This window comes from Colossoma macropomum, unplaced genomic scaffold (genome assembly GCF_904425465.1).
Source record: "Colossoma macropomum unplaced genomic scaffold, Colossoma_macropomum, whole genome shotgun sequence".
NCBI lineage: Eukaryota > Metazoa > Chordata > Actinopteri > Characiformes > Serrasalmidae > Colossoma > Colossoma macropomum.
The window spans coordinates 167,046-221,123 of NW_023495312.1; the positions used below are offsets into that span (position 1 = coordinate 167,046).

Sequence of the window (54,078 nt, forward strand, 5' to 3'; positions counted from 1 at the left end):
TCCAGAATGCCTCAAACCTGAAAAATGGTAATCAAATCTTAATGCATATAACATGTAAAGAAATGACCATAAACAGATAATTACAGTATGTTATTTACCATGTAACAACTAGCCAAAAAATCTGAAATACTGATTAAAACACCTTCTAACATTTCAATCTACTTCTATAATTTATTTTTCAATAAATTAACAATGAGCAATGTGTAAAATGATTACAAACTTTTGAATGCTAGTGCAGAATAGTTTCCCTGAGAAACTCTGTAACAACAATGTGAATCAGTATAGTGTTGCCAGCACCTGTTTCAGAAGCTGTAAGGACTTTAAGCCCATATCAGAGATTAGATATTTGCAATATGAGATACAAGCCTTTTATAAGACAAAAGTAGGTCTTTTATTATGGCGTGTTTATGTCCATAATAAAAGACCTAAGCACATCTTGTACAAGACCGTCATAAAGTAAACAGTAGTAAAAACAAGAGAAAAAAAACAGGATTGACATCCAGTTACATGTGGATAGCAGCTGTATTTGTATTCTGTTTTTATGGCTGTTATGACTGTCTCCTGCGTAACTAGACCAGATAAACAGAATGTCTGTCAACGCATCATTACTGCTTTTATTCCCAGTTCCTCATTTCAGCTACTACAAATAGCCTACAGCTTATATGTATTTGTAACATAGAGTTTAATTTTATTTTAATGAATGTTTAAACTGGTAGAGGAAATGGTGCCAGTGTTTCCCATGAAGATTTCCTCTGTAATTTTTTTAAAGTTACAGCTCCTGCAGCTCAAGGCTTATAAGTCCTTCATGAAATGAAGATGCTCAGACACTCTGAAATAACTTAAACAGCCTCCAGCTCAATTAGTGAAGGAAATACTGCTCAGAAATGCAGTTCTAATTTTAGTCTGGGCAGGAAGAACTAGAGAGAGAGAGAACATCTGAGGGTTTGGACGTGTTCTTGAGCATGTAAGAACACAGAAGAGCACACAGACACCTACAGTGCAAAAAAAGAGCTGTAAAATTACAGAGAAATTTGTCAACAGTTTCCCCAGTATAGTGCTGTTTGTTTACAGCACTGTCACTGTAATTCACAAATACATCACATATAGCTGTATTCCAAATATTGTCTCTGTTCAAAGCACAATAAGTATCTCCATGTATTTTTTCACTTTTTTTCAATTTTTCGACATATTTTGAACACAGCAGCTGTCCTTTACATTGTGTCGTTTTGTCTTGTCCTGTAAAGTTATCATTTTGGTTATCATTTTATCACTAATTTTTGTATACAAACTTCATTTCCAAAAAGGTTTGAACGGTGTGCAAAATGTAAATAAAAACAGAATGCAATAATGTGCAAATCATTTAACACCTATATTTAATTAAAATAGTCTAAAGACAAAATATCAAATGTTGAAATTGAGAATTGTTATTGTTTTTGTGAAAGATATTTGCCTATTTTGAATTTGATCCCAATAACATGTTTCAAAAAAGTTGGGATGGGGCAACAAAAGGTTGGTAAAGTTGTGTAATGCTAAAAAACCACCTGATGGTTAATTGGCAACAGGTCAATAACAGGATTAGGTATAAAAGAGCATCCCAGAGAGTCTTTCAGAAGTAAAGATGGGGATATCATGTACAGTGCATAATATCTGTATGCAAGGGACAAGACCGAAAACAAACATCTTCAGGCCTTTAGGAGGCACTGTTTCTGAAACCACTGTCTGTGAACACAGTTCATCACTGCAACCACAAATCCAAGTTAAAAGTCTACAGTGCAAAAACCAAACCACATATAAACAGGATACAGAAACACCGCCACCTTCTCTGGGCTCAAGCTCATTTAAGATGGACTAAGGCGAAGTGGGAAAATGTCCAGTGGTCCGATGGATCAAAATTTGAAATTCTTTTTTTGAAATCTTGGACTCTGCGTCTTCCAGCATAAAGAGGAGTGGGACCATCCAGCTTGTTATCAGCGCACAGTTCAAAAGTCAGCTTCTGAGATAGTATGGGGATGCATTAGTGCACATGGCATGGGTGACTTGCACATCTATGAAGGCACCATTAATGCTGATTGGCATGTACAGGTTTTGGCAGCATATGTTCTGACAGTGGCTTCTTTACTTTATGATTCACTCTTTCACAGAAGCAGATACATACAGAAAAAGAAAGTGTTGGAACTCACTCACTCCCCCCACTCATACACATCTCAGTATAAGCCCACCGGACAAAAAGTTTGTCACCTGTGATTGAAACCTACCTAATAGTGTGTAACACCTCCACGAGCACAAATAACAGCTGTGATTCCATCCGTTACTGAATGTAGGCAACATCAATGTTCAGCCACTCTTGCATCAAAGAATTGCGCAGTACGAGCAGATTTTGTGGATGCTTTCCCTGGCGTCTTATTCGTTGTTCCAGGTAGTCCCCTGAATGTTCATCATGCCAATCATTCACATTTGCAGCCCTGTGAACGCAAGAATTGTCATCTTGGAATACAGGCATATGAATGTTATGTTCCTCAGTAAGATGATGAGCAAAAGGCAAACACATACAGGCAGAAACAAGATTCATCTGACCAGATAACACATTTTCCAGTCATGAACAGTCAAATATTTGTGTCTCTTCACCCACTGTAACCGGGCAACTTTGTGAGTAGAAGTGAGCAAAGGCCTCTTGAATGCCACTCTGTTCCATATGTTCATGGTATTCAAAGTTCCCTGCGGAATGTTCTTTCAGAAATTAGTTGTGAAGGACCTGCGTTGACTTCTAGAAGCAATTCTTGCCTTTTATTCACAAGCCGTGATACACGGTGGTGGGCCCTGTCCGTCAGTTTCGTCTTTCGCCACAATTCTGATGAGAATTTCCTGTAGACTGGGATTTTTGCTGCTGCTATATATATCCTGTCCATATATAATATAGAATTACTGTATGTTACGTTATTTAAAAGGCCAGCATAGCTGCATAAATTCTGCCATTCTGTTGATGATGATAAAATGGTGATAAATCTGAAATCATATGTTTTTACCATGACCTATTGTGTTATGTTGTTCCAAAATACCTGTAATATTGAATTTCAGGTTTCGAAATACCTTTTAGTTTCTAGTTAATAACTTCATATAAATTAATTAATCTCTGTACTATATAAGTTATTATTGTATATAATATAAAATGATTATCATGATAAATGATCCAAACTCAGAATGCTGTAGTAAGGAAGTGCATTTTATTAAAAAAGACAACCATATGAATATGGCTGCTGAGTCCACATGGGATCTCTTTTACAGTTTGGATGACGAGAAGGCCACCGTGGCAACAACACAGGCCCTGTGACCCTGACTCTGACATCTGCTCTCCGGATGCAAGGCCTGAGTTTAGTGCAGTGTAAGATAAACAAGGGATCTGCTCAGGTCAGAGAACAGGGTGATTACCAACACCACTGTGGACAAAGGTTAGCCTCTTATGCACTGTTCAGATGAGATATGTTTTCTATTAGAAATTTAAATTTAGGTAAGTTACAGTGTAGAGCACACTCTTAAAAATAAACATGACATAAAGGGTTATTTGGAGTGATACCATAGAAGAACTGCTTTTGGTTCCCTGAAGAATCTTTCAAAGGGAGTTGAATGCATTGATACAAATGGATCAGACATCAGCAGTGCAGCTGAGTTTATGAACACCTCAGTGTCACTGCTGGACTGAGAATAGTCCACCAACCAAAAACATCCAGCCAACAGCGTCCTGTGGGCCTTTCAATCAATGGTTCTTCAGAGACCTTTTTTTGGTAAATGAGTTGTGTGAGTGTGAAGAAGCTTTTTTGGGTTTAGTAAACCTCCACATAATGTAAAAGTTCTAGGAAGAACCCTTAAATTGGTACAGAACCTTTACATTATGGGAAGGTTCTTTAGCCTTGCAGATCTCGTTTACAAAAAAAGGTCTCTAAAGAACCATTCATTTAAAGGTTCTTTAGGGAACCAAAAGTGGTTCTTCTATGGAATCATGCATAAAATCCCTTTTGTTTCCCTAAAGAACCTTGCAATGGATGGTTCTTCAGAGACCTTTTTTGGTAAATGAGATGTATGAGTGTGAAGAAGCTTTTTAAGGTTTAATGAACCTCTACATAATGTAAAAGTTCTAGGAATAACCCTTAAATTGGTACAGAACCTTTACATTATGGGAAAGTTCTTTAGCCTTGCAGATCTGATCTACAAAAAAAGGTCTCTAAAGAACCATTAATTTAAAGGTTCTTTAGGGAACCAAAAGTGGTTCTTCTGTAGAATCATGCCTATAACTCTTTTTGGTTCCCTAAAGACATTTTAATCAATGCTTCTTCAGAAATCTTTTTTGTAAATGAGATGTATGAGTGTGAAGAAGCTTTTTAAGGTTTAGTGAACCTCCACATGATGTAAAAGGTTCTAGGAAGAACCCTTAAATTGGTATGGAACCTTTACATTATGAGAAGGTTCTTTAGCCTTGCAGATCTGATCTACAAAAAAAAGTTTTTTTTAAGAACCATTAATTTAAAGGTTCTTTAGGGGACCAAAAGTGGTTCTTCTATAGGATTATGCAATGAATCATTTTGGTTCCCTAAAGAGACCCTTTCAATGAATGGTTCTTTAGAGACCTTTTCTTTTGTAAATGAGATGTGTGAGTGTGAAGAAGCTTTTTAAGGTTTAGTGAACCTCCACATAATAGAAAGTGCTAGGAAGAACCCTTAAATTGGCCTTTACATTATGGGAAAGTTCTTTAGTTTTGCAGATCTCATTTTCAAACATGATTCCTCATTGGACCTAAAGTGGTACCTCTATGGCCTCACCCAAAGTGTACCTGAGTAACCATGCTGAATTTGGTTACCCTTCTTATAGAGGTGACAAGTTTGCAGAGCCAGAATGTTTGAGTGGAGCTACAAACTAGCTAGTGCAGACCCTCAGTTGGTAGTACATAATCGGCACAAAAATCTCATCATCACTTCAAGTCAGATGACCGTTGTTTCTTAAGCTAACCAGAATCACTGTCTGTGAGACTTCACATTAAAACAAACAAACCAAGTTAAAGTCAGAACTTGAACATCCTCCACTGTCGTTCGTGTTTACCGTTGGCTGTTGACTGTTTTTCATGAGAAATCAGGAGACTACCAAACGACTTCCACAGAACACTGCCTACTCTCAGAATTCTGTGGTGCAGTGTAATATGAGCTCGGGTGCACAACTAGAGCACATGAAGTTCTATGCTTGGATTAGTAACTGTACCTTGCTGTACTGCACTGCCCTGTGGAAACATGCATATAATGTTTTGTGACCTACAACTATACATAAAGCCCAAAAACATTTAGGAAGCTTTATTATTGAATTGTGTACAAAACGAATCTCCAAAACCCAGCGTCTGCACACACAAGCAGTGTGCACAAATTAACGGCACACTTGTATCTCTCTAGTTTGAATATGTGAATAAGTCATGAACATTACAGACCAACAGTACATTACAATGATAAAGCATAAGTTCTCCCTACACAAATGTTATAAAACTAAAAAAAATGGTCTCAGATCAGTTTTGGTAAGTAAATTTCACCTACACTGGACGCATTATCTGCAGGGTGATGGACAGCCATCAAAAGATCATAATAGACATAACAACACAATGTGGTAGTCCATAATGAAATATGCAAATGCCAATGCAAAATGGTGAACTGCATGATACTTCTATAAGGGGGAAGTGTTAAACCAGCTCATCGGGGAATACATATTACTGTTATAACAAACCTCGTATCTCTAAAGCAAAAAAGTCCTTCACTTTAAGGTAATGAGATTTAATTCTATGTGATTTTGTCAATTTCTTTTGGTCCTTTCATCATGAAATATTTAGAAAATCTAAAGAATAGTTGCCATATTCAAATGATTAAAGAATGATGCAGCTTAAACCAATTTTAAAGTATGTATGTCATCCCATATTAATCCTCTGATACACATCTAGTATTAAACTGGACAATGGAACCTTATTGCAATGTAAACAAGAACATGTGATATGCTTTTGGGTGAACAGTCGCCTGCTTTATCAAACAAACTCTGCCTTTTAGTTTAATGATTAATATATAGTTATATCATTTGTGATTACTATATACAGTAAATATCAACATTATAAAAATTTATTAGCTCCATCATGACAGTTATTATTAAGATGTTCAGTCATGATAGTTAATAGTTAACAGTTCCATCATAACTGCTGCAATATCTCAAAAGGAGATAAAATGTAAATTGACGTCTAAAAAGACTGGTCAGTTATGTAAGGTCAACATTGACCTCATTATTGCTTCTGTCTGTACTGCTGTGATGAAGTCCATTCTCTGATCTAGGTAATCACCGGTTTGAGTTTGTGTATAATAGGACAGGCTGTATTATTAAACTTGAATGTGCTTTGTTTGTGTGTGTGGTGAAGGGGTGTTATGTGAGTGGGGATAAGAAGTTAAGCCTGAAGGGGATGTTAGTGCAGCACATGCTGGCCTTTACTCTTTGTCACAGTGACCGCTCTGTTTTCAGTGTGTTTTGATGTGTACCTAACACACACACACAGGTTTGTTTGTCATTAAGTATACCTCCTTGTATATCTGCACTCATTGTCCAACAGCTCTTCTGTTGCTGCACAATTTGTTGTTTGGTCATCATCTCGTCCTTCATGCTAACTGTTCTCAGTCCAGCAGTGACACTGAGGTATTTAAGAACTCCAGTAGCACTGCTGCGTCTGATCCACTTGTACCAGCACAACATACACTAACACACCACCACCACATCAGCGTCACTGCAATGCTGAGAATGATCCACCACCCAAATAATACCTGTTCTATGGTGGTCCTGTGGGGGCTAACAAAGTATGCAGAGAAACAGATGGACTACAGTCTATAAATGTAGAATATGTAGATATCGCTGCTGTCAGAACAAAAACTCTCCAAAATGACAACTTTACAGGAGAAGAAAAAAACATACTTTATTTTGAGTGTAAGTCAATGGAACCAGACTTTTTTCTAAGTAATCTTGGGCAGTTTCTTTTTCTCCATGCTTAATAAAATTTACACAATTATGTTTTGTTCCAACAGCAGCGATGTATATGTGTATATATATATATATATATATATATATATATATACAACCCCATTTCCAAAAAAGTTGGGAAGCTGTTATATTTCACTGAAAATGCTTCAAAGATAACATATCAAATGTTGAAAGTGAGAAATTAAATTTGTAGCTGGTAAAGTTGTGTAATGCTTAAAAAAACACCGTGATTGAGTACAAAAAAGCATCCCAGAGAGGCTGAGTCTTTCAGAAGTAATGATGAGGAGGAGTTCACCACTCGTAGTTTAACATTTCTCAGTTTAAACAATTGATTTGTTGTCTTTGTACTATTTTCAATGAAATATAGGGTTTATATATATATATATATATATATATATTATATATATATAGAGAGAGAGAGAGAGAGAGAGAGAGAGAGGTATTGTTCCATTTATCATGAAATTACAACGCAAAAATGGAGATACAAGGTTATGTTATGATAGCAACAAGTATCTAAATGTATTAAGAATTTTCTAAGCCTCACCCTAAACCCAGCCTTAACCTCAATCACCAAAAAGACATCTTTCCTCTAAGAGGCACTTTACAAGGTCAGAACCATTTTGCTGGTCCAGTTACCTTGTTTCTCTGTCACATCAAATAAGCAAGCAAACAAACAAACACACTCACATATTTGCTCCTTCACCATTCGCCCCTCTCTGTGTCCCGCTTTCAGCTCCATTTATGAGCAGCTTAGCATTACAAATTGTCTGAATGAATGAATTGTCCATGTCATTCCAAAATGAGATAAAATAGCCCTGCAAGGCAATCCACATTAACAACAATACACAATTTTCATAATGAGTCCCTGCCTAGTGGAGCATGCCTTCTGCTGCCATCCTGATCCTTCTGATCAGCTTATCTATAAAACATCACCTCACTACTCCGCACCCCCACCCCACACACTCACACATACACAGCCTGAATACCAGACTCTACATTTCAGACACAGTTTCACTGGGAACTCTGGGTTTGTATAGATTTTGTGAAATAAGCCTTATTGTTGCACTGGTTCTCACTGAGACATATGGCCCGTGGTAGTGCAAGATTAAACAACATCTCCAGGTCGTCTTGTCTACGGATGGTTTGATTATGTTTTTGGTCTCATTTTAACCATCTACAGTTTCTGCTGGGATCTGTTCCAGAAGCATCATCAGTAAAGAGCGTCTTTATCGACTGCGGTCAGCGAGCACTATAACGCTCTGTTAATAATTATCTGCAGTATTGATTCCATACATATGAATAAACAGGCAAATACACTGCACAGACACTAAATCAATACTCAGTGATGATGCTGCCATGGAACAGGTGGCTGCAGGCTGTGAGTTGGGTTTAAGTGTGACATCACCATGAACTGGCAGTTATGATGGATGGAACCTTACTGGCCATTTCTATGATGGAATTGGATTTGCACTATTTTTTACAAAAAAAAAAAACAGCACTGTTTGTCCTCAGATTACATCTGTAGTAGATTATATTAAGCTGTAGTGAGGCTCTTGTCTTTTAAATCATTTGCAGATTTTCTAGGTACTGTAAAAATTCACTGCTGTTCAAGCAAATTTGGAAATTCATTGTGTTCTTGGTCTATTGTATGAGTTTTGCTGATTCTATAACTATTTATTGCTTCTCCTACTATATAGTACTGTGTTAAATGTACTAGATAGAATGTACAAACTACTAAACAGAATGTAATACTAATATAATGTACTACTACATAGAATGTACTAAACTACTATTTAAAAGCAGTTTAATTGGGCAATAAGCACTCAGAAAAACACTAATATTAGTATATTGCTGTTGTCAGAAAAAAACCTCGTATCCCCTTTTTTGACGTTTTTTGGTTTTTGACATAATTTGAAAATACCTGTTGCCCTTCACATTGTCTGCAAATTTTATGATGAATGGGCTAAAAGAAATAACCCAAACTGACTTGGAAAAAAGTCTGGTTCCATTGATTTAGATTATTAGTTATTATTATGGGGATACAAGGCTTTCTTCCAACAACAGTGATATATACAATGATATTAATGCACTTGGTACAGATTTTATGTAGTGGCAATGTGTTTACTTAACTGTTTCAAAACTGCTCCTCAGGGTAAACTCAACATTATTTCTTGTTATCATCCAGTACCTGGTGTGGTTTGATCAATGTTTGCTTTATTAATGCTTTATTCATGTTTTTGCACATGGTCAGTCAGTCAGTCTGTTTGTGACTGTCTATTGTCTATAATGATTCCTTGTTTTACCTTGAAAATAAGTTAATCTAGCTGCCTTAATTATTAGAAGTTCAGTGAACTTAAAATTTTAAGCCAGCCAGGTTAGTTACTCTTTCAGCTTATAAACTTTTTTTTAAATGTAGTTGTACATAATAACTGCATATCTTATTCATACTTTTATATAATGCATGATCAATTAAATATAACTAAGATAAATAAATTCCTTATATATATACATATATATATACATATATACATATACATATATATATATTGTGAAGAGGAGATTCAGGATTGATCAGAAAGTTGGACTGATGACAGACAGACTGTCACTTTATAACAATTTCTTGTTTTGACTTGTTAACCTGGCTGCCTATAATACTTTGAGTTCAATGAGCTTCTAATATTAACTGAACAACACGGTTTTTGTGTGCTACATTCTGTCAACTTATAATTTGAAGTAGAAAGTATATTTTCATCCAGAGAGCCCCTTTGATACTTTTATGGTGCATGGCTTTTGAGAAACAAGGTTTTGAGTGATAGTCTTTGTGTTCCTGTAATGAGTCTGAACTATCAGAGCAGGATTTGAAAGAGCATCCAAACCTGCCCTCTACTGGACAAAAGTAGATAAGGTTTCTGTAAACAGGGCTTTCAGTCACACCGCTTGGCAAACACATACAGTACATGGGAACAGACTTCAGTCAGTCAGAATTGATAACTTTTATTTGGGGCATTTTTTGTGTTCTTTCATCAGTGGCTGCGTGGAAGCAAGCAACACTGGTGGTGGGTAAGAGGATGAGAAGGTCATAGAAGACAGAAAAAGGAAGACATTGAGAGGACAGAGGACAGTGTAAGACTGTACAGGGCTAGACTAGATCTTTTCCCATCATCTCATCAGTTCCTGAATCATTATTAGCATCTCTAGGCCTGCTACAGTTCCACTTGCATGGGGTCAGACCCCACTTTCTTTGTTTCCGGAATCCCTCCCTTGAACACTAATCGCTATCTTTCTGCATGTGGGAGAATTAAAATCTTTCCCAGAATCGTTCTTGTAATACCAGTGGACAGGAGATTCAGTAGAGTCACATGACAGGGGAGGCAGACAGAGCAGGCAGTTTGTCTTTTAAATGGTGGACATATATGGGTTTCTATTGCAACACTGGTCACCAGTTACTACCTGCTGTTCTCAGTCTGTTTGTAATCATGTTCTCTTACTCTTGTTCAGCACTCTTGCTTGGCCTAGTGTACACTTTTCCTACTAGTGGCAAAGCTCTGAAATGGACACATATCTGACCACCGTATTTCTGTCTTCAACTGACTTCCTTCTGGCACATTCACAGAAACAAACGTGACGTGATCTTCAAGCTCAAGACATACAAAAAAACAGAAATACATTAAGAGTCTAAATACAAATGTAAGCATTAATTTTCACAGACATGACTGTATTGTGTGAGAACGCCAGAGAAAAGCAGGGGAAGGTGGGCTTTGTGAAGGTGGCAGCAGTGTGGTGCCTATCCCTTTGCATACAGACTCAAACCTTTTATAATACTGATACATTTATAATACGGCTTTATTAAACCACATATGGGGACCACAGGGGGCAATCCGCTGAGCCTGAGTGAAGATTACAATATTGATTTCTCCATGTGTCCAGCAGTGTGAGGCACTAGGGCAACTGTGGGGACGTTTCTAGATACGTTTTTAGAGACAGGACCAAATTGGAAACAAGTCATATGACTTTATTGTGCCGTATGGACAGTTATTGCATTTGAGATAGTATATTCATATATATGCCTTTGAATTCAGCATGAAACTGAATCAGACATTAAGCAAAATGCCACAGAAGCAGAGTGCCCTCCCCACTTCACCCTTCAGCTCTGGGCTCTGGTTTGGAGGTTCATTGCTCACACACATTACAATTAAGAGAGAGGGAGAGGGTGAGAGAGAAGGGAAGGAAAGAAAAAAGAAGAAGTAAGACGAGAAGAACAGAAAAGAGGGCGCAGTAAGATCTCCATGCTTAAATGAACAACTGCAGTGTACAGTGGGGGCTACATTAGCACTGTGGGTGTTAAATTAGACCTGGAGATTCTGCTCTGCACTCTTTCCATAGAAGATAGAAACAGAGAGAGGAGAATGAAAGGAAGAAAAAAGGGCATACGTAAAATTATATAAGAGAAAGAATAAAATGAGGAAGGAGGGACCATTTGAAATCATTCTCTTAATGGCTTTGGGGAAGGAGAGAAGAACAGTGGCAAAGGATGGAAGAGAAAGAAGGAAAGAAAGGGGATGAGAAAGAAAGGAAAGAGAAAGAAAGATGGTGCATTTATAAGTCGCTCTCTCCGTAGAGGGCGCTGGAGAAGGAGATGTAGTCGAGAGCTCCTGGAATCGCTTCTGGCCCGATGTACTTGGTCATGCGGCTGATACAGTACTCCGCCTGCTCCAGGGGAAGCTCTCTGCGCAACTCATCCACTGTGATGTAAGCCTGAGAGAGAAAGGAGTATGAAACAAAAGAAAGGATGGAAGGAAGAGAGAGGGGAGAGAGAAAAATGGGTAAAAGGGTTTCAGAGCATGTAGTTATAGTAATTAAAATCACAATATAATTGTTATTGTCATAATGCCTTGTGAGAAAACTGTTGTTTTATTACACAGTTATTACCATACCTCAAATTCAGCTGTGATATTACTATTAATTTATTATTACAACTTTTCTGCACTCACGCTGTCACAACACACATATTACTTCTCTGGTGCTGCTGTGCTACCAATTCACTGTCATGTCAACAGAACTAGGCGATATGGCTAAAAATCTTATCTTAATTTTTAAATTTTGTTCAATATTGATCATTATGGATCATGGATAATTATTTCATGCATTTCCACTTTCACTTTTAAGTGTGAATATTGTTTTGAACCCTAAAGAACTCAAAAGGCATATTCTGATATAATGTACAAAGGTACCTATATGTGAAAATGTGAAATTTATGTATGAAAATATTTTCATATAATGAGTCTTATGCAAGCATTTGGACACCCCTGGTCAAATTTTATGTTTTGTTGATTTTCTAAGTTAATTGAAGTTAACACATTATAGGGAACAAACTCAAATATGGCATATTTCTGCAAAATATAGTGCATAATTTCTATTCATTTGCTGAGTTCAACCAAAAAGCATAAACCAAAATAAATACATATAGATGTCAAGCATCCCTCCGGCTCTGAAGCATCCATGGACTTTTAGGATAGGTTCCTTGTGAGGTATTGCTACTTCTTGTGAGAGCTACTGAGTGTTTTTTCTGATTGCCCTTTTGTATATCTGACCTGACCTTGGATTCTTTGAGTTTCACCAAAGCCCCTAACAATAAAGCCTCATTCTTTATTTTTTTATTGTAAGCGTCTAACTGGTTTGGTTTAGTAATTGAACATTAAAATGTGCAGACGTGTGTGTGGTTGCATTAATTTATTTTCACTGAAAATCAACAAAACATAATTTGACTGGGAGCACCCAAACTTTTGCACACAACTGTGTGAAAGAAATACGTATGAAAATAGCTAGCAAACTTTTCCTAACTGCCCTGTTAGTTAATGCTGTTGTGAGTGAATAGCTAGACTTCTCCCTCTCAGCCTAATCAAGTAATAGATGCACATCACCACTTAAAGTATCAAAATAGCAGTTGTTAAATTTTCAAGGCTTTGCTGATACTAGATTGAGGGATAGAATACATTATGATTTTTACTGAAAATACTTCAAACAGGCATTATCAATACTGAAAATAAGTTTGATAATTACTTTTGTAAATTCTAGACTTCTGAACTTTACTGTATAATTAGCTGGGTCAGTCGCGTCAGCGTACTTACCTTGTCTGAGGCCAGGATCTTGAAGGAGGCCATCACTTGTTCGGCTGTGTCTGTCTCGGCAGTCTCGCGGGTCATGAAGTCGATGAAGGCCTGGAAGGTCACCACTCCTGTGTTGTTGGGGTCCACCAGGGTCATGATACGGGCAAACTCCACCTCACCCTGATTCACAGCAACAGGCTCAGGTAAGAGTGATTGTGCATGTCTGCACACAGGTATGAGTGTGAGCAAGTCTGTGGGGGGTTAGCACAGCACTAATAGGGCAGAGTTAGAGCAGGGTGAGGCAGCATACTGGTCATGTGTCATTCTGAGTGTTTCTACACAGCTTTGCTGAATAAGGGTCATTTTATCTAGAGTGTGATGAATATTGGGTTTTATAGCGCTATTTGGCAGAGCAACAGTCTGTTTCTGTTTGTATGTGTGCAGATACAAGTGTGTCCACGCTCACCAGATCGTAGCCCATGGAGATAAGGCAGGCACGGAAGTCGTCAGGATCCATCATGCCGTTTCTCTTCTGCAGGAGACAAATGTAATGCATTCATACTTCAATGGCTTTAGAATATATTTACATAGTAGGCCCCAAGAAGACGATCTAGTTTGTCATGAAGACATGAGTTTGTCCAGAGGGATGTGCAGATGAAGGAGCTGAGCTAAATATGGACGTGCCAGACAACGAAACACCTTAAACGTAATTAGATGTAGAGTGTACTGAATATGTGAAGTAATGGGTAGCCATTGTAACTGGTATAAGACAGGAGTGATATGTTCTGCACCTTTGGTGTGGGTGAGAACTCTTGAAGCAGAGTTTTGAATATTTTGCAGTCTATTTAAGGTATTTGCAGGGAGACTGGTAAAAAAAGAATTATAGTAATTAAGTGGAGAAGAGACAAAAGCATGGAACAGAGATTCAGCATCTTTAAATTTGAGGAGGGAGCAAAGACATGTAATATAAATAGTGACCTAGAAATAGTGCAGAATCTTACTGCTTCTTTGTTTTACTTCTCGTAACTTTTATTTGTTTTAAAATGTTCAGATTTTCAGGGTGGTCTCAGACAACGTGGATCCCACTGTACATATTACATCTTCTAACCTGTATATTTTCCTTTCTGTTTTTAATGTTTAAAAATTCCATTTTGTAAACAACATCTCACTGGCCCTGATGAGGCAGGTCACCCCTGATTGTTCCTCAGATCCTACATAGTCAGGACATTTTTGGCCTGAAAATGTCTCTCATGCTCTCTCTGTCTCTGTCTCTGTGTGTCTCTCACTAACCCTGTCAAAGTGGTTGAAGGAGGCTCTGAACTCGTTGAGCTGCTCCTGGCTGATGCCCTTGGCGTCACGGGTCAGGATCTGGTTCTCCACCTCGTTGATGGTGCGAGCCATGGTGGTCAGCAGCTGCTCCCAACCCACACGGATATGCTGCAGACCGAAAGAGAGAGATAAAAGAAGGAAAGACAGAGAAAGCAAGCAGATGTTTAAAATGTCTTGCATAAAATAGGGATTATGTACAATACAGAAAAGAGAAGATATAATGTTTACAAGAAACCAAAGAGAATCTGATGTTAAATCCCTTAACAGTATCTTCCTACCTAAGTGTATGTGTGTATATGGTATGCTTTATGTGTGGTGAAAGGGTGCACCATGGTCTACTGGTGTGTGGGTGTGTGAGTGGGCTGGCGCCCGGTCTGTGTGTGTGTATGTGTGTGTGTGTGTGTATGTGTTTGTATACCTCCATGGTATAGTTGGTGTGTTTGTTGTCAAAGATGAGGGCCTCCTGGATCAGCTGGTGGTCTCCCTCCAGTTTGTCGATGTTAGATTTGTAGTTAATGATGTTCTGCTCATATGTTTTCAGGTTGTTCATCTGTTCCTCCAGAGAGCCGGCAATGTCCACAGACACGTGACCAATCTCCTACTCACACAGGCACAGAAAATGAAATTGCATATAGAACATACAGGCTAATATACTGGCAGATACTCATGACGTGCAGTTTTATCATTAAAGTCAAAGTCAGGTCCATAAATATTTTTGTACATTGACACATTTATTGTTATTTAAGTTCTCTGCTGCATCATATTGGAGTGGAAATTAAATAATGAATGTAAGCTGAACATGCAGATATTCAGCTTAAATTTGAGGATATTTATATCAATGTAGGAATTACTGTCATTTTCATACATAGCTCCCCCATTTCTAGGGGATCAAAAGTAAGTGAACAAACTGACATTATCCTAAATTTTTAATTATGCCTGTTTTGTGTTACAAAATAACATGTTTTAAACTGCTTAATAAACAGAACTGATGAAAAATACAAAAAAGCAATTAACAGAATTCAATTGAAAATCAGTTGACAGTCAAATCAGTCAGTAAAGCACTGCTTAACTAAAACTACTAGAGTATAAAATCTAAATATAAAAATAAAATTATATCAGCTAATATTGGTTATCGGAACTTTTAACACCTTAAAATTGGTATCGGACACAAAATTATCATATTGGTTGGAACGTAATACTAACTAATATTAATATCTCAGTACTGGAGATTTTGCTTTATGTAATTAATATGTTTTAATTCCATTAAATCCTTGTTTGCTTGCTTGTTTGTCTATTGTGTTTTAGTTGTGTCATCTTGTTCCTTTGACCAAAGAAATTTTAGAAAGAAAAAAGAAACAAGGACAGAAAGAAATAGAAAAGGAAATTCACAGAAATAAGTCCTGGGCCACCTACCTCCATCTTGGTTTGGATCCAGGGTCCGATGATGTTGGCCTGGGCAGCAAACTGCCGCCTCAGCCTCTCATTGGCCTGTTGCCTGGCAAACTCCTCCTGGAGCATCTGGTCTCTGAGGGGCACCAGCTGCTTCACCTGCAGGGGGCAACAGAGAGACAGCGGGAGCAAATATGTTACACACGATTTCTCGACAAAACAGAAGCCAGAAACAACATATTTTTCATTCAAACAGAAATGGCACCATATCACTCTTTTTTCTTTTCCCAGTACCAATACTGATATTAAACCCTTGCATATCAGTGGATGCCAATACTGATCTGATCATTTTCTTTAAAACCTATTACTCGTCAACATTCAACTCAACTACTCAACTGCTCTAACACTCTACTACCCCACTGGATGAAATACACAGCTAACATCATCACATTACACAGTGTGAATAAGTGTTATTTCAGGATAGATTTATTAGAGTATTGGACCAGATTCGTTGATCAGATTCTTTCCCTCCAATATCCAATCTAGCATTTTCTGCTGATATCTGCCCAATACAATTAGTTTTCAATAAAGATGTGCCTTCTTTACTTCCAAAAGTCTATCCTTCTGTCTTTTCCTATGTCAAAACCAACCTAAGAAAGATGTGTCAAAACAAAATGGGGAAAAGCCGCAATATGCACCATATGTTTCTGCCACATGGGCCTGTTCAATCAGATGAGAAAGGACAGAGCGGTGAGCAGTTGTCACGGCAGATGATCTGCGATGCTTTCAGAGCCCATTACACCAGCTTCACATTTACAAACAACAGCCGACCAACCCGCATCCAATATGGATCAACGTCTGCATGTCATTCTTGAGCCTTTCCAAAACTCCAGCTTTCTGTTAAGCCAATTAAAGCCAGTGGTCACAGATAATGCTTCAGAAAATGACTTTTCCTCAATGATGATTTTTCTTTAGAAGGATCATTTTGACATTTTCCACCAAGAACCACCTCACATCAAACTGTCTTCAGGTGTTCCAACCCTGAACTACAACCCTTGAATTCACCAATTGGGCTCCATTTATTGTTGAGTGAGCTCAGAAGAGAAATGTTGCAAGGAGCTGGGGTGAGTAGTAAATAGACCAGAGCTCCATAGGAAGCCACAGTGTTCTTGGTAGCTACTTTTTCTCCAAGATACTATAATCTGCAATACCAAATGACAAACGTCTGGACACACCTACTCAGAGAGGGGGTTTCCTTATTTTTACTATTGTTTTACTATATTGTTGATTAGTAGTCTTTAGTTCACAAATACATAAAACATATGGACTTTTGCAGTGTCTAAAAGCTGGCAAATTACATTTAATCTTGTATTTTAGATTTTTTTAGATTCCCCCTTTTGTCTTGACACAGCTTTGCACAGTCTTGGTATTCTCTCAAGCAGCTTCCTGGGATAATTTACCAAGAGGCTTGAAGAAGTTGAGACCTTGTTGACTGCTGAACAACATTTATTTTTGGGGGGAAGGGATTTTTTTTAAAGTGATAGTTTTCAAAATAAATTCCAAGCATGAGCCATGCATGCATTTCAATTTGAAAAATTCGAAAACAAGATAAGTAAGCCTTTAGCAGAAAACGTCTTTCAAATTATAAAAGCATGCTTTCAGGAAGTGTGTCTAAGCTTGTGACTGGTAGTTTAGTCTATGCTGCGCTTACCGTCTCCCACTTGTTGATGACGTCCTGAGAGCTGAGGTTAGTGTAGGGGTTAACTCCGGACAGTTTGATGCCATAGGTCTGAGCAATCTTCATGATCTCGTTCATTATTCCCATGATGGCCGCACGTTCCTTGTCTGCCTCTGGGAGAGTGGCTTTGAACTGATCATGAGCTGTGATCAGACTCTGATGAAGAGGAGGGTGGAGGAAGGAAACGGAAGTTTCACATGAGTTACATTGTTACATTACTACAGTACTACTACAATACCCTGCAAATATGATCAGGACACCTGAGAAAATTACATTTTCATCAAGTAAACATTAGGAGGCCCAGTAGTTACAGTTACCATCCAATACTTGCTTCAACTAATCAATACTTTACATTAAATTAAATCAAGTGTGCTGCTGATGGAAATGAACAAATCTATGTAAAGGCTGCACTGCAGAGAAGAGGGAACAAACTTGTTCTTTTAACTATCTAGTAATAATATTAGTAACTTTCTTAAGGCTCTTATTGCTTTTTATTGTATTCATATTTAGTTATATTTATTCTAATGTTAAATAGTGTTTTTACAAACAAAAAGCACTTTCTGCCCAGATAAATTTTAAACAATGTTTTTGGGTGACCTAATGCATCTGCACAGTACTGTGTGTTTTTAATGGTAATTAAACTACAAGTTACTACATGTAACCACAAGTCTTACTGTTACACAAAATGTTGAAGGTAATCCAACAGATCATACATGATATGTGCAATGCAAATAATGCAGATCCTACTTATATGCATATACACTACTCAATGCATTAATCTTCACACAAAGAGAACTCCAGCTACAGTGAATATGAAGAAGTAACAACTACCTGGATCTCCTCAATGCTGTGAACGATGAACATGTCCTGCAGGTCCTCCATGGCTCCATCCATCCAGTTGTTAAATGGTGCCGCCCTCTTGGCGAACTCCAGGTACAGCTGATCGATAGTCTCCCACAGCTTCTCCACACGCTGCAGAGGGGCGGGGCAAACAGCCATCAGTCTCATACACCTCAGTTCTTAGTCATGAATAGCATTATCATTGCTAAAGACTGAACTACAAAAGTTAGCATTAGTGATAGTGTCTAGCTTCAAAGTTCTTCTACTGTAGGGGTGTCAAAGTGGGTTCCTTGCAGGACACAGCTCTGCAGCATTCCTTATCATTAAACGCATCTGACTCAACTTATCAGCCGATTAGCAAGGCTTCATGAGCTGAACTCGCAGTGATGGAAAAGAGAAACAACACTGAGATCTACAGAGCTGTGACACCCCTATTCAAGTTTCTCGACTTCAGTCCTGGAGCCACCCTGCACTGCAGATTTGTGTTTTCTAACATGTCTAATTCAGCTGAGTAAGTGTTGTAGGTCTCGCACAGAGAATACGTCTCCATGAACTAAATAATCGGCTTACAATATAGGGGTGTATCAAGCTGGTGGTGGGGATTCAACTGCATTTATTTGTAAAATGTTTAAATCGTCAATAATCACTGATAACAATATTCAATTAAGTATGTGATCATTTTTGGCAGAACTAAGGTTCTTGGGCTATTTTTACACATAAACATAAAAAGTTTAGTGTACTGTTTATATTATTTACATTGTCCACTACTGTGTTAATAGACACTCCAGTCACATTTGCATATTTAGAGCACATTTAAAGATAATTCTGAATCGTGATAAAATTATTAAAGAAAATCAGAACGTGCTGGAATCTAAAATCTTCATGAGACATTTAGTGAATTGCTACAGAATCAAAAGCAACTGTAAAACTAAACTGTTTTCAGTGGTGAGGTCAGAGACTCCCACTTACAGGCAAAATCAACCCAATAACTCTACTCAACTCCCTCTAAACATACACAACATGCTGGCCTATCAGGACTGTTTAACTCCTAAACATACACACAGACCGTCCAAACACATTTATTGGAACTCATGTCTGCTATCTTAAAAAAATGCAGCTACTTTCTGTGCAATATTTTAATGTTCTCATCACTTGAGTACTTTATCACTATTCACAAGTGTCAAGTTTATATTTTCTATTACACTGTGCGATAATACCATCACTAAGAACAATGTTCAATTTTTATCTGTACAATGTGCAGATTTTTATATACATAGGACTGGAGGTGGGAAACATTGTTCTAGCACAGGGTGACCGAGTGTGTGTGTGTGGGTGTGTGTACCTCCAGAGCATCTCTCCTCTTCTGGGTGAGGGTTCCCAGGTTATCCCACTGGTCACAGATGCCCTGGCAGCGAGCGTTCACAGTAGCAGCATCATGGTAATCCAGCTCACTGAGAACAAACACAATAAACAATAAACACTACACCATGACTATCAACATCAGGGTTATTACTGTTAACAAAAACTACAAAAATCAAAATCTGCAATAATATCTGTTTTCAAAGACAAAATTATAATGTATAAATTGTTACAGAGAAAACAAATAGTTTTCGTATTCTGAGTGCATAAAGAAGAGTCTAGAAGTGTATCCTGTCAATGTCAAACCTTAAAGGGCCCAAATCAGAATTTTCTTCACTTTTTTAAAATAAAAGAGTTTGTGTGATCCACATTAAGGATTTTGTATATATGTCTTACACATAGTTTATAGATGAAAACTAAACTGTTGAACACTAAGCTGCTAAGCCTGTTTTGAAATCACTGTTTTTATGATGTCACAAAAACCAGTGAATTTACATATATATACCAATTCAGTTTACAGCAGTTTAGTTCCACCTATTCACACTGAGGTTATAAGGAGGGTTTCAGCCTTGAGTGCATTTTGAATGAGGCACAGCACAGGCCAATCAGAACAGAGGTCAAATACATTTATGAGTCAGAAATGGTGAAGTAAAAATAAATTATTGTTTGTGAGTACATAAAAACATCATAAGTGGATTTTTTAGGGTAAAAATAAAATACAAGAGAAATGTAGGATATGAGCCCTTTAAATCAGAGATGGGGATGACTTTGAGCAAAGCTTACAACCTAGCTGTTGTGTAAAAACCTAAAGAGGTGAAACTCACCAGAGAGAAAGCTGAATGAAATTCACATTTATTTTGAGTTTGACCTGATTTCTAACTAAATAGTCCCCATAATATTAAAAACTAAAAGTAGTTCCTTTCAGAAAAGAGAAATTAAAAGTTGAAACTAGTAATACATTAATGAAAACTAGAGCGAAAACTAAAATCCAAAATAAAAACTAAATAAAAAGACAAAACTATAATCTATAATAATCCTGGTTAGCATATAAAAGATGTATTAAAGCGTAATGTGTTTGTAATGTTCTCCCCTGAGCTAATAGATGTTACTGGGTTTGAAAGAGATGATGAGAACTGCAGGAGTTTTCCATTTGCATTTTGAATAAAACATAAAAGCAGTGTTGAGTCATGATCTCCTCTCTCCTCATACACCTCTCACATCCTGCTTTCTCTATAGTTCTCCCATTCTCTCTCTCCCTCTTTGCCTCCCTCTCTAACCCAGCTCCCCCCTCACTTCAGCTCCTGGGCGATAGCAGCGATCTGCTCCACTCGGTCCTGGTGGGCAGCGAGGTCACTCTCAAACGCCTCGTGCTTCCTCATCAGAGCCCTGATCTCCATCAGAGATGCTGACTCATAATCCTTCTTAGAGAGAAGATCCTCTTTTCCTGAAGAGAGAAAGTGAGAGAGAGAGAGAGAGAGAGAGAGAGAGACAGATAAATGTGGTGTTTACTGGTAAAAACAAAGTCATATGTGAAGCTACTTTAGTTTTAAATGACAAAAATGACTGTGTGTGTGTTTGTGTGTGTGTGTGTGTGTGTGTGTGTGTGTGTTTGTGTGTGTGTGTTTATTTTTGTACATTTTTGTACACAAAAATGTTTTGAATTTGTAGTAAAACCAGAGGATAACAGGACTAGCCTGCAGGACCACCTAGAATCAACTAGGTGGTCCTGACTTTGAAAAGCTCTTTTTAAAAATACTGTAACTATTTTTTAAACTAAAAGAGCAAAACCATTTCTTTTTTTATATCATGTTTTATTATTTTTGAATTTTTATTTGTCTTGTTTCTTGCTATGCTATAATAAACTAAAATAAGCAAAACAGCTGATATTAAGACTAGTGTTATATATATATATATATATATATATATATATATATATATATATGGAATAGTGATAACAACATGTAGGTAGTTACAAATGAAGAGTTTGATTCCAGAATGCTATATAACCATTTCAAAATTCAAGAATTAATTGCTTAATATTAATATATTAATATTAATTCTTACACACACACACACACACACACACACACACACACACACACACACACATATATATAGACATTTACTTACATATGATACATACAAGATATATGTATGGATGCGCATGATGACAAAAAGAGACCTGTGTGTGTGTATGTTTGTGTTCACCTGCAGTCCAGGACTCATGCAGAGAGCACTTCTGCTTGAACTTCTCAGCCAGGTGGTCCAGTCTCTCCAGCCGGCGGATCTCAGTCAGCAGCCACTCCTCATAGCCCTTCTCCACCTGCTCCAAACCTTTCCATGCATTGGCAATGTCCTATAAACACCCACACACACTGTCTTCACTGCACAGCAATCGTGATTGACTTAGTCCACTGAAACTGTTCTGGGTTTTATAGATATGTATACAAAATAAACGTAAACAAACTCAAATATGCAAATATGCAATCATTAGAAAGCATAACTACTTTTAATTTTTTATTAATCACATACTTTGGTCACCTTTGTGTACATTTCATGACAAAATGACCAACAGAAATTTAATTTTTTAAGTTTTCGTTAAGTGTTGACTTTTAAGTGTTCAAACAAATTACATGGCATTAACAGGTACTAAGAATGTTTTTTGCCTGTCCTGTAAAGTGTTTTGCAGATACAAGGTTTTCTTATAGCAATGAGGATCTAGGAATGTGTGTAAACTGTAAATCTTTGACATACCGACACCATCTTGCCCTCGGAGGGCATGAATGCGGGTCTGTTGCTGAGCCTTAGTTTGGTCTGCAGTGTGTTGAAGTTGATCTCCAGCTGGCACTTCTCTTGCACGCGCGGTGGCTTGTGAACACGACGGTAATCCCTGAAGTCCTCGAGCTTCTGCTGCATGGCCCGCATGGTCTGCTCCGCCACACGGTTCTCCAGCCAGGGGACGGTACGCCTGATCCACTCCAGCAGCTACAGTACAGAGAGAGAGAGAGAGAGAGCGAGAAAGAGAGAAAGAGAGAGACAGAGAGAGAGAGAGACAGAAGTAGGGGATGAATACATCAGTAGATGGATGGATGGATGGATGAATGGATGGATGGATGGGGGAAAAGGAAAAAGTGATTAGAAAGAAAAACATCTGTTCTATTTCAAATAAATTTCCATTATTTCCATTTTTATGTATCACATCTGCTCATTCAACTTTATTGTCTGGGCCAAAAGCTGATGCTGTTAAAACAAGGGACATAACAGTAAAATGAACAAATGAATGAATTAATAAATTAATAAACAGATGAGATTAAGAAAGTGGTAGAACAGAATAGAAATAGATCAAACAAAAGATAGAAGCTTAACTTCTAGGTCTAATAAATTTCAGGCCCTCATCTATGATACCCAACCTCACTAGTCAACTGATAGAGCTTATCAGGGGTCAAACATCTACACTATGATAAATTACCTCACTGCCCCCCCCCCAGCCTCACCAAAGAGGCTCATCAGTAAATCATAATAACTGAAAGTTCACCTCTTTGTCTCACTGATGGAGCTCACTGAAGAGGCCTATCAGCAAATTATAACATCTAATAAATTACTTCATGGGCCCTCTGATAGAGCTCATCAAGGAGGCCTATCAGTAAACTCCAATGCCAAATAATTCACCTCTTGGGCCCTCTGATGGAGCTCATCAAGGAGGTACACCATAGTGTACCACCATCAATACACCATATTGTTTAAGTCACCTCACTGTCCCCCTGATGAAGCTCATTGAAAAAATTCATCAGTAAACACTCATGCCTAATAACTTACCTCATGCGCTTTCTGATGAAGCTCATTGAGGAGACCCACCAGTAGAGCATGGTGTCTAAGAGCTCACCTCACTGGCTCACTTATGGAACTCATCCAGGAGGCCCTTCAGTAAACTACAATGTCTAATGATTCACCTCACTGGCCTTCCTAGGTGTTAACATTAATGACCAATAACTCACTTTAACAACTCCCTGAAAGAGCTCATCCGGGAGACCCATCAGTAAACCATAATTTCTAATAATTCTCCTCACTGGCCCCCAGATGGAGCTCATTGAGAAGGCCCAGGTGTAAAATCTAATGACGAATAACTCACCTCACTGGCCAGTTTCTCATACTCCTCCATCAGCCTCTCATTCTCCTGGTTCACTGCCAGAACCTTACAGATCCTGTTAGCAGCAGTCTCAGCCTAGAGGGAGAGAGAAGGAGAAAGAGATAAATATGATAGAAAGAACAAGAAAGGGAAGAAAAAGAGAGCAACCACGAGCAGTAAGGTACTGAACTGTGAGTTCATTGCTGTTCTGTACCTTACAATTGGTTAGCATCCAGCTGCATGAATGAAAAATCATTTCGTACCTGCTCAGCCCCAGCAAAAGCATGGTAGAAGCAGGACACATAGGTCATGATGGCCTTCTCATCAGGCTTCGGGGTGTTCACAATATCTGACAGAGACAAGGAAGAGGAAAAGAGTTATGAGATAGGGATAGAGCAATGAACAAATTCAGAAAAGGCTCCGATAGATCCTGTAGAAGTTGGAGTTATTACTGGTGATAACAAAAGCATGGTGTAACTGGATATTAAGAATTTCTCTCTTATAGCTGACTGAAACAAATATAGTTATAACTTAAACTAACATTGTCTAAACAGGACTTTTTTCCATGTTACCTAGGTAGATACAGCCTTTGAAGGCCTTATCCATCAGATTAGCCATCAACATAATCAGAAAGTGATTTGATTTCTAATGAGTGGGAACAATTTTGTAAGAAAAACTTCACTCTGGGCCCTCTGGAAGCCTTAGGTATTTGTTTGATTATGGATATGAGCCACAGTCTAAACAGGTTTCAGTTAGTTGTTAGGAATTAAAAACAGCAGCAGCTCTATGCCAGGGCTCTTTAAAGAAAAAAAATATATAACTGCAAGGTAAAATATATGTTAATATGTATGTTACACACTTAAAATAAAAGTATGCTATGTATTTTGCAATCGTCAAATGTAAATGTTTCATCTAGATCAGCCAAAAAATGTTCATGAGCACCAGTGTTTGGTTAGCTTGGTGCTAACCTACTATTAGAAATGTCATAAGGGTGCTAGCATTATCAACAGGTGTTTTTTTCTTTGTTTTTAAATGAGTTTTGACATTTATGAATTAAAGGTCTCTAATAATCATGTTTTGCCACCAAATCCATTGACACAGAATGTAAAGTGACTGTAAATGTAATTAACCCTCTAAATGGCCAGGGCCCACTGATGGGCACACAGTTTTATTACACACTTCTATGATCTAAGAATACCTTAGCCAGTTTGTGCTGAAGTCCCTGTAGTTACTGAATAATGAGCCTTAGTATGTAATAAACCTTTTAAAGGGTTAATTGCTCAACCCAATGTGTAATTAAATCTATAATTACATGATTACATTTTAAGAGAGAGAAGAAGGTAATAAGTTTTGACTTCTAAAGGTAAAAGCAAAATCTAAGGACAAATATTTTAGCACTGTCATTAGTAAAAACCTAAAACCTTGTAGCTCCATTTGTTTTTCCTGGTTTTAGTTTTTCCACATTTTGAAAACACCGCCGACCCTTTATGCTGTGTGTACACTCCATAACAAATGGGGTGAGGGACATTTTAAAAAAACAAACCTTCTGGAAAAAGAAAGAGACAGGGGGTGCAGAATACAGCAAGTTTTAGAAGCTCCTAAAATAAACACTACTGTGGGGTTTGAATTCATGCTTACTTCCTCACTGAATTAAAGCATGAATTTCATTACCATAAAGTGACAGTTTCAGTACATGACATGACTCAGATTGATCCTCTGCTGAAAGTAAGCCTTAAACGCAGTGATACAACAGACCATCCTCACTGAAAATGCTAACCAGCATCAGTTCTACTGTTGGAGGGATTAGGGAGATTGTGTGTTGTCTATAAGGAGAAGACTGGAGATGTGCTGAGATATCAGGGCACAGATGCAGCAGACTGAGCTCATGTGTGAATTCACCAAGAGCCGTATCCATGGCAACAGAACCATGTAACTGAAGAAACATCTTACTCTTGGCATGATGTAAATTCGGGGATTTCTCTTTACCATCACTGCTACAGAATTATAGGGAAAAAAGTTGATTTATTAATTTCCAGCAGAATATTAATATGAATGTTTTTTAGATTTCCTTAAATCAGAGACAGCATTTGCCGAAATTTGAACGCTGAAGGCCTACAAGTGTTTCTCTTTAAAACGGTTTAACAATTTTTATTTAAAGGGGAATTCCACTGATTTTTTGGTATTTCTTTACAATAAGACTGCTAGTTTATGAATGGTATATTAGTGGTTTTTACAAGATGTCATAAACACCTCATAAATCACTACAAAGCAGTTACAACACAAAAATAAAAAGGGCAGCAGTGACCTGTTGCTGTTGCCAAATAGTGAGCCCACTTTCAACTACACTGTTGAACCTTAGATCTTGCCAGCTTTATCAGATATTCATCATATTCAGCTTACTGTTGCCCTTGTTATGTATGTGTTATAACTGCCTATTAATATTTTTAAGGTTTACAACCTAATTAATAACAATTAGTAAACAAATTTAAAGCACATGTAAACTCTTTAAAGGGGTTCTCTTATTTTAAAGTGGTATCATTTTTTGTCATGATAAAATTATGGAGTAAAGTCAGAATTATTCACAGTGGTAGTGATACAAAAAGCTATGAATACATTGCCTGATGCCAGTGACATTATTGTTTTAATGAATTAGTTTTGAGAAGATTTTGACTTACTACATTCTTTTTAAAATGCATTCATGGATTAGAGGTACATGCAGAATGTTGGAAGGTAAGTGGTACCCAAAGACTATGTTATTTTTTTTTTTCAGATTTAACACCGGTTTAATCAATATTAACATCACATATAAAAAACTAAGAAGGCATGCATAGTTCTACTTGTCTTTTTGGATAATAAATAAAATGGCTTTATTTGTGTCGTAGACATTGCAATCACTGGTTCCTATCACTACCACTGTAAAGAAATCAGTCAGTAAGTTTCTCTACAATGAGCCATTTCACACTAAACCACTCTGAATGGAACTATATATATGCCAGTGACTGAACTTTCACTGGCTTATCACTGTATAAAATCCTCATCTATTCTGCGCATATATTTTTGGTAAGATTTATTTTCTTACTCATTCTGTTGAATGAAAGTAGAAACATTAAACATGACTCTAGATCTACCTGCTTCTCATGAATAATTGGTTTAATTTGGCACTGATTTAAATCTAACCAGTCAGGTCACTCTCTGCAAGCAGTTACAAAGCATCACTTTTGACAATGTGGTAAGTGTTGACACATTACCAAGCACTGGTGTGGTGGGCGTCAAAGGTCCATTGCTGTTCATATGATCATTCTGATTGTCTACTGTATGCTTTAATTGACATACATATATATATATATGACTGTAAATGTGTTCTTTTGTAGAAACTGTTGTGAACTTGAAGCTTTACAGAGCATTGGTAAAAACCCTATTTAGGCTGCTGCACTTGTCTGATCATTGGCTCTATTATAAGTTCGATGCCCAGTGATGTTACAACGATCTGCAGCTTAATTTCAAATAATATTTAGATATACTGATATTTTGCATGAATGTAAAATGTCATGCTTTAAAGACAAATAAGGTGGAGTTTTTTGTTCTGTAATCAAGCTAATGTTAGCACGATAGCAAATCCGTTGTCTTTTCCAAACTTAGTTTCGATTAGCTACAACAACATAGTCAGGCTCAGTAGCATTTTCAACTCAAAACTCAATAAACCCAACCTAAAAGTCCAACCTAAATTCATTAAATGTAGCATGGATAGGTCAGTTGACCAGGTCTTCTGACTCACCTTCAGCATCCAGCATTTTGGGGATGTCCAGGTACTTCTCAGCCACCTCAAATGCTGTGTTCAGGTTACCGATGGGGTCATCCTGCACAAGACCCCCGAGAAACCCACCAACACACAACAGATCAGATGGAACTCATTTACACAGGGTAAGCACAATGTGTAAAACGTTGGCGGTAGGAGGTACAGAGTAGAAACAAAGAGAAGAAGGAAGATGCAGAGAGAAAGAGAGAGAGCAGCACCTTTCTCAGTTTGGAGTAGTCAATCAGATCAGGCCTGTGCCTGTGGATGAGGGCACAGAGAGCAAGGCCATCCTTCCAACTGAGCACGGCCAAGAGAAAAAGGAAGAGCGAGGAGGAGAGAGAAATAACAAAAGAGACAAAAGAGAAAAGAAGCAGAGGAAAGTACAATAAGTAAGTACAGTAAGAGTGCTGGATACTGAAGAAGAGACAAATCACAACCAGACCACCAATTTAAAAAGTCCTGCAGCAGCATCATTATTAGATCATTATGACTTTCTGGCTCACTATTAAATGTGGTAATTCTTTATCTGATTGGCTGTGTCCAAAATCGCATACTTCTGCTCTAAACAGTATGCCAAAATAGTACTTGTAGAGTGATTAATGTGTCTAAAAACATAGTATTAAATGTATAATAGACAAAAAGTTCCTGGATGATATACAACATCAGGTACAAAGTGTGCAAACACTAGATATAAATTATTCAGATACAAGTAGAGAGACTTTTAAAGCAGGTTGAACTGTACATTATAGCAGAAATTAGTGCTATCAGGCTCCACAATGCTTACTCTCAGTGTGCTGCCTCATCACAACAGACAACAGGACAATTTCTCCATAAAATAATAAGCCACATACAAAGCACAACTGACTTTCTGCACATATGTTTATTTTTTGCTCATATTGTAATGTACTTTCACATTAACTACAGTACTTTGCAACCCACACACCACCGACTGTGAATAATGTTTGAGTTAATACTGTCCTTTGCACTTTGTCTTCTTTGTGGGCTGATGTATTTACATTGTATGCGTAAATGTGTAATGTAGTTAGGTGTAATTGTTCTGTGTTTATAATGTTTTGTGTTCTTCAATGACTATTGTACCCAAATTTCCTCTTTTGGGGATAAATAAACCACATTCATCCACCCATCCATCCATCCATCCATCCATCCATCCATCTATCCATATATGTAACTATTTATCTATTTATCCATCTCCATGCAGCACTGTGCAAAAGGTTTAGACATTAGACAATTTAGATTAAAAAAGCTGTTTATTTGGGCAGTAAGCATTTATTAGCTCAGAAAAACACTAATATAATAATAATAATAATAATAATAATAATAATAATAATAATAATTGCAAGGAAGCCCTGTATTAATTACAACCATCCACAACATTTGGCTAATCAGTGCTTTATTATTAAATCAATCTATCAAATCTATCTATCTGTGTTAAGGAAGTGTTTTTCAAAGGGAAGTACAATTCTTAACAAGGTGATTGTTATGTTTATTGCACTTCTCCTATTCCATAACAATGATTATGACGTATTTTTTTGTCACTTGTGTTATATAAGATGTAAATGCATTTAAATAATGGTAAATTTGGATGATCTCTCACCTGATGTGGAAGTTCTGTACATTAACATTCCTGTAGGGGGCAGTCTTCCTCTGGCACCACAGCAATAGTCCTTCCTTAGCAGAGGTCTCTAAGGGGGTGGCATGAAACACACACAGGGAATAAGGGACACAGTGATGAGAGGAATGACAGGAGGCACTTGTTTTTAATTACTATTATTTGGTTGGTAATTAGTGTTTGATTAAAAACAAGACTGGTCATGTTATTTTCTTATCGAGTCTCCTTTTAGAAATCACGTAGGTGCCGCATGAATCACTAATAACATGATGTCAGCTCATCTTTATGTGGAAACACTGCTCAGGCACAATGTGTCATTCAGTTATTTACACCAACATCACACTCACATGTAGCCTAATGAACTAAGTTCACATTTCAGACACATTTAACAGCTTTAGCATGTACCTTCAACAGAGATGTCCTGGATAGCAAAACGGAGGATGATGGTCCAAATCATTCCCAGAGTCATCTTCACATTACCATCAACAATCTCTGCAGAGAGAGTGTGTGTGGGGGGGGGGGGAGAAAGAAAGAAAGAAAGAAAGAAAGAAAGAAAGAAAGAAAGAAAGGGATAGATAGATAGATAGATAGATAGATAGATAGATAGATAGATAGATAGATAGATAGATAGATAGATAGATAGATCCACACAGAGTTAGAGAATATGGTGATATATATTAAGAGTTACATAACGCTACAGAGAATTTTGCCACAAAACCATAGGTCCTCACCCTCAGCCCCTATGGACACCAGTTTGACCCCCTTGCTGCAGATGAAGTCTAGAGCCTTGTTTACGTTGGCGATTTTGTGGAAACGCATCTTGCCTTTGTCTGGTTTTGGCAATCTTTCACCTGTCAATCAGAAAATCAGGTTTTTGAGTCAATACAGTCAATACATGTAAATGCAGCTTCAAAACAAGTTAACACATGCAAAACAATGCGATTCAGACATTAGCCCCCCATTTCACTAGCAGAGATGCTAATAATCATAATGAATGACAGATAGTGATGTCAGTTAGCGTAGCAATAATGGAAATTAGAATGAAATAAGAGATTTAGCCTTAAAACTAACTGCCTAGTGGAGGACACTGTAGAAACTGGATACATAACTAAGCAGACACACACAAAACAATTTAATTCAGACATTAAATGGCCATCTCACTAGCTGAGATGCTAACAGATCTATGAAGTTGGGTTTACTTGTAACCAACATCAGACCCAAATAAACATAACATAGGAGTCATATATGGATGCTGCTACAACCATTCTACAAGGAAGCTAACATTCCTGAACAATGTATCAATGTCCCCGTGTCTGCGTGGGTTTCCTCTGGGTTCTCCGGTTTCCTCCCACGGTCCAAAGACATGCAGTCAGGCCAATTGGACATGCTGAATTGCCCCTAGGTGTGAATGTGTGTGTGATTGTATATGTATGTCTGTCTGTCTGTCTGCCCTGTGATGAATTGGCGACCTGTCCAGGGCGTATCCTCCCTTCCGCCCAATGACAGCTGGGATAGGCTCCAGCACCCCACCGCGACCCGGAAGGATAAGCGGTTTAGATGATGTATGTATGTATGTATCAATGTTGCATGAAAGCAAGTCTACTATTTAATTTCAACACAGGTAACATCATAGAACAACACCAACTGATCAACCTGTAGACTAAAACTGCTAAAGGGTCTTCACTAGCGCATTTGACAAAGCTTGCTGGTTTGTGTGGGGTATTTTGGTGAGGTTGCCTGTCTTATGATGTTTCATTTAGTGTGTAGCCATATTAACAATGTTCATATTTCAACTCATGTAATTCAGAGGATTCAGCGACATTCAAAGGAAAATATACTGAAGATAAAACATTTTGACACAATATCAACAATTTTTAAAAACAGCATTCATTTTTCCTAAAGGGAAAATCAACTAAGCCTCAGAGTTCCCAATCTAGGCATGATGCCGACTACAGAGGACTCTAAAATGACAGAAAGTGATGTCAGTTAACAATAGCATACTCTCATTTTAGAAATCCAGGTGAAATAAGGGATTTGCATTACCTAGAGTCTGTAAAACTCGCTGCCCCTTTAGACACACTTGAATCATGATGGATTGCTTCAATCCATAGACATACTGCATTTAAAAAGTCTTTCAATATTAAAGTGTGTACACACAGCAGCTGTTCTGCTCCATGAGCTCACACCTGCAGTTACCGACCTTCTGAGCTAAAGCTTAGCTCACACTGGCTGCAAACTCCACTGTGCTCATGGTCCTGTATTTAGAGCAATATTAGTGCACTCAATCACTCTGTAGAGCAGAGGCATTCAATAACATATGTAGGCCACCATAGACACTGGAATTCTTATTTGCACTGAGCTCTTGTACACACAGTACAAAAGTACAGTAGATGAACTTCCCACTATGTATATCACTGTGCAAACGTTTTAGGCATCTGAGAAAATGATGAGTAAAGCTACTTATTCGGGCTGTAAGTATTTGTTTGTTAAAGAAAATACTACTTAGAATCAATACAAATTAAAAATTGGACTGCAATGCAAGTGAGTGTGTTAGCTTAACCATTTCCAAAGCTCTCCTCAAGGAAGTCCAGTACTTACAGTTATCATCCAACACCTGGCTTATCTAACCAATTCTTCATTAAATTTAATGAGGTGCTGCTGAAGGGATTTAACACATTCGTTCAATGACTGGAATGCAGTGAGAAGACAGGGACCAAACCTGTGTTCTCCAAATCAACATTAGTAACTTTGTTACTATGTTTATTTGCATCTCTTATAATATTATATTGTGGTTTTTACTGGTAACAGCACACTTAGACAAACACTTTAAACAATTTTCTTGGCTGCCTAAGGTTTTTGCAAAATAGCACACGATGAAAAATAAAACAAGTCATTAAATAAACAATAAATATAGGGTATTTCTGCATTGTATTGTTGGTTAAGAATGTGTATGGAGTGAGACAGAAGCTGGTTTTGAGCTGGGCAGACTGCGCTTTAATGGAACGACTTGTTTGAGTGTTTGTGGATTCTGTTTAATACCACAACAGGGGATGGTGGAAATCTCAGTGATTCAGTAAGAGACTCTTTGAACATAAGCAGTATGCCGCTGAGTTGTAAACAGATACAACAAGAGTCTGTTAGCTACTGCAGAAGTTCTAAAAGACAACTATTCTAGCTTGTTAATCACTCACTATTATCATTATTATGCAGAGTGGTGAACATTACCAGTGACACGTGCCATTACACATTATCCATAGGAAAGGCTTTCATGGACTGGTAAATGATTGAAAGCTTGGACTTAAATTCTCACATTAATCTTTAATCAAATACAACTGCCCTGTAAACCCATTAAACCTAGGTCTCTGTATTTGGGACTGCACTCTCATAATACAGAGCTCACATATTAGCTTCATAGCAGTTACCGAATACTAATGTTAATAATCGAGCAATAAGTCTGCAGATTAAGGGGTAAACAGATGAGTTTATTCTGTGTTTATGTGTTTTGTTTATTTGTTTAAAAATGGTTAATTATTTTCTTCACATCATATTTGATAACTGAGAGCTCATTCTACAGTTTGGTTAAAAGTGGTGGAGACTTTTCATGCTGTGTTCCAGATTCAGGTGATTTATTAGTGTAACTGCTTTAGACAGGATTTCTCTGGTGTATCTGTCATGCTGGGTGTCACCATGGTTACCTGAGATGACCTCCAGCAGCAACATGAGCTTGAGGCCATTTCTGAAGTCTTCCTCAATGTTCTCAATCTGAGTGCCAGCCTTACGCAGGTGAGAGTTACACCAGGCTGTGAACGTCTGAGAAAGAAAGAAAGAAGTATTAGTGTTTCTTTTAGAGTGGCATATACACAGTAAAATAATGTGCGTCTTTTAACCTTGTGTTAAGCTAGTGAGTTATTTTAAGACTGTATATTCATCAAAAAAGCACAAATTCCTCCAACAATCACATTTTCACAGCCTCTCAGAGCTCACACTGTGTCACCTGTGCTGTGCTGAGTGTTTGTGTGCAGCCCGTCACCCTCAGTGAAGGCGGTTACTATTGTGTATCGCCCTCATCTCTGAAAGAATCAGCTTCCGCAAAATCAGTTTCTAAAGAAGCCTGAGCAGCAGTGTGGGCGATCGAAGCTGAGAGACCTGCATTAGAAACCAGTGAGTGAGTGTTCAGGAGGCACTGAGTGATCTTTATAAAAGAGTATTAAAGGAAGCTAAAGAAAGTGAAAGCGTAGGAGTGGGTGATATACCGCACCAGGAGCAGGGGGTGAGAGATATTGAGAGACAGAGAGAAGGGGAAGAGAGAAAGAGAGGGACTGCGAAAAGAAAAAAAAGAAAGTAAGAGAAACAAAATGAAAAAGGGGAGGGGATGAAGAAAGGAACAAGAAAAGGAAGAAAGAAAGAAAGAAAGAAAGAAAGAAAGAAAGAAAGAAAGAAAGAAAGAAAGAAAGAAAGAAAGAAAGAAAGAAAGAAAGAAAAGGGACCATAAAAGAGAGACAGAAATACAGAACAACAGAGAGAAAGAGAGGGAGAAAGAGAGAGAGGAAGGGTCAGAAAGGGTGAGAGAGAGAGAATGAAAAGGTGAGAGAGAAAGAGGACAGAGCTAGAGAGAGGGAGAGAAAGAGAGAGAGAGAGGGTGAGAAAGGGTGAGAAAGAAGGAGAATAAAAAGGGAGAAAGCAAGTGAGAAAGAAAGAGAGAAGAGAATAGAAAGAGGGAGACAACGAAAGAGCAAGAAAGAGAGAATGAAAAGGTGAAAGACATAGAGAGAGAGAGAAAGAGCCACAGAGACAGAGGCAGAGAGAGAGGGAAAGAGAGAGGGGGGGACAAAAGGAAAGAGAGAGGGAAAGGAGAGAGAGGGGAAATATGGTGAGACAGAGAGAATGAAAAGATGAGTGAGAGAGACAGAGAGAGAGACAGAAAGGAGTCCGAAGGAGAGAGGGAGACCAAAGGAGAGAGATATAGTTTGAACTGTAGTGTTAGAGTTCTGAGGCTAATCGTGGGTGTACAGCAACACAGTGATCAGTCCTGTATTTAGCACTGAACTGCTCTCAGATACTGACTATAGAGCACGGAGCCTGTGAGGAGGGAGAGGAGGGGCAGGAACAAGGGATAGGCAGAATGAGGCGAAGAAGGAAACAGAGGGAATTAAGAAAGAAAATAGTCTTTCAGATCTTCAGTCTTTTCCTTCCAAGCCCAGCTTAAACCTTCCTCTTTTCCCAACACTTTGATTCTCCCTTTGACTCCTGTTTATATCCATTTGCATTATTGTTTGTTTGTTTGTTTTATAAAATGGGGCAATTATGTAAGAGTCTTCACTCTCACACATCTCATTTACAAATATGAGTTTAAAGAACTGTCCACTGAAATGCTCTCATGAAACCAGATGTGATTTTTCTGGCATCATTTCAAAGAACCTGATTTGGTTCTATTATTGAGTATAGTTGATGTTGTTGTGTTTGTTGCATGTTGCGTCTGTAAAGAGCCCTTGAGTATGAGAAAGACTATATAACTAAATCTTAGCAGGAGTATTATTAGTATTAAGAAAGAGAAAACACTGCAAAAAATATATCTTGGGAAATGAAATCGTCTTAAATCTAGATGATATATCTAATATTTCTCCTTATGAGATTGTTATAAGAATATTATTTGACTTATTTAAGTCATCTAGTAAAAAGTGTCTATTTCTTTTGGCAGATAAATTTCATTATTCCTTTAACCAGCAAATCTATCTGTATTACGTCATGAAATAAAATGGTCTTATTTATAATATTCTTATAACAGTCTTATAATAAAAACATGATAACAGTGATAATAGTTACTAAATGCAAGACTATTTCACTTGCCAAGATGTGATGAAGAGATTGGCAAGAAAAGAGAAGGATAGGAAAAGACTTAAAGGGCCCATATCCTACTTTTTTCTTGTTTTTTTTTTCTTCTTCTGAGAACTACTTGTGATATTTGTATGTTTTTATGTACCAAAAACAGTTGAAATCCGTTTTTTACAACAACATTTTCCAACCTCTCTTTATCCCTTAGAATTAAACAGGCTGTTTTTGTCACTGTTGAGATTGATCTATGTAAATGATCTCCATTCTGATTGGCTGTGACATCACAAAAACAATGAATTTAAAACAGCTTTGTTTCAATATGGACTGTACAGAGTGATGAAGAAGCTGTGTTTATATACTACATCAAACTCTTATGTCTAAAAAGGCAGTAAAATTCCACTTTCCATGACATGGGAGACAAGTTAGGAAGAAAGAATGAAAAAAGTGGAAAAGAGAGGCGGAAAAAGAGGTTAGGAGAAGGAATGGAAAGAAGGACGAAGGGGAGAAGGGGTGAAGGAGGCTAATTTGGGGTGCTATAGGACACCAGAGAGACAGCTGAGAGAGCAAGATTCCAGCAGGGCGTTCGTGTGAGAGAGAGGCGTTCTATAAACAGAGGCTTACGCAAATTGTTTCAGTTGTCACCGTCTGTAATGGAATTGGCAGAGAATTCATTTCTACACAACTGACTGTCAGTGTCTTGAGAAACAACTCAAAGTGAGTCATATCAGCTGAGCGCTTCTAAATAAAACCGCTACATTAATTTCTGATTGTACAGCAAATGATATGTGTGCAGCTGGTGGGCCTGCTCTGTTAACTGCACTCATCCCTCCCCACCTGTTGTTCACCAGTGTCTCAGCAGCTCTGTTTTACCCCTCCATTTTAAAATAATGAGGTCATCCTCTGCAGGCTGAGAGGGAATGCCTGTCCCCCTCATCCTCACCCCAACCCCCACCCCCCAACATTTCCACATCACTACTTATACCCTCAACACAGAAACAGCTTAGGAAAAACCCTCTGTTAGAACAGGTGGAGCTGCCACTACCAGTGACCACTAGGGGCAGCGTGGACCCATGGAGAAAACTGCAGATAGCAGCGATGAGTCAGTGGTTTACCAGAAACTACAGCTGTGTTCCAAATCAAGTCCCTGCACAGAGCACTAGTCACTTTCAGCCCAGGTAGCCTGTTCACACTTGTTGATTTTTTAAGAATCGGTTAGCACATGCTCTACAGAGAACACACTTCTGCACATTTTACCGCACAATTACTGTTTATTTGCTGAATTTATTGGGGGAAAATGGCATCTTGATGATTTATGTTTTCTTTTTGTTTTCAATAAACATGAATAAACAAAAATTTTGCTTTTTTTTACCATATTTACATTTGTTCGCAGTAGAGGATATGTTAACTTATTTTCAGTTAAAAAATAAGCAAAACGTCATTTAGCCAGGAGTGCTGAAACGCTACTCTGCTCATTTCTGTTCACTGGTTGAAATATGAATGCAACAGCACATAACGCTCAACATGGCAGATGTAATACAGAAGTTTTCCAATTTAATAAAAAGAGCCAACTCACTTGTAAAACATGTAAGTTGTAAAAACCCTCCTTGTAGTGGAGATTTACGCATGCATAGCAACTAGAACAACCTGAAAAAAACAAAAACTATTAACGGGATTTTGTCAGATTTTACTAGTGATTTTGGAAACGCTGCTTTGTTTACAGATCTCTCTCTCCATTCGAACAGATATGAGCCTGGTGTTGTGTATGAGTAGTTATAACTGGCCAAGAGTGTTGCTAAGATAATCACTGAGTGGACAGACTTTCCAGCAAGGTGAAAAAACACATGTACCTTTACAGTAAAAGGCTTAAGGTGGACATTTTAAAATTTAGAACTGGTGTTTTTTTTTGTTATAGAAGCTATTCCAGGTGATTCAGTGACATGAGGGATGACTGTTGTTTACTAATAATGTACATTGTTAGTTTTAATTTGAGATGATACTATCTCACAAAAATCCAGGCTGTATATAGTGAGGTCCATAGTGTACAGTCTAAGATAGTAGAGTATGATCATGTACATAGTGCCTGAATTGAGATACAGGGTAGAAGTTACTGGGTATTAGATATTTCCTTTCCACTGAGACAACTAAAGTGACCTCAGTGTTCAGCCCTAGTGACCTTTTATTTTCTGTAAACACAACATCACTGATCCACCAAAAACATTACAGTTCTTGTTCTGTTTCCATCTCACTCCTCACTGTGAACCAGTCAACCCACCATTTCTGACAGAGCCACAGACAGATGTCTGCTCCACAGACAGAGCATGACATCAAAACTGCCAAAACCTGTTGGAGTGGGTAAATGAGAGCAGGCCTCGGAGGGTAACTACTCCCTGTGTTTACTCAACTGGAGGCTATGGGGAGACACACATAGATCGTATCTTTAGATTATCTGATATTGTGTTACGCCTCTCCATTCATCAGGAGAGTGGTGTTGACCACACAAATGCTTCCCTTCCCTCTCACCACTGACTGTCAGAAGAGTAGATGCAAATAAACAGGTTCCAGATTTCTCCTAGATGCCTTCAGCCCTCACAAACACACCTGATTTAACACAATGGAAGACTGATTATCCAAACCAGATAATTGAAGACAAATACAATTAATACTGGCCTTCCTCCAGAAGTTTAGAAAGTGTTAAACAGCCACATTTACGTATGTAAAAACACTACTTATTCTATTCGTTATTTGTATTTATTCTATTATTGGCGTTGACTACTAGTGTAAATAGACAAATAAACTGCTTTTTTTTTACATTCTAATTTTCTCAGGTGCCTAAACAGTTTGCACAGTACTGCATAGTCGCTGTTGGAAAAAAACCTCAAATGGCAAATATATATATATATATATATATATATATATTATATATATATATATATATATATATATATATTATATTGCTGTTGTTGGAAGAAAACCTTGTATCTCCATTTTTGACATTGTTCAATTTTTGACAGAATTTGACAATACTTGTTGCACTTTATATTGTGTGTAAATTTCATGATGAATGTACCAAAAGAAATGACCCAAAATTACTTGGAAAAAGTCTGTGTGTGTGTATATATATATATATATATATATATATATATATATATTATATATATACACATATATATATACATACATATATATATATACAATTTAAATGGGCTTACACATGGACACACAAAATGTCAAATGAAAACCAGATATGTACGTATTTGTAACTAGGATTATATTGCACCCAATTAATGTTTATAAAGTGGCAAGAATTCAATAAAGATGATAATAAATTAGCTGCAGTGTTTATTTGGTTACAGGTGCACAATTTGATCTAATCACACCCCCATACTGTTTGTAAGATCACGCTGTTCATTAACACATGCACACACACACTCAGACTCAGAGCCAAGCGCAATCACACACTGCTTGTCACAGATTGTAAATATGAGTTTATTACAACACAGTCACACTCTAATCACTATAATTCTATCCCTGGAGCACACACACATACACACACACACACACACAAACGCACAGAGAGGTCTCAGTACCTGTCCTGTTCCTTGCCAGGGGGCTATTATCAGGGCTACAGAGCCTAGTAATGCCTCAGTGTTTCACTAACACTCTCACACTGTATTAATAGTTTTTCAGCTGGCTGGATGGTGGCCATCAGCTTTCATGTGCATTCATTGTGCTGTTGCCTCTCTCACACCTGTTTAACAGGAGGAAAGGCTGGAGAGGAATGGTAAGACTGTGGATGTTTCAGTCTTTCAGCTTGGTGACAATGCAACAGTTCCCCCTGCCTGAGAGCCAACGCTGCTCACTCTCTCACATCCAACTGGAAAAGATGATTCAGAGCAAAGCCTTTCACTCCACACATAAAAGCCTCTCTTACTGCCAGGATCAGCACATACTCACTCAAATATGGGTCCAACCGCAGGGCTGTGTTCAAAATGTCAGTACTGCAATCAATGTATCGATCATAAACTCACAGCAGTGACTTTGAAATTCTGTGGTCAAAATTTGATTTTTGATCTTTCATGTGTTAAAAATGTTGATTCTAAAAATCTTGAAAATAATTCTGATTCTAATGCAAAACTTTGAGCACCCCTGGTCAAATAAAATGCTTTTGTCAAAATAAGTTAACATTCTCTGCAGACAACACTCTTAAATTTGGCATTTTATTGAAAATGTGCACAATTTCTATGTATTTGCTGTTTTTAAACATACTGCGAAAATTAAACATAAAATATAAAATGTGCCATAACTTTTACACAGACCACATTTTATTCTTTATCTTTTTTATTTTATGTTTTTAAACGTGATAAATTCAGCAAACAAGCTGTAATTGTGTATTAAAATGTGCAATATGTGTTTTCTGTAGATGATGTATTAACTTATTCCAACTTCAATCAACAAAACATTTAATTTGATGCCTAAACTTTACGTGTACCATTGACAGATTTGAAACTAAAGGTCTCAGATAAAACTTTTTCAGTGCCTGCAGCACCAACAAACCAAAAACCACAACTCCTACGATTTACTGGTAGTGATTTCCATGAAAGACAGTAAATGAGAGACTCTGAGAAGAGGCTGAGGGGCATATCAGCAATACCTTTTTACATTTTCATACACTGTTTTGAACATTTGATGCGTGCCAACATAAGTGTGTAGGTTTGATAGAGAGACTTTAAAATAGACCACCTTTAATAACACATGAACTTAGGTGCCCAGACACTACGCGATTTTTACAAAGTCCACCCACTCACTTCCCCCTGCCCACACACAAACCTCTGCTTCCTGCAGTTCCACCAGACATCATTTCAGCACAACTGTTACATAGAGTAAGAAAGAGAAATGTCTCTATTTTACATTGTTTTTGAGAGAAGTAACTGTATCTTTATCATATTGAAAAGTCTGTTGAGAAACCCAAAATCTGTTAAGAATAGTGTCCAAATTGCTCACAACCTAGCTTCATATACATACGTCAAAGGCATCAAACAAAGACACAAAGCATTTCCTTTTAAAGCTGCTATCCCTCTTAGAATAATGTTATGTGAATTACAAGCTAATATATTACAATACATCTATTATTGTGCTCTTTATAAACTAATTATAAGCACAATATAATTGGAGAAGTATCTGGAAAAGATTTTCTTGTTCTGAGCTAAAAAAGTAACAAAGTGTCTAACAGCTATAGTTCATAACCAACCCTACCCCCCATCCCCGCCCCCTGCTGTTTGAACACACCAGCCATCTTTTTTTTCCAATTTGTCCACTGCATACATCAGTTTCACAAAACAATGGCCAAAAAGACCCAAACAAAGCCTGACACTAAATATAACACAAAGTGAAATACTGAGAGACCTGAGTGGAGTGTAAGGCTCTTTAGTGAGCTTTACTGATTAACTGCCTTCTATCACTGGTTTGGTCCTCCACCCCCGTCTCAGAGTCATATGACGTCAAACGAGGCTCGCACAGTATCGAATGGGCTTGATGAGATTGCAGAACAGCAACCTTGACTCATACAGAAAAAATAAGTTACCATAGCAACTGGTAACTGGAGATCTCCATATATGTAAGAAAAAGTTCTTTTGCTCAATATAAGGCACAGTATGATACAATATGGATGAGTGCATCAAACCCAATTCAGTTCACTCAATTTAAAGTCAGTCTGTAATGATATATATAAATATGAAATGATAGAATTAATAATAATAGACACCAAAAAGCAGCAATGATTCATTCTACTAATGCACTTAATGTTTAAATAGGCCATATCGTGGAAAAACTATGCTTTATTGCTTGAATATTTTTATTGCTTTTATTGAAATTTGGTCTTCTATATAAACATTGTTGAAGTTTCAGAATGTATCGTCCCCTCTACCAGTCCACACAAGCCACGTATGCAAACTAACTTGCAAAATCAACCTGTTTTGAATTCATCATGATTGTGACATCACATGTTTATATATGGCCAACCACACATCCTACAGCAGTAACTGCCATTTAAGTAATTTGAGTGAGAGATGTGGGGAAAACAATTAAACGCAGTGCTGCTCCTCTCTGTCATTAACGAAATATAGCATTGCAACTTTCCAAAGGATCCACACATCTTAAAGAAGTGGCACAGTAACAAAAACAGACTGTTTAGTAAGTAAGGTGTAAATGGAGGTTGGAATATGGCAAAGTAAGTAAATAACAGGTCAGTAAATTTAATAATAGTACATTTCAGGGGAAAAAATGCAATGCAAGAAATATGTGTATTGCCCCCTTTGGCTCCTAAGTGACCCAGCTGTCTAAGCTATGGCCCTATTGCTGCAAGATCATGAGCTCAGTCCTGATGCCACAGCCATCCGTGCTCAGGAGTCCAAGTAAGAATAATTGGCCTCGCTGTCTCTGGGTGGGTAGAATGGCAACCCCTTCTCCCCATCACTCAGCACTATGCCAGCCAGTGCAGGTGTCTGTTAACTGATGTAACAGAATTGGCTGTTAGTGTTCTCATCTGAATGTGTTGAGCTGTCCAGTGACATTGCATTAGTGTCAGTTTGAAAAGATGCAGTGGCTTCACATGTCTCAGGGGAGGCACGAGCTAGCTTTCACCCTCCCACCTTGGAAGCATTGTGTGATGGCGAGACCAGGTAGGAACTGGCTATGAATTAGTCTTTTGCACACAAAGCTGACCACAACTATCAGGATTTTGTCAGTTGCATTCTGACTGGCTATCCACATGTTTATCTATGTGCACTTCAGTATGTTCACTGCAGCTAAATTCTAGTCATCAGCAAAAAATACCTGCCTGCACTGAACAATCTGATAAAAAATTTTCATGGGATTCCCACAATTACTTCTCCCTATATGCCATGCTAAAACTGCAGGCTTCAAGTGGTCATTTTGCATGTCAGTCAAAAGGCCTTTTCCTGACAAGATCGTGGTCACGTTCTGAGGTGGAAAGTAACAGACTCTAGGCAGAAATCTGGATTGTAAGACTAGCTACGACCAAACTTGGGGTAAACCGCTTGCCAACCCCCAAATAAAAAAAATGCAGGAAGGTAAAGATGTGTAAAGATGTAGCTCAAAGAATAAAACAGCTTTTGAAACTTCTGTTCCCTTTGAATTAATGTTATGTTGTGAATTACAAACAGCTTACCTTGTGCTTTATATAAACTAATGAATTTTACATAGACAGTGCAAGTTTGCCTTTAATATCACTCAGACTCGGCACCAGCTGTATACATCCACTGACTGCGTCCCCTAAAGCCTGCTCTAAATATATATCTGACATCACCCCACACACGAAAAAATGCGCACCTGAATACACACAACATAACGAGTGCACACGCTCACACACAAACATACGCAAAAATAAACACAAAAATGCATGCCAACACACACACACACACACACACACACACACACACCCCCACACACACACACACACTCAATCCTTCCTGAGGCCTGAGTCTGGTAGTTTATAGCAGCTGCCCTACAAGGACACAGCTTCTGGAATAGTAACTGCTATTTGATCTGCATACTCTCTCTCTCCCTACGTTCTCTTTTTTCCTATCTCTCTCTCTCTCTCTCTCTCTCTCTTTCTCTCAGTATGTGTGTGTGTTACTGGAGTTGTTCCAGTTGAGTAAAAATTAGCGATTCATGATGACGTCATACTATCAGGATCACACAGGTGACACACATAGGTAACACTAATCAACCCCATCCAGAACTAAAGTAACAGCCAAGCCCCAATCAGTGATCTAGGCCAGTGGCTCTCAGTTCGGTCCTCAGGGTGCTCCCATATTTTTGTTCTATCCTCTATGTGTTGGAAACAGGGATTGAGCCAAAATGTGGGAGTCCTTGAGGACCGGTTTGGGGACCACTGATCTAGGCCAGGCTAGCATACAGGTCACCACTTTCGATTCATGTTGAATGCATCACATCCTTTGAGAAAATGAATTGACTGCTATGTGCTTTGGTATCTGCGGTAATAGAAGGCCACTGTGTGGTCAAGAATGAAAAAAATGTAGCAATGGATGGAACTTAACCTTTGACCTTCTAGTGCCACTGTGTTCAAACCCTTAGGACCTGCTGTCAGCAATGGATAAAGGGTCAAGTCCCTTGATCTGAATAGCTCCTTTAATAGGAATGGACCACAAAACAACCTAAGCATGGAAGTGTAGTGGTTTTTGTATGAGGAGACTAGAGCTAATCATCTTAAAGCACTTTTAAATGGGAATAAAGAAATTAAATGGATAAATAACCAACCGACCTGTACATGCTCCACTCAATAGTGTGTGCTTTTTAAGTTCACTTGACAAGCTTTACAGAATGTTAGTAAGAATACCAATGAAATGAATAAGACATTGTAGCAGACAGCTCAGTTTTGTCAAAATACACAAATTTAGAGGGAGTTATTGATTTTAAATGCAATTTAATTTGTATATGTCAGAACAGACTGTGTGTAGTTTTTTTTTTCTCTTCTTGTTATAATATTACCATTATAGCAAATTGTAATGTGTATAATTCCAATTAGCAACAACAACAGGATGCAGCTCAGTAGCATTACATTATAATCCAACAACATATAGCACCTCTAATCCAGTGATTACTAACCTTGGTTCTAGAGATCTACTTTCCTGCAGAGTTTAGTTCCAACCAGCATCTAACATGATGGCCTCCCTTTTACCTGATACCAATGCATCTGATCCAGCCAATAAAGTTTATTAGCTGGAATGGGTGTGGCAGAGTGTAGATGGAACTGTACTCTGCGGGAAAGTAGATCCAAGGTTGGCCAGGACCAGGGCTGGTGACCACTGCTCTAATCCAACACCACAGCAATCTATTGTGCACTACTCATTAAGCTGAAGGTGTTGCTAGGAACACATTTGTGGGCGTAGCAAAATTGGGTCAAATAATCTTTTAAACCCTAAATGATTGTATTTAGGCCTATAATTAAATTCTTCACTCTCATGACTACAGAACTTATATATTAGTTTCATAGCAGATACTGAATAATAACTCATCAGACTACTAACTGAATAATAAGCCTGAGGTATCAAATATCAAAGAAGCATATGGTAAGTCATTGAATGTGATCATATTAGCATTAGCTAAGCTCCCAGAGACCTGAAGCAGTTTGGATGCGAGAGTGGAATAGAGCACAGTGCTGTATCGTATATCGCTGGGAGAGGTGAAAAATAGCACAGTGATATACTGTATATTGCTATGAGAGAAGTGAAACAGATCTACCATATATTCCATCTGAGTATGTTCGTGCTTGGTTTTATAGCTCAAGGGTCAATGAGAAAGAGGTGAAAGGGGTCAAAAGGTCAACATTATCAACAAGAAAATGAATTATAACTCCAGCACTCATATAAATCTGGATTTCTCGTGACTGAATTAGCATATAGACTTAATAGATGCACAGCAAAGCAAATCGATTCTCAAAAAACATAAAATCCAAAGAAAAAAAGGCAGTTTCTAAGTTTGCATCAGTGAATTTTAAAGAAATGTAAATGTGAACACAGCACCTTCCTTGATTCGTTAAAAATTAATATTGTAGAACATTGTACTACATATTGTATCTGTCAATCAAATAAGAAGTCACGCTGGGGAACATGAAAAGGAGTCATCCCATCGATGGTCTAAGAATATGCTCAACATTACAGAATTCCGCTCCAATCACTTGTCATATTATTTCTTTCTTATTTCAACTTATAATAACTTACATGATGTATATTGAATTAAACTACACACAAAAAGGATTTTTTCAATTATAATTCATTTTTTGGAAGCAACATTAAGTTTTAACAACAAATCATATACTAACATTAAATAAATATTAATGATAAATTATTTACTGTAATTAGATAATTATATTAATTTCTTTTAAAGTTATCTAACTTAAAGTTTCATCACCACTAAGGCATTCTGGATATTACTTTTTATTATAACTTCATTCCCAAAGCTCCGTAGCTTTCTTGCTGTGGAATCCTCTCCAGTTCTGTTTATCATTTGTACAAATTTGGTTTACAAGTTCTTTAAATGATTTAAAAACCACAGTACCAGCATCATTTCATAAAAATTTTATACATATACCCCTAACCAAGTTCCTTTTTATTGAAGTTATAATAAAAACTAATATCCAGAATGCCTTAGTGGTGATCAAACTTCAAGTTACATAACAATGCTATGATTCAAAACTTTGAATGACAGCATATATGGCATCTCTGCTTTCCCCATCCCAGCCCCTCACTGTGTACTCTTAAGCAATGACAGTATTGTAACTCTACTCAGCTGAGAAAATGGACATGACTCAAACTAATGATTGGCAGAAATAGACAGGTCCATGCTTTAGCCGAACAGACGTCAACTTAATTTGATCAGGGATGACTGGTCCCTGGTGTATACATGTTTGTTAGCTAATAAGGGCCTCGGTCTGGGCTATGCAAGTGATATTTATAGTTTTCTTAAGCTAGAAGTAACTTTCTCATTCACAAGCAAGCACCATTGCTGTGAGTGACCGATGATGTGTTTACATTTGAATGGTCACTAAATATGTACACTGCAACCTCTAACCTTTAAAAGAGCAAAATCTTTAGATCATCATTGCTGTTTAAAGAGCCCATTGTCTATACTTTTCATATACTTTTTTTTCTTTTCCTTGAAGCATAAATGTTTGGTTTTACATTCCAAAAACAGTTGTAATTAATTTTTACATGACCATTTTCAGCCTCTGCTCTGACTGGCTTCCCTGTATTGTGCCTTATTGAAAAAGTCCAGTCCACTGTATGGAACAAAAGTCCTCATGGACAGTAATCTGTTTCAGCTACTACTTTTGGATGTCTGGGAGGCTGCAAAGATACATTTGCTTCCCTACAGCCAGGAACAGTACATATGTTTTTTTAAAATGCACAATAATATCAGAATCATATCAGTATCTGGAGATACAAAATAGTGGCATCAGATAGAAATGTTGATAATATATTTATTGTACTCCAGAAGAGCACAACATTTAGGTGACACTGGGCTACAGTGCTAAAATCTCTGCATTTTACTCTTTTTAGTATATCTGAAACTCTACATAAATAAATGTTATATTTATTTTTTCTAAATGTTATATTATCAATAATTCACACAGATTTTGTATCAATTTCTACATTTTACAAATGTTTATGTGCTCTCAGAAAAAAAGGAAACTGTCACTGATACTGGTACTCTTAAGGCTACATCTCAGTACCTTTAGTCAGGGAACGTAATAGTTCCATAATTGAAATTATATTTTCTAAGTTGTATTGACTGCACACACCCCGTCTCGTCTCAAGGCTTATTTTACTGTTCTGTTTTAAACATTAGGTTATGAAAAGGTACAGATACGTACTTGTCATCTGGAAAAACTTATTTAAGGTTCACAATCGGACCTTAAAACCACTGTTGTACCTTTGAGGGGACACTTACATTGCTTGTACCCTGATTAACGCAAAATGTACTGAACAGCACCTTTATTTCTAACCGTGTGTAGTGTGTCAGGATTGGTATCAGCATCAATAGATATGAAAATGAAAAATATTGGATAACAGTATCTGATCTGGATTTTCTGGATTATGCATCACTATTCATTTTTCCTCAAATTTCAGTAACAGTGCTACACACTGTCTGCAGGAACAACACTCTTTATCACATTAATGTGATTGGGCGGAGCTAAACTGCTGTAGGCCAAATGGGTGGTCAGATGTGAACGTGCTCATGGTTGTGACTTCACAAGTTAAAGCGGATGGGTTTTGGAATTCAGTTTTCATATAACTCAGGAGTGAGAGGCACATTTACAAACCTTCACAATGTATTGATATTTTACATTTTAGAAAGATATCGATACATTTTGTAATAGCATTGTGTCTTTACAGCTGATGCAGTTCTGTACAGACATCCACAGTTTATGAAATAGCATACAAGCGTGCTAGTGCTTTATCACCTGTATAGACATTGCTGGCTCACATAGCTCAGAAAATAATCAGTACATGCTGTATGACTAATATGAATAGTGGATTTGACAGATCCTGGATCTAAAGTTCATTCTATATGGACTTCTTCTGTTCTATGTGCCTTCGCAGCAATAGCAGCATCGCGCAGACACTCAGACACAGGCCACCAGGGACACTGTAGGCCATCCGCTATTTAAAGGACTGGGCATGAGAATCAAACTCAGAATTTAACAAGTCAACAGCAGGGATACGCTGAGAAAAGTCACATCTATTTTTTGCTGCCTATGGAAACGTATCAGATGAAACAGCGCGTTGACAAACTCTTTATTACCATGACTTTGGCCCCACATTGTGTGTGCGTGCGTATGTGTGTGTGTGTTCTGTCGAAAGTTGCTGGTAGGGGGCAAGAACAGGTGCATAAGCCCCCCTTTCATATTCATTTCACCACAAAATGATGCCCTTTCTATATTCATGTAATGATATCAGCTCCTTAAGCTGCTCTCTGCATAACTGAAGAGTGTGAGGGGTCCCTCTGCTCTGATGGCCTGAGCTCTAATGCTCATGCAAGAAGACAGAACTGAAAGAAATCAAGTTTTCCAAATGGTGGACAAAGGTAAGAGGGAAAAAAATGAGTCTAGGGGGCTGTTTGACAAATAAATTGAAAACATGGCAAGATTAGATAAACTGCATTTTATTTTGAGGGAGGAAAGTCTGGTACATGCTGAGTGTACTGTGTTTCATTGACTGGAAATGTGTAAAACAAGAGTATAAAGAGATGTGAATGGAGTTATATATTGCTTATTTCTGATTGGATTAAAATAAACAGATTATTAACCCATTCATAGCCACTACATTTAGTACGAAGAAAAAATGCCACAGAACTTGTTTTGATTTGACCTGCCAGAAAGTTGCCCCACCCCGGTCCCTGGTCCAATAAGAGAAGAAACATGTTTTATACAGCATGTAAAATGTATTATGTTATAAATGTATATTAAACCCTACCTACCATTTGTATTTGTACACTGTTTTGTCTTTCTGGCCCTCGGCCCACCACAAACATAGCACTTCAACCCTCCAGGGCCCCTTGTCTACAGTGACAAAATTTTGTATCTAATTTTGTTTCTAAAAGTATTAATTTACTTAATTTTTTATTGCCTGAAATTAATGGGTTTTTTTTCATAATTTGGATTTGGGCAACACAAAATGTAAACAAAAGACTAGAGTTAATATGCATTAAATTTAAGAAATGAAATGCTCACTTTTTATGAATATGGTTTGATTGATTTGTATTAAGTCTAGCAGTTTGGTTACATGAGACTACTTAGTTTGTCTTGTTTTTGTTTGTTTGCTTGTTTTGTTTATTTTGCCATTTTCATAAAATAAAATAAGTAGTCTCATGTGACCAAAAGACTAGGCTTAATATGAATTAAGTTGAATAAAGTCTTAAAACCTTTTAGCAATATGGTTTGATTGATTTAAAAAATGTTGAAAATTCATTGTTCAGGGAACCTTAGAGAACATATGTACAGTGTCAGATATGGACATTAATTAAGGTGTATTAACAGATTAACATTGTTGGGAGTTCACTCAGTGGCTACACTGCACGAAAACCAATTATGTGCTGTCCATATGTGTCCATTCAGTGGACTAAATGAGCTTTGTATTTTGAGATGGAGGACACACAACACCGCTCAGTGGACAGAGTTCGCCCTTAAAAATGTCTTGCCATTAAAATAGTGACAACTGACATTGGTGCCACTTCTCTGTGCTGGAGAGAGAGAGAGGGTGACAGCACTGGCAGAAGAGTGCTGGAAAGACTGGCTTGAGGATGGGGAGAATGAGGGAGGGATATAGGAGGAGGAGTGGCAAGGTTTGAGAGTATATTTAGTGCATGTTTATTTGCAGACTGTAATGAAGCCTTGGACTCCCCTCCCCGGATACTCCCCCCCACCCCCGTCGCTCTCTGCACTGCCATCTGTCGAGATCTTTCACCTTTAGCAGGCTGAGCTGGAGTTAGACTGCTTCACAGAAACTATTCGTGTAAATGTTTATATGCTTCATAAAGAGTGACAAGTTTAAAAATATGACTCCTAGAATCTGGTTAAAACAAAAAACGGTTCATAAAATGTTGCTATTTTACTTTTTAACCCTCAAAAGCCCTATATAAAGGAATAAAGGTGGCCAAACAACTTCACGAGTTGTTTTTTTTGTTTGTTTGTTTTTTGTTTTTTGTTTTTTTGTTGTTAAATATACATCTACAAAAATGTTCATACATACATACATACATACATACATCATCTAAACCGCTTATCCTTCTGGGTCGCAGTGGGGTGCTGGAGCCTATCCCAGCTGTCATTGGGTGGAACAAAAATGTACATATAATGTCAAAATATAAGCTACATAATAAAACTTTTTTCTAAGAAAAAATGTACATATGCCCATTGCGCTTTTTCAGTCAATTCCCAAGCTGAGTATAATTCAATTTAAAATTAGATTCTGGAAATGCAAGAACAGATATGGCTTAAACAAACTGCATATGCTGATAAAATATACATTAAAAAAACGAAATGCAACAAATAATGTAAGCCAGGTCATAAACTGTTTTTCCTGAGAAAATAAAAACACAAAAATTACGTCATGTGACATTTTTAGACATTAATTTCCAAATTGTATGAATTAGGAAGGTAGCCAAAACAAACTGCATCGGTTTTAAAGCAGACTTCAAATTTTAAGCCATGTAATAAACTCGTTTTTTTCTGAGAAATAATAAATAAATAACTAGTCCTGGTTGGTTATTCTTTGATCGGAACGCGCCGACGTCACGCCTGGAACGCGCTCCTTTTGGGAGGCCTATTAAACGGCACCTGTCGCGCGCTCGTCTCGAATCGCCCCCACCAGCTGGTAGTCAAGGGAAACGCAGTGCGTTGCCATGGCCACTTCTGACTTAGACTCGAACGCTCCTTCTGGCTTTTTGTTTATCCCACCTATATTCGGACATTCGCTCACCGTTGTTATGACTGGCTGGTAGAGCAGCCGCTCGTGCGCTGTGAATGTTTAGTAGTGCACCAGCTCCTCCGCTACGATTGGCTAGTAGGCTAAACAAGCGAAGTATAAGCCAATCCTAGTGCAGGAGGCGGGGCTTGCCGGAAACAGGTGTGAAAAAAAATAATAGACATACCTTCATTGACAGGTTTATGACCAGCTGAGACTTATAGCAGCAAAAGTGCATTTACATTTAATCTGTGTCGGGACAGGCACACTTCTTGTCTGTAGACTACATGTACAGGGAGATGAGCACTTAAAGCTACTTTTACTTTGAACACATATTATTTTAAAGTTTCTACTGTCCACAGAGTGTAATTCTGTCTGTTTGGCCTTAGCAGACTGAGCTTACTCCCAGTCACCCTAGTGATATGGTTTTATCGCCTGCTTTAATTGATGAAGGTCTGGATATATTTAGGCCCCCAGATCATGAGGAAGGCGGGGGCACGGTAAGACAACACTGAGGAAGCTGCGAGGCCAACATGTCTCGCTTCTTAGCAGAGGAGGGTGGAGGACCCTGAAACCAGGCTCAGGTGAAAGTGTCGTCACATTAGTTAGAATAATGACTCACATCATAAAAGTAGCCACCAAACACCAACTTAAGCAGGAGTAAAGAAGCATCAGGTAAAAAAAGGGAACAAATAGATGCCATGTTCCCTCCTCAGTACATACAGCATCTACCAGCACAGGAAGTGAAGCTTGTTAGGTTCAGTTCTTCTCTTTTTTAAGGAGACTTTTGGTCTGAAATAAAATGTTTAAGTTTGGAAAGGAGAGGTACAGACGTCCAGATCATAGGCTGCATCCAAAACCTCATCCTACCACACTAAACAGGGTGTCAAATTGGTACACCACCATTAAGCCTGTATTCATCAGCATATATTATATAGTGCATATATTCTAGTATTATAATATGTATAATATATTGCAGTATGTGGTTTTGGGTGCGGCCCTAGTGTAGGCTACTGTCACCAGCAGCACAGACTGAAATTTAACCCTAAAAAGAAAATGGGAACTGAAATGGAAGTGAGGAGAGTGGTCCTTTCTCTTTCCTCTCTTTTTCACAGATATGAACTGTGATATAATACAGTTGGAACTAGTCACATATGGAACTAGTTACTCACCTCTACCTACATGTAGCTCTTCTGAAAACTTTTTTTAAATACCCCATAGCTAACAGTGTTTCTCCTCCCCACAAGCAATTTAATAGAGTATTCCTGGTGCTCTGAATGCATTTGGCCACCTTGACTGGCTCCTACCTTCCTCTGCTGTTTCTCCCAGGCGGGGTCCAGAAGAAGGTCCCGGTCCCAGTCCTCCTCCTGGGTCATGTACTCCTCCGTGGTCACCGTGTACGTAGTGTTGTACTGCACCTGCGTCTCGACAGCCGTCATTGTGTCTTTTTTCTATTTTATCCCTTTCTACCACAAAACAAGGCTTGTGTGGGAACGTGACCTCTCAACCCTCCGTGGGGGGTCTTAGGGAACGCAAGAGCACAGGCGAGTCTTTTCTGACCGTGTGTTGTTTTGTGGGTGGGTGAGAGCCTCGGGGCTGAGACTGAGGAGGCAGAAGGGCCAGACTCCACTCGTCCGGAGCTCCTGTGTGTGGAGTTGCTCTTTCTTGCTGAAAAAGCAGAGCAACTTACTCACCCCAGCCACAGGGGGCTATCGAATTCGGCGCCCAAAAAGGTGAGGGAGGCGGGGATAAAAGATACAGTCCAGTCAGGCCAGAGGAAAAGGGGCAGGACTGTGGTAAAAGCCAACCCACTCAACACCACCCGGCTGACACCTGTTGCCCTTGGAATGGACAAAACGCGTGAACCGGTTAAGGCAGTGCACTTCTGTGAAGTGCTGGAGGAGACTGCTCTGGCCCTGCTGAGTTTGGTGGCTCAGTCTCAAATGGCTTACTGCACCCTGTATACTACTTAGCAGGTCATGAGAAAATGGCTCCATTACCCAAATAGTGCACTGCATGTTCAACAGGGACTTCCTTGGATTCCACTATTGGCACTAATGTAAAACAGTAAAACTCATGTAAAAAAATAGTACACTACTGCAGCAGCTTCCTATCTCTATCTCTGTTCAACAGAGAGCCATGTGGGATCCAGCCCGCAGCAATGATAATGTAAATATGACTTTTACCCTATAGTGCATTACATAGTGTGTCGTGAAATAAATAGTGCAAAGTATATCCAGTAAGACAACCACATAGGATTCAACTAGTGGAAGTACTTGCATCAAAATAGTGCACTAGTCAGCTCCTGTCCCTGTAAAGTGCTCTACGTGGGTCATAATAATGGCTACAACATCCAAAAAGTGTGCTACATATTTAATGGCAAGTAAAGGATCATATACAAATATCCTCTATACCTAAATAGTGCACTATATGTTCATTAGCATCCCACCCCCTAAACATTGTACTACATAGCAGGTCACAAAGGAAACAGTGCAAAGTATGTCCAGTTGGGAACCACTTGAGATTTAGATTGTGACACTGATCATGTAAAAATGAGTTTTATACCTAAATAGTGCACATATTGAATAGGGCCTTACTCCCAAAATAGTACACTACATAGTACACATGTCAGGCTCCAGTCTTCGCAGGCCATAACACTGTAGACTTCAGCACACTGCCTCATTAAACACACCTGATTCAGCTCTTCAGCTAATTAGCAAGGCCTTCATGAACTGAATTCAGAGCGCTAGATGAGGATAAATGTTATTATCCACAGCACTTTGGCTTGGAAGGTCCTCACTTTGACATGTCTGCCATAGTAGGTCATGAAGTAAATAGTACAAAGTATATATAAAGGAACCACTCGGGATGCAGCTAGTGGCAATACTCGAGGAAAAGGACTGCATTACATGTCCTATTACTTCTTACTTGTATTACATAGTTACTTACTTGAAACAATGGCTTCTACACCCAAATATGGCATTATATTTCCAACTGGGAATTATTTGGGATTCAGCCTTCCCCACCTCTTACATAGTGCACTACATAGGTCACAGAAAAGTAGCCCCAACACTCAACGAGTTCAATTGGGTGCCATTTGGGATTTGGCCAGTGGCAATGGTCATGTAAATATGACTCATGCCCTCTAAATAGAGCACTATATGCCCAATAGCTCCCCATTCCCTATATGGTGTCCTGCAAAGGTCACATGATAATGACCCCTACGTCCAAACATTGCACTATATTTGTACTAATATTGTCCAAAAAGGAACTATATGGGATGTAGCCAATGTTATCTGCTCTAGCACTCTGAGATGAACTTATGCAGGCTTCAGTAAAGAGCTGATAAGTTGAATCTGGTTTATTGGTACAGGAAAAATATTAAATTGTGCCAGGCAGGGTGACCCCTGGACATTAAAGACATTACTCTTACCTGTTTACTAAACAGTTTATTTGTGACATTCAAACAGAGAGAAATGTTCCCAACCTGTCATTAAGAGCAGTAAAGCTGCAACTGTAAGGCAGTTTCACAATGAATACAACTAAACTTCATGTTTTTGCACATTTTACCATGGTAAATGCTGTGGTAGATTCTGGACCTTAACTTCTCTAGACTTAAAGTCTATTGAACCAATATTATTGGATTTAAATAATTGTACAAACAATAGAAATTCAATAAAACTTCCATATTATCTGTTAAAATAATGAATCTTATAGTTGTGGGGCTATAAATACTTGAGATAAAGACAACAATACACGCAACCTTTCTTACAGGACTAGTTTATTAAAGATTAGCATGCGATGACAAACCGTATGCATGCAAAAGCTGGTGTAGAACAGTACATTTATCCAGTCACAAAGTTTTTGCAGTTAACATTATTACAAAGCA

The 54,078-nt window shown here is 38.0% G+C and overlaps 1 protein-coding gene across 1 annotated transcript; it reads right to left on the minus strand.

Moving 5' to 3' along the window:
* Positions 1-10,011: 10,011 nt before the first annotated feature.
* actn3b (actinin alpha 3b) lies at positions 10,012-51,889 on the minus strand. The gene is made up of 21 exons (XM_036562093.1): positions 51,497-51,889; positions 33,048-33,162; positions 30,084-30,203; positions 29,758-29,844; positions 29,338-29,425; positions 27,941-28,019; positions 27,702-27,783; positions 24,190-24,275; positions 23,930-24,022; positions 22,555-22,785; positions 22,009-22,156; positions 21,094-21,244; positions 19,784-19,892; positions 18,433-18,573; positions 17,575-17,757; positions 15,888-16,022; positions 14,893-15,072; positions 14,436-14,582; positions 13,612-13,677; positions 13,167-13,325; positions 10,012-11,793 (listed from the first exon to the last, which is right to left on the minus strand). The coding sequence occupies exons 1-21, from the start codon at positions 51,626-51,628 to the stop codon at positions 11,635-11,637; spliced, it is 2,691 nt and encodes an 896-aa protein (XP_036417986.1). The 5' UTR covers positions 51,629-51,889; the 3' UTR covers positions 10,012-11,634.
* Between the last annotated feature and the right edge of the window lie 2,189 nt (positions 51,890-54,078).

Coding starts and splice junctions, on each gene's coding strand:
- actn3b (XM_036562093.1), bottom strand. CDS start 51,628: ATGACGGCTGTCGAGACGCAGGTGCAGTACAACACTACGTACACGGTG. Junction 24,276..27,701: donor CAAAATGCTGGATGCTGAAG/GTGAGTCAGAAG, acceptor TGTCTCTGTCAG/ATATTGTGAACACCCCGAAG. Junction 22,786..23,929: donor ATGAGAAACTGGCCAGTGAG/GTGAGTTATTCG, acceptor TCTGTACTGTAG/CTGCTGGAGTGGATCAGGCG.